Here is a 72,089-nt window from a genome sequence, read left to right as displayed (position 1 = left end):
TGATTTAGTTGCTCTTCAACAGGTTAAAAGCTCACTAAGTGCTAAGTTTAAGTTGAAGGATTCGGGCCTGCAAAATTCTTTCTTGGTATGGAGATAGCTCGATCGAACAAGGGTATATCTTTATCTCAAAGAAAATATTGTTTGGAGCTTATTTCAAATTTTGGATTGCTTGTTGCCAAATCAGTTTTATTTCCTATGGATCCTCATACAAAATTATCTAAAGATATTGGTGACTTGGTAGATGATGTTTCAGCCTATAGAAGACTTATTGGCAGGTTATTGTATTTGACTCACACCAGACCTGACATTATCTTTACTGTGCATCATGTTAGTCAATTTTTGGATACGCTTTGCATTCCCCATTTACAAGCTGCTATGCGAATCTTGTGATATCTCAAATCTGCTCCTAGCCAAGGATTATTTTTTCCATCTTCATCAAAGGTTCATATCAAAGATTTTTCAGATTCAGATTGGGTTAGCTGTTTGGACACTCGCAGATCCATCAGTGGATATTGTGTTCTCCTTGGGGATTCTCTTGTATCATGGAAGTCTAAAAAGCAACAAACCATCTCACGTTCTTCAGTAGAAGCTAAATATAGATCACTGGCATTCACAGTTTGTGAGATTATTTGGATCAAAGCTTTACTTGTTAACTTGCATCACTCCTATCCTCAGCCAGCTCTCTTATTTTATGATAATCAAGCAGCCCTTCACATAGCAGCTAATCCAGTTTATCATGAGCGTACTGAACATATTGAATCGATTGCCATTTGGTTCGTGAGAAATTACAAGAGGGTCTTATTACTACTTTACATGTTTCTTCTACTCATTAGATTGTAGATTTAATGACAAAGCCTTTAGGTTATCAAGCTTTTGCAGTACTTTTATCCAAGATGAATGTGCATAATATCTACCCATCATCTTGAGGGGGACTATTACAACAAAACGCAGCAGTTAGTTTAGTTTTGTTAGTTGCTCTTTTTTTTGGTTTTTCTATTTTTTTTTTCTGTTTCTTCTCTTTACTTCTATTTTCTTTCCCTTTTCATCTTCTTCCTCTAGCTATATATACAGAGGCTTCAATTTGTAATGCAGTTAAGGAAAATAATAGAAAAGTTTTCTTTATCTTGTTCAAGTTTCATTTGCTGCTGCCACACTTTGTTTCACACCTTCACATGGCGATTCCAAGCACAAATTTCTATTTTGGCAGCCATAGATCACTAGGTTTAAGTTGGACGACCTTGGGGAGGGGGAAAATTGCAGTAAAATTTAGAAAAATTAGGAACAAATAAGGTATTTTTTAGTATATAGTGTTGTCGGCAAGGAAATATGGTGTAACAAGGTGTAATGACCCGTAAAGGAAGTGTAACAGTCGTTATACCTGTGATTTTTTTCCTTACTGCTATAGTGGTCCGTATCTATATCAAGGCTTTGAAATTTTGTTATGTAATGATCGTTATTTAAAATCATGTCCGAGGTTTAGCAAAAAGACAATGACCTCCTTTAAAGCTTTAAAAATTCCAGATACCGCCCTTGAGGTTTTAAAATTTTCAAGAACCTCTCATAAAGTTAGTCAAAAAGACACAAACCTCGTCTTATATTTTGCAAAGAGGCAAATTTTTTTAGAGGGTAATTTCTGCTTTTTTGACAAACATCATAGGAGGTTGTGACTTTTTTAAAATCTTAGGGTTCGTTTGTGATATTTTTGAAACCTTAGGATAAGTTTCTATCTTTTTGTCAAATTTCAGAGAAGGTGAATGTCTTTTATTTTTTATTTTATTATTTAATGGTATACTCACATGATGATTAGCATAATATTTTTACTTTAATTTTTGTAATTACTATAGTACGATTTTTCAAAACAATTAGTCACCCTTTCATTTTATCTTTTATTTTATTAAAATTATATAAATTTGAATTGCAATTGATTGACCAGTTTTGTTTAGCTTTAAAGTCATTAGTAAAAAAAAAAGGATGGCTTGGTGCACAAAACTCTCGTGTATGCGGGGTCCGGATAAGGGATGGACCACAATGGGTCTATAGTATGCAATCTTACCTTACATTTTTGCAAGAGACTGTTTCCATACCTTGAACTCGTGACCTCCAGGTCGCTTAGCGACAACCTTACCGTTGTACCTAAGCTTTAAAGTCATTAGTATGAAACAAAAATTGTACTAAATGAGCATCAGAACTATCTAGTTTAGATCTCTTATTAGATAATTAGGAGGGATTAACAAAATAAAACAATAAATTTTGACTTCAACTAATTTAAAAGCACACATTTTTTCAACTTTATGGTTGATTTTATATGAATATGTTAAATTTATCAACCTTATCAACTGTTACTTTAATTTATGAGTCATTAGCTCCAAAGACATATATAACAAGTTCAAATTAATTCTCTTAGAAGTAAAATATACATCTTGAATGACTTTTTAATAATCTATGGTAAGTGGACTCATTTTATTAGTTAGATAAACTTAAAGTCATTTAATTTATAAACATTCATTATTAAATATTCAGTGCAAAATACTAAATTGATGGGCAATTTTTTTATAAGCAATGAGGAAAAAGTTGATAAAGCTTAGATCCTTAGTTAAATATAAATTACCATTGCTCATCCCGAGACCCAAGTCATTAGCATTTGGTCATTATTTTATTTATTTGTTTTTTTATACGATAGTATATGAGGTTTGGACATTTAACTAATTTATTGAAATTACAGGGCTAATCCTCTATTTTTATTTTATTTTATTTTTGTAATTACGAGTCAAAGTTTAATAGTCCTTAGAAAGTCATAACCCTTATACCCAACTTTTATTTTATTTTATTTTATTTTTTGGCTCATGCCATTAACAATCCCTAGTCACCGAATGCGCCACCTTTGGCATTAGGGGGATTGCATCTTAAATGGTGTCTCTTACAAAGGTGAGTTCCATATCTTTGTGCCTAGTCGAATTATAATCTTATTATTTTTTATTTTAAGTATGTAAATAATGATGGATCCAGAGTTTAATTGGGACCTCTACCGATCTACAAACTAAAGTGAATATAAGAAGGTCGATCTCTCAACTCGAGAAAATATTAGATACCAACTAGGCATCACATCAACTTTCTTAACCTCAAGTCTTCTTTTGTCTTTTGGGTTGCGGTTAACTGTTTTACTTGTATCAAACTTTCAATTCAATTCGAGCTCTTATTGTCCTTCACACACACATAAACACAAATTATGTGTTTAGAGTCTACATTTTACCTTACTTAGGGGATTTTTTAGAGAAAAAAAAAAGAAAGATAAAATATGTTAAAAAATTTATTTGGGCTAGTGAATATGTAACATGAGTTGTACATGATTGCATATAAATAATACTAGTAAAAGGCTTGCGCGGTAGGGCAAATTAAAATTTTTATTAAAATGATTTAAAGTAAACATGCAAATAGGTTATTAATGCGCATTCCTAAAATTAAATAATAAAGATAAAAAATATTAATTTAATATAAACGTAGAAGGATGCATTGATTTTAAATGTAGCAATGCAATAAATATAAATACTTTATTACAATTCAATTAACAAGAATCCTTAATGTCACAAAACATGAGGTTTAATAATAACAATATTTCAACAAATCAAACTATTTAATTAGTTTATAATCATGGTAAACCCATGATCATTTTTTTTTTTTTTTTTGTTAACTCCATCATGTAGCATGCTTTGGAAAATCATACACCTACAAGAAAATGAATTATAAGTTGCTGGCCTTGAAAAAAAAAAAATTAAAACATAGTGTACAACGTAAAAGTCTAGCGATTATTGAAGTACGATATTTATTCCATCAAAAGACTTATATATTCACAATAAATATGGTTGATTTGATGAAGAAGATGTTACAACAACAATTAGAACTCTACAAATGCATGTTGTACAATTGATAACTCCAAATGAGACTTACATAACAATGGTTATCATATGTAACACTAACCGTTACTTTACTTTATGAATTAATAAGTCCAAATGAGAAATATATAGCAAGTTTAAATTAATTATTTTAAAGTAAAATATGCATCTTGATTGACCTCTTGATGATTTATTAGAAATGGACCCATTTTATTAGCGAGGAAAAATTTAGACTCATTTAATTTATATAGGTTCATTGTTGGACATTCAATGAAGAATATTAAATTAAGATTCAAATTTTTTTACAAGTAGTTGAAAGGAAAATGGTCGAGTTCAAATCCCTCCTTAAATACCAATTATCACTAATCCAAAGTGTAGTGATCCTAAAAAAAATAAAATAGTAAAATAATAAAATAAATAAATAAATAAATTGTTATTATATTAAATTAATTAATTAATTAATAATAATATTATAATAATATAATAAGGTAAAAGTTTTGATAAGATTGAATTCAATTCAATCTCACCAAAGGAAGTCCCAATTCAAAGTCTCTGCCTTCCGTTCGTCCCTCTCTATAGGGGTGAGCAAATGGTCGGTTCGGTTAAATTCGGGTAATTAACTGAATTAACCGAAAAATTCGGTTAATATAAACCATTAACCGAACCGACCGAATTGCCGAAAGACACCGAACCGACCTCGACCAAATTGCCCATTCGGGTAATTCGGTTAACCAATTTTAACCGAAATCATTTAAAATTAATTGTTAGAAATATAATACAATTATAAATTTTTTTTAAAACCAAATCCAACTTAATTAAATACCTTATTTATTAATTTTATTAATGAAAATAATATTTTACCATAGAACAAAGAATCCAAATAGGTTAATTAAACTCCTTAATGCACTTACATAAGCAAAATTTATATTCATAAATTATATTTAAAATCTAATTAATTAGTAATTCGGTTAATTCGGTTAACTGAAATTTTTTTTACCCTTAACCGAACCGAAACCGATTAACCGAAATTTTGTAGAATTATAACCGAACCAACCGAACCGGGATTTTTACCCGAACCGAACCGACCAATTTCAGCCGGTTAATTCGGTTAATTTGGTTTTCACCGAATTTTGCTCACCCCTACCTCTCTATGCTCTCATCTGCGCTCACTCTACTCTCTCTCTCTCTCTCTCTCTCTCTCTCTCTCTCTCTCTCTCTCCTCAAACTCTCTCTCTCTCTAAAATTTCTCTCAATTTCCCAGCCAAATCGAAAAACGAACATTATATCTGGGTCTTAACTCTACTCCTTAATACTTTAACTGGAGTGATTTCGTTGTTTAGACGTCGTAAGCACCACTCTAGAGTTAAGGTAAGGGGAATAGATTATATCAGGTTTATTTTAAAAATATTCCCGATTAAATTTGAGTACATGAATTTAATTATATTTATGCTAATTAAAATATGCCCGATTTAAATTGAATATGTGAAATTAATTATATCTATGTTCAGTTTTTGTTCTAAAAATATGTCTGAGTTAAATTAAACTGCAGGAATTTGATTATATCAGATTTTTGGGGGATATTTTGGAATTAAAATAAACTGCAGAGATTTGATTATATCGGATTATTGGGAATAATTTGGAATTGAATTAAATGGTAGGGATTAAAGTATATCGGGTTTTCTTGGAATATAATAGAATTAAATTAAATAGGTGAAATTAATCATACCCTTATTTTCAGTTAAAGATATTTTTCCTAGGCAGTTATTATATTATGATTTATCAGTCAAATCGTGTAGCATGAGAATAATTATTATTGTATGATTTAACATGATGATTTTTATATAGTAATAAAATGATAGTTCAGACGGCTTTATGCTGAGTTCAGACGACTTTATGCCTAGTACAAATGGCTTATGCCGAGTTATGAAATGACAATTTTATACAAAGATATGATATGACAAATTTTATATAGAATTGTGAACATGTCAGATTTTATATAGAGTTATGAAAAGGAGATCATGTTATAGTTTTATTACATGAATTGTATTATATGGTAGCAGAACTCTAATGGACTAGTTATGATTTAAAACACAGTACTGTAACTAGTATTACATGCAGTGCAGCCACACTATCAGGAAAGTGTAGGCGAACGACAATCGATTGACCCTTAAAGTGATGAATTGCAGGAGCAAATTACCCACTGGGTCCGGACCAAGTTGGGTGGGTAATCGTATTACAGACATAACAGTCTTAACTTAGCCTGGTAGGCCAGCAATGGTTAAGTCTAACCTTCAGGCCGCACAACTCGATCATAAATAATTATACATGATGTTAGATAATAGTTCCATCAGGAAAATTCTTTTATGTATATATATGTAGATTTATGAAAACATGATTATTTATTAAGTTAAAGTATGTTTGAGTAGAAAATGTGTATTTAAAATTGTATAGGTGTGAGTTATGGTATATAAATGTCTTTTTCAGTTAAAGTTAAATTAATTGTTATGTTTTGCTTAAGTAAAACCTCATTTGCCATACACTGATGATAATATATTCCGTCTTACTGAGAAATGTCTCAGCCCAATAATTTTATCACATTTTAGGAAATACAGGGAGCTGATCCTAGCATGCTACGGAGCTAGGATTAGAATTTAGAGTTTTATTTTAAGTGCTTGCGAGATAGTGGCTGCATTATGTTTTTGTCCATTTTGGGATGTAAAATGAATACTTGGAGGTACATGTATAATTATGGTGGTATTAGAACTCTGGTATAGTTTTAAGGTTTAAAATATTTTCTACTGCATGATTTTAAATTGAGTTATGGACAGTTGTACCCAGTACCCCACTTTGGGCTCGAGTCGTTATAGTTACGGTATCAGAGATATATGTATGGAGAATAACACTTTAGGCCCCACCAAGTTCAGGGCGTTACACAAAGTCATTATTATAGTTACTGCTAATGTGGCCCTCTTCCCGATAGAATGGTATCAAAGGTTTTTTTAGCAATTAACTAATCTACCTGAGATAAGCTAAAAGGTCTTCCCCTCCACCTTAATGTATTTAAATGCCAAGGTTTAATCTCATTTAGAAATTTATAACTACCCAAGATTCAAACCCAATCATTTAACAATTAAATCTTGAATTTACCAACTTATCGCCAAAATTTATTTTATTTTTTGGTACGTTCCATTGATAGTTGGTAGTCATTGTACCTAGACTTTAGTATCATGGGGCCACGACTACAAATAAGCTAAGCCACTCGTGAGCTACTTGATGCTCAACTTGATAATGGTCTGCTTGAACTCATTTATTGAGTTAATTTAAACTCGTTTAACTAAATGAGCCAAGTTCAAATTGAGTTGTATTTGACTTATTAGGCTCGTGAGCTAGCTCATTTATTAGTTTGTTTAAGTCAGCTCGCAAGTTGACTCGTTTATTAACTTGAAATGAGTTTTAGTCAAGTTGAATTTGAGCTCAAGCTCAATCTTGACTCGTTTATTAGTGTGAAACAAGTTTTATTCTTGTCGTAATTGAGCCGAACATAAGCTATGTATGTAATAAATAAGTTGAGCTTGAACAACAACTTTAAATTCGAGTTAGAGTTAACCAAAGTTTGACTCGTTTGTAGTCCTATTGAAGATTGCATCGAGGGTCATGTCCTACACAAAGTGGGTCCACATCCTTGCATCTAGTCAAGATAGAATTTCAGAATATTAATTATTTTAATTATTTTTAAATAATGGTGAATCATGCTCAAGGTTTCTCAACTTTTAGTCTTGGTAATGTAAACTCTTCTCTTGCTTTGTGGGTTGCAATTAATTTTTTAATGCTTTAGTGTGACGCCCTGATTTTCATACCATTTATATATATAATACTTAACAATAATAACAATCATCTGTCACGTCACAAATTTTGATACCATATCAATAAGACCTGACCCGAAGTGGGGTACCGGGTAATCAGTTCATCATATATTCACATTCCTAATAATGGAAGTCAATATTTACATATCATTTCGAATACAAATGCCAGAGTACTATGTATCTATACATACACATATACATCTCCACAACTTCACAAAATACCCCAGTGGATTTCACAAAACACACCCTCCAACTCAAAACACTTACCCTGTCTATTAGGGTACTAGCTCCCCTCTACCTCGGAGCTCTATCTACTGGCCTGTCTCGATTCCCTGAAAAGTTTAGATATTTGGGTGAGACAATTCTCAGTAAGACGGAATAAATTATTTACAGTGTGTGACAGTATGAATTTAGTTATATCATAATATACTCATTTAAATGATTATATCATCTGAGAAAATATACTGATATGTGCTCATAATCTTATAGATATAAAATATAATCTTTTATAAGCTTTTATTTCATTTCTCAAATTCATACACATGCAACCCATATTTATCAGTGAAAGTTCCTGAGGACAAGGGAGATTACACGCCCATACATGTAGCGCCCCTCTAGTCTGATATCGTTTGTAACCTTACCCGATTAATTTGGGTGCGGTTACAACTGATACTTATTAGGGTACTCACCTTACTCAGTAAGCCCTCAAGGGCAGAGTTTTACTTCGCCCTAGTTATTTATGTTATTATACTCACACTCTTTCATTTCTCATATTCATACTCTATAACTTTCATAAGCTTTCATTTCTCAAATGCATATTCAATAGTTTTCATTCTCAAGAACATGTTCTAGCTCAATAAATATTCATGCATACGTAAATCCACATATATGTACTTTACATAATACAACAGATCACCTAATTTTAACTCTTAACACATACTTTATTTCCATACTGAGCATTCCTCCCCAACGACATTAGTAGGAACTTCACAATATGGTTCCCATACTGAGCATACCTCCCCAACGACATCAGTAGGAACATCACCCACACAATTTCCATACTGAGCATACCTTCCCATTAGCATCAGTAGGAACTGCACATACACAATTTCCATATTGAGCATACCTTCCCATCAGCATCAGTAAGAACTACACACACAATTTCCATACTGAGCATACCTCCCCATCGACATCAGTAGGAACTACACATACACAATTTCTATACTGAGCATACCTCCCTATCGGCATCAATAGGAACTCATTTTCACAATTCAGTATTCGCATTTCAGTATTCACATTTCAATATATTCGTTTATCTAATCACATCAGTAATATTGTAATGACCCGAAGAATAATGGTATTTAAATAATAAAAAGAAAGGGAAATAGAAATAGGAACAGAAGGAGACAGTCGACGATGTTGCATTTTGGATGGGATAATCCCAAGAAATTTTCCAGGCCTCGTCGACGAACACAGGGGCTTCGTCGACGAGGGTTCTTCAGGATCTCGTCGACGAAGTTCCGTCTCGTCGACGAGAAGATACCAAGAGAGGATTTTTGGAAGTTTGAAATTCATCGATGAGGGTTGAGGTTCTTCGATGAATTTTCTATAGGACTCGTTAACGAGGTGACGTGGCTCGTCGACGAATCCGACAGTATAAATAGGGTTAAACGTGATTTTTCAAGTCATTTTCTACGCAGAACCTCTCTCTCTCTCTCTCTCTCTCTCTCTCTCTCTCTCTCTCTCTCATCCTTCGGTTCCCTACCCTTCTTTCTAAGATCTCGGGCTGATTTTCTACTGGTTCGACGATTTGAAACCACCACGACGCTCCTGGGAAAATTCTCTACAAGTCTGCCGGAGCGGATCGTCAGTGGGACTGAGTTGGAAACCATCCCAAATTTAGGGTAAGATTTTCTACTCAGTATTTGGCTTTTTGGCAGTTTTAGAAAGAGTAGTACGCGTAAAAATATTGAACTTTAATTATGGAAAATGTGATTTTCAGGGTGTTGAACAAGGAACCCTGCGGGTGCAGGACAGATTTTCTTAGGGGCTTTTCAAGAATCGGGTAAGGGGATAAACTAAGCTAGTAATTTTATGAAAAATGTATATATTGTTACAACATTTGATTTCAGGAAAATAAATATATATTTATATGATTTATATTTGGTAAATACTTCTGAAAATGATGGTATGTTAGATATATGAAAAACTTATTTCATGTGGCATGAGTGGAAATTATAATGAAAAACTATTTTCTAGGAATGTGTTAATGATATGGATTTTTATAATGAAAAACCGGCATACGCGCCGAGATTTTGATATATTTGCTGGCGTACAAGCCGAACTATGTGTATGATTCGCCAGCGTATGGGCCAAACTATGTGTATGATTTGTCGGTGTATGAGCCGAGCTATGGATATGATTTGCCAGCGTACAGGCTGAGTTATGTATATGATTTGTCAGCGTACAAGTCAAGCTATGAATGTGATTTGCCAGCGTACGGGCTGAGCTATATATATGATTTGCCGGCGTACGGGCCGAGCTATGTAAAAATGTGAAATACCAGTGTACGGGCCGATGATTTTCATGATATACGTATATATGTAAAATGATATGATTGATTTGAAAATTAATGATATGAAATATTCATGTATCACAGTTTCAGTATATGTTATATGATATCAGAACCTGGTTGGCTTGGTCTAAGCTAGCACTTGCACGGTACTGCTGCTATGTGTCCATGGTCATCATGATCATGATATCTGTGTCAACACCGCTTTATGGAGTGGTGTGAGATTGGATGGTCAGTGTGGTTTTAAAGAAGTGTGCGAGCGCCTCTAGTATACGGACCGGGTCTGGCAGACCCATCGAACTTACAAACTGTACTTTTGACTTAACAATGGTCAGCCAACCATTGTCAGGTCCCATCTTCGGGCCACACAACCCAGTCATGTGGGGGTAATACATGACAACAGCCAGCTAACCTACCAGGATTGTTTTCTTATTATTATTTATATGAGATGAATTATGTTATGTAAACCATTATGTTCTGCCATGTTTGATTATACATGTTTTCCTAGAAATAATGTATATACAGTTTTACTGGTTATGTTTATGATTATATGTATATCATAGAAATGCTCATGTTGTCACACACTAGTGTTAGTTTATTTCCTATACTGAGAGGTGTCTCGCCCCAAAATTTTATAAACATTTCAGGAGCCCCTGATAGGAGAGCGGGTAAAGCCTCGTTGATCTAGTACTATTGATCTGCCCTTCCAGAAGGGTAAGTGTTTTGATAGGGTCAGATGTATTTTGTGGGATGACCCTAAATATCTTTTGGGTTGTGTACTGTGTGTATATATATACAATGGTTGTAGTAACTCTGGTATTGTAATGAATGATTTTTGTATTTATGATATTATGATTACATGTTTCCTGTTGCTTAGGCTTCCGTTATGTGATCTGATGTATCCCTAGTACCCACGGGACCAAGTGGATTATGATCTACTGAGTTTTGTGATATTGATTTTATTATATTATGGAAAAAATGTGGAAATTAAGCAGGTCGTCACAAATATTCTCATCATTTTCTAATTCATTGTCATCATATCATTACTCATTTCATCTCATATCAGTATATAACTCAATTCAATAATTTAGTATAAAATATCTCTATACCAACATATTTTATATCATGTATATCTTCGTTTCAAGTAAACACATCTATATCTCACATGTTAACATAACATTATTAAACATACCTGTGTATCATATTTCATCATTTTCAAATAAAAATCTCATATCATCCACAATTATGTATATAGAACATAACTGGGTTTATCATAATTTCATTTCTATATAAAACATTTCAATATTTATACATATCATGGTCTCATTTCTTAGTGCAAAACACCTATCCCAATTTCAATTACATTCCCAGTAAAAATTAGTCATATCATATTACTCATGCCACACAATTTTTATCTAATATTCATATCATAATAATCACCAACAAAATATCATATTTCATTTTCACATACTTTAAATCATCTAGTTTCTTTCCCAAAATAGTTGTTACAATTTATTCTCCTTACCTAACTTACTGAGAGACCTGCTAAAATACCCAATCCCACGCTTGCGGTGTTCAAAATTCAAAATCCTAAAATTCGCATTTCCCTCAAATCAATCAATTCAATTCCCAGAATAATAATTATTTTTAACATTTCCTAGACTCACACACTCACATTAACTGGTTAAATTCTAAAAACGCGGGTTTGATCTGCTTCCCATATTTAAATTTAATTTCTAACATATTAAAATTTTCCATAGGATCAAATCCCCGCAATTAATCTAATTCAAAAATATTCCCAAAAATCTAATTTAATCAAATCTCTGAAATTTAACTTAATTCCAAAATATTCCCCAAAAATCTACTATAATCATATACTCTAATTTAATAATCTCATATTATAATTTAACCGGTTGAATTTCTAAAATAATTGACATAATTAGTGCTCCTCACCTTAGCCTTGAAGTGGTGCCTAGGACCCCCAAATCAAAAATATGCTCTCACTAACGTGACGAGGATCGAACCTAAGACCCTGTGGTGGTGTCCGATCCTCAATTTGACTGAAAATTTAAGAAAAAATTGAGGAAAGAGTAATAGGTTACCTTACCCTAAGAGTGGTGCCTATGTTACTTCTACGACAAATCCACTCCGGTTAAAATGTCAGTGGCGGAGAATGGAACCCAGAGGTATCTTCCGTTTTTGATCGGTACCCGTTTGATCGAGGAAATCGAGGAGAGAGAGAGAGAGAGAGAGAGAGAGAGAGAGAGAGAGAGAGAGAGAGAGAGAGACGAAGTAGATTGAGTGAGAGATGATGCTGGGGGGGTGCATTCCATCTCTCAGTATATTACAAATGCTTCCTGAAGGAAAGATCCTTCGAGAAGATTAATATAACCTTATAATATATTATATTATAATGATATTATATTATATACTTATATATATATATATATATATATAACCATCATATTACTTAATTTAATTAATTTAATTTAATAATAATTAATTAATAATTAATCTTAAATTTTTTTTAGAATCACTACATCCTGCTGCAATAATTATTTTTGGGGCATTACATTTAGAGTTTGCACCTTACCTTAATTAGAGGGAGTTTATTTTTTGAAAAAGAAAAATATAAAAATGTAAATATTTTTATTTAGACATTATTAACCTGATAGGTCACGCCAAGTTTTGATTATAACAAATACTCTTGGTACTGATGGTTGTGCCAAGACTTGCATGCAGGTTCACTGTGCACGTGTATTCGGACTGAAAGACATACCATGATGGCATGTGGTGTTCGTGCCAAAAAATGAAGAATTTTATGCTGTATTTGTATTTATCTTTTATTTTCTTCATTCTGGGATGTAATATGTATTATGGACTATACACCTTATGACTTGTAATAATTTGCCTTATGCATGATAGGTAGGTATGCTAAAAAATGTCGTAGATTGTCCTTAGGGACTGAATAACCTTAGGGCACGGTCGACCGACGCCAGGTTTTTGGGCGTACTTGAAAAGACCTTAGGTTTCAAGACATATGCACTAATAAGTCCCCATATCACTTATTATATCAGGGGAATCAATTGGTTAAAAATGAACTTAACTGAAAATGTTGGCAAGCCATGTAAAATGACTTGGGCGACTGAACAAGTCAAAATATTGGCTTTGTGTTCGGGCACCTGAACCTGATTTGAGCGTATTTCCCTTTGGCACTCGTACCTATGTTAGAGCACTTTTCAACTACTTGGGTGACCGAATAATCACGTTCAAATTGGGCTCGGACGACCGAATTGGTTAGTTCGGTTAACCGAACTTGGAACCGGACACCCGAATTTATGAACAAAATGTTACCAACGTTTGTTCAGCCAACCGACCGTTTCTTCGGGCACCCTAACCATTAAAAATCGATTTTCTGAGTGAGTATTTTCAGGCACTCGAACCTCAGGCCGGGCACACGAACCTCGTGGTTAAAATATTTTTTTACCGACTTTTTAATGAGGTAAATTGGGTTAATTTTCTTAATGGCTTTTAAAACAAATTTAATTATTCCCATTGGATCCCCAACTATAAAAAAAATCCTCCTTACCTATAATTACCTGTTCATTTGTCATAATTAGCAAGGATTAACATTTTGATTAAGGTCAAAATCTCTCAACTTCCAAAATTCTATTTTAGCCTATACTACTCCCAAACACTCATACACTCCGTATTTCTTGATCTTTCAAGTGTTGTGAGTATTTCTAAACTGATTGTGCTTAGTCTTACTAGCTAATACTCTCATTTTGTATATTGTTTGATTGATTTTATTTGAGAGTATAGCCTTAAGTTCTTTCACCGATTTTACTTGACAAATCTTGTGTGGGAAAACTTAGAAGGTTGCGGTTCTTGCATTGTCTTTACAAGACACCTAAACTTATATTTTTTGTGTGCAAAAATATTTTTCAAAAGCTAGTTTTTCAAATAACTCCATTGTGCTTTGTATATTGAAATATCTTGTTGAGTTTGTTTGAATAAACTTGCTTAGTATATTTGAAATCTTGATATGATTTTGTATCAATCACGTGTTGTGTTTCAAATCTTGCTTTGATATACACTTTAGATCTAGACTAATAATCTATACTTGATTGAGTGTTTAGCACACATTAGACACTGAGCATATTTACATATCATTCGTACTTACAATATTAATTGAGCTGTACTGGTGTACATATCTGCTTGTGTAGAAGCATATTTTCGTATAAAAATTTTATACACATTGGTTGTATTCTAGGAGCGAGCTTGAAGAGGGAGATTAGCCCTGTTAAATAGTTTCGGACTGGCTTAAACCCGATTAATAAGGTTAGGTGCGTCATCTTGGTAAGACATATTGGTTGAGGTCAGCCCCTTAAATTGACCTAATTGTAATTGATGCCGCTCCACTCGTTAAGTGAGCAGCAATGAAATCCTTGTACTAGTGTGACCAAGGCGGGGACATAGGCTGTATTGGCCGAACCCCAATAACATATCGCGTGTATTGTTTACTTTTCTGCACCTTACGTTTCTGCACGTGTATGTTTATTTCTAAATTGCATAGATTGACTCTAGGTTGTGTTATACTGTTATTAAAACCAGTAGACCTAGGCAATAAATTTTAAATACCCAATTCACCCCCCCCTCTTAAGGTTGCACCAAAACTAACAGACATTTTAGTTTCACAATATTTGTATTAAATAATGAAAAAAATATATATAGTGCCATTTGATTGTGAAAATATTTTTATTTTTTATTTTTTATTTTTCAAATAATAAAAAAATGTACATTTTTTCAATTTTTAAAATTTATATAAGAACTTTTGAAAATATTTTTCTTGTTAGTTTTAAAATATTTGATTTCTCACCTTATGTTTGGGAGAATCAAATTCTGATCTTAAATTTAAATTTGTGTAGATTTGAACAAAATATAATATAATATTTATATTAAATTTGTTCCAAATTAGCACAAATTCAAATTCAAACCCAAATATATGCTCTTAAACACTACCTCAAACAATTTTTAAAAAAATAAAAATAAGTTGTATTTTTTTATGATTCTTTTAAAATCTAAAAATAAAAAAAATTAATTTTACATAAGTAGATGAATTCTTTATTATTTATCTTCTTAATAAGAATTTTGAAAATGTAAAAAAAAACACCTGAATTTTTTATAATTTTTTGAGAAAATAAAAATAAAAAGTACTGTTTTCTTTCATGGTTTCTTTCCCTTTTGTTTTTTCCCCTTGCGCTTGAACTTGAGGATCACAGTTCCTCTCTCTCGCTCATGGGCTTCACCTCTGGGTTACAACCTTTTAATTAATAATTTTTTTCGTTTTTTCTTAAAAAATTAAATATTTAAATTCATTGGCAGAGTCAAAGTCTTTTGCAAGGGGGGAAAGAATTATTCTTGGACGAAAACATGATTTTATCTAAATTTTGAGGGGAAAAATATTGTTTTCATCAAAATATTTAAGAATATACATAGATTAAACTATAATCTCTCAAATCCAAGAGAGGATAATCCAAAAGTTATTAAAACAATGTTAGAAAGATAAATCATGAGAGAAAATTCAATTCAATTTGATGGTTGAAAAGAAAAAGTTAAGGGAATATGTGTGTGTGTGTGTGTGTGTGTGTTTGTATATGTATTTTGTAGATTATTGTTTATTGGAGTAACATTAATAAAAGAATAGTGCCCCCACAGACCTAACGTGGTAAAAAGATATCAGCAAGTAAGAAAGAGTATTGGAGATTCAATTTCAGGTAAATACACTCACGGACCAGCAATACCTGTGAATGGTGAGAGTTTACTCTGTAAGCCAGTAGGGACAATGGATGGTGAGAGTTCTCTGTGAGTCAGCGGGAACCGTAGATGGTAATGAAGATGTGTCCCGGGGGTCGAGTTAGCCGAACATCCAACTGATGCACAGAAGTCGTGTCCGCATTCTGAACTTTGTCTTGATCAGGGAAACCTAGGGATAGGGGACGCTGATCCGTAGGTTTGATGTCGCACCAGGAGATCCGAATGACTCGTTGGTGGCTGGAGTTTTTATGTAATACAAAAAAAAAAACAAATAGTAAGCCTTCGTTTGGACTAAAGATTTTATATGAGAAAGGAAAAAAAGAAAAATATGAAAGAAATTTATTTTTTACTATATTTTTTCTATATCAACTATTAAAATAAAAATTTGTTCTAATATGAATAAAAATTAAGAAGCCCAAATGTTAATGGTGTGTGAATGAAAAATTCGTGTACTAATTTATTATATATTTAATTTTCTTTATCACTTTTTTTGATAACTAAATATAAAAAATAATTTTATTCATATTTTTCTTTTCTTTTTAATATTTTTCAAATTACCTACAAGCCCTAAATGTCGTTATTGTTAAATGCAAACTTTTATTTATTTATTTATTGAGGCTTATTGGCAGTCCAAAAATGGGAATCCATGCTTGTTGCGTGTTGGGGTGGCAAGCAAAGTGAGGGTGGGCCCCACACAAAACCACATGGGCCAATGCCCTACCTGCTCGCCATCTTAGTTTTGTGAACCATTACAAGCTTGTGACAAACAGGCAAAGCCACCCACATGACCCCACTTCCTACCAGCTGCTCACCACATTAGCCCACAACCATTACCAGCCAACTTCTTGGTTGCTCACCATCTACCACTTATATATATATATATATATATATAAATTTTACGCTAGTTGTTAACTATTTAACACAATCCTCAACCTTTATGTGGGTTTGGAACCAATTGTGTGAAAAAATTAGGACAATTAATTTTCATTTTAGAAGTGAAAAGATAAAAATAAGAAGGAAAAAAAAAGGGATAAGTTTGTTATTTCATTATGAAAATAAGGAGTTCATACACTCGTAATTCAGTACATTGAAAAATAAATGTGGAATGGCAATGATGTTCTTTAGAAAGTCCATAGGATATTTTAATTTTTTTTTTTATAAAATTTTGAAGGGATGAACATGTTGATGGAGACAGTTTTTCCCTTTAGGGGAGATTACATAATGCAATATAGGATGTTTTTTATTTTATGCTCATTCTCATTTCTTATTCAAGATTCAAACTTGAGACCTCAAACATGTAACTTTTAACTTTATATATTGAATACCTCCGGTGTTGGAGATACCTTCGATTTGGAGCTGCTTTAGATTTCATTTGATTTTTTGAATGTTTAATATTTCTCAAAACTCAAAAGGTGGTCTTTTATTTTACCAAAAATAAGGAAATATTTGCATCTTTTTACTAAATGTGAGGGAAGATCTGTGAAATCATTGAAATTTCAAAAGAATTCTTTTAGATTTTTGAAACATCTCAATGTCTATAAATTAACCTTTGAGATTTTTGAAACGTCTCAGTGTCTATAAATTAACCCTTAAGAGAGGTTATTATCTTTTATTTTAAGTCTCAAAATTTAATTAAAAAATCACATGAATGTATTTTATAGTTAATGAGACAAATTATTTTGTGCATTTTTGCGCTCTCTTGAATTGAGATGGATTGATTAGAAAATTTATGAAAATTCATCCAATGTTAATATATATATATATATAACATACAAAACACAAATTCAACATCATATATAATTCCATAATTGAAAATTATCCCTTCCACTAACCAAAGCTTTGATTTTTCTTGCTCTTTTTTTTTTTTTGATTGCAACATGGGTCAACTCCGTCACAAATGCTAGACACCATCCAACACAACAATTTACATGATTTGGTAAAAGTTCTTTTGTTTACAAAGGACACTAAAAATCTTTGATCATTTTGTAAATGAAATTATTTCTTGTTTCAATCCGAATGTATATACATATCTAGCACAATCAATCAGAAACACTTCATAAACACTTAATTGGAAAACTTGAATTCCTCTCATATCACATTTCATTATGCTAACAAAGCATGACGTTGATCTAGACATTAGGAGATAATGCATTCTCCATTATCATAAATATAAGCTTAAAATCCCTGACACATATATGCCATGCGCAAATCATTAAATTGTCCCTGCATTTCATAAGAGAGAAGTAAGACCAATATTTTCACTTAATTTCTCTCATTTGCTAGGAGGAAAAATGAGGAGCAAAAACTTCCTGCATTTCATTGATATGATTTATTCGTATTTCATGTAGACATTCTAGTGAATATTGTTGTCCTCGTGCTGAACCACATGCCAATCCATCTACAAAATAGAAAGTAAGCTTAAGACCTAGGAAAACCTTTGACCTCCTAAAGCCTCAACTAAGAAATAGGCTTAATCTATTATGTAGAGTCTCTCGTGCGAAAAGATGAGTTGGAGATCAAATTTACAAGATCATCTTCGAAATGAGGTGAGGAACGATAATTGCGATGCAAGGATCTCAATTCTCTGCAGGTTTAAAAGAGGCAATCAAGAAGAGGAAGGTAAGGACTTGTTTGATCCGTTGTGGTTTGAAGTTAAAAAGGACGGCAAACAAGAACAAATTCGCCCGGGTCTAAAGCCCTGGCCTTTCCGAGTGACATTAAGGTTTATGATGGAGGGCGAGCAACACCCATTGGCAAATTGAAGTCCAATAGAGTCCTATGAAGGGAAGAGAGGGGAGAGGGGGCACGGAGCAAGGCCTGTTTCCCTCTTACTGCTATTCACACCTCACAATTTTTTGCCTTCTATAGCATGCACATAATAAAAAATCACTCCAACAGTACCAATAACAAGGTAGATGGTCATCAGCAACCCCTCAAAAGACAAAGGGACTGTAACACTCAAACCAAAAAGCTTCCATCCATTTGTTTCCCATAACATTAACATTCACCACTTAGATAGTTCAAACAGAGGCATAGCACACGATGGCATATGATACCAGACACCTTAATAGACTGCCGACAATATTGACTTACAAAACCACAATATCCATATCCATTTAGAGGGAAGTCCTAGGAGGACCAGGAAATCAGAGGGCTTTAAGGACCTCATCAGCACTGGAGATGGTGAACTCCCCACCAGATTCAACATTTGCGACCTTCACCTTGAGGTCATCAACCAAGAGAGCAAACCTCCGAGAACGAGTGCCAAGCCCCTTCTCTGAAAGGTCAAGCTGAAGCCCAAGTGCATGGGTGTATGCCGCAGTGCCATCTGCTAGGAACTTAACTTGCTTGTTATCTGGGTAGGTTTTTGCCCATTCCCTCATGACAAACGGGTCATTAACTGCACCAGAAACAAGAATTTGTTTGAGATTTAGTCAATTTTGCAACTTTGGCAGGAATCAATGGATTCAAGAGCTCTTTTTTTTTTCAATATTTTTTTTTTTTTTCACTTCCAACCTCAACATGCCTTGGAGCATTACTGAGATTCAATGATTCACTAAAGATCCATTTGATGCAAGGAGAACTTGTTCTTTGGATGATTCCATGTGAAATGGAAATCATAAAGGATAACACCATGCAGAAGACTTACAAAAATCATAAAAATGAAGGGCCCGTTTAGTGGTGGAAAACTGTTTTAATGTTCTATTCTTAGTTTTTCAAAGAATAACAAGTTAGCTAAATTTTCAATTTTACAACATTTGTATAAAAAAAATTAATAAAAATTTTGTCACTATTTGCACGTTGAAATAGTTTTATTATCCATTTCTAATTTTTCAAATAATTACAAAAAATACAACCTTGTATTCCAATTTTCTAAGGAAAGGAAAATAAGAAAGATATACATTTCCAATTGCATTTTCTCTCTATATCAAATACTATTAAAAATGAAAAACAGTATTAATATAATTAAAAATTAAGAAAAATAAAATACTGATTATGTGCAAATTTAAATGTGCTGATTGATTTGGTATATTTTTTATTTTCTTTCTCACTTTCCTTGATAACTAAACACAAAAAAATTAAATCTTTTGAATTTTCCTTTCCTTTCCCCATCTTTTTCAAGTTCCAAAACAGGCCATAAATTTATGTAGAAATGTTCAAAAAAAAATTTGTTTACCATTTTCTAGATTTTTTATTTCTCACTTTGTATTTGGGAAAATGATACTCAGATCTTATATTTGGATTTATGTGGATTATGAAAAAATATAGTAAAAAATTGTATTAAGTTTCTTTCAAATCCACACAAATCAAAATCTACGCCCCAAAATCCATGATCCCAAACACTAACACATAATTTTTAATTAAAAACAGGTTTGCCTTTTTACCAATAATTTTGTAATCTAGAAAATAAAAAAAAAATGAAAATTGTTTCACACAAGTAAACAAACTCTTTATTTTTTACCCTTTTAAGATGAATCTTGGAAAACTACAAAATAAATTGGAATTTTTATAATTCTTGAGAAAACTAAAAATATAAAATGGAAAATGTATTTTTTACAACTAAACAGGCCCAAAGGTTATAAACACTCAACTTTATGTCAAATGTTGGTAATTTATGGAAGTGTGATAAACTCTGTTCTAGTTAAAAACCATATTTTAGTATGAATGCACAATATTTTGGAATTCAAAAATAAATTCAAAAGAATATTCTAACCCTATGTTTAGGAGCCTTGGACCTTTTAAACATTGGCAAGACCTTTTTAACCCATGTTCCCAAACACACCTAAGCGTGTAGAAAAATTAATATTGATGAATATTGACATAGTATAATTTATCATGAAAGAATGTAACAAGTAAATGAAAGTCTTGACATAAATTCTCAAGTCCATCTTTTATCAACCTAAAGTTTCATTTCAAGCAAAGTAGCATATGCATCCAAGGTTAGGTTAGTACAAGCTATATGTCTGAAAGTGCAGGTCTTGTTAAAGGAATGAGGCAACAGTTTCCTCCACCCTTCTTTCACCCCAAAAAGAGTTATAACCAATTAATATTACTATAACATCAAAAATCAAACTAATTGATGTCTTTCAACCCGTCCCCCAGCCAAAATAGTTATATCACATTGTTCTTATTCCTTAGAACTTGGCTTTGGCCCCATATCTGGTGTTCAAAATCCCATATGAACAATCCTTAGACCTACGTTAGGGGGGAAAAAATTCATTAGAGGACCTTGAAGGTGTGCCACACAAATATAAACAAAAAAAGAAACATAAAGAAAACACAAAAGATATCATGTATCAGATAAAATAAGGAAAAGACCAAAATTGTATGTAAATCCAACCCCACTTCCCCCCCCCCCCCCCCCAAAAAAAATAAAAAATAAAAAAAGAAAGGGAATGAGCTACTGAGCTAGTTAGAGAACTAAACCATCTTTAAGAATTGTAAGAGAAATATCAAGTCCTTCAAAATCTCTTCTATACCTCTCTCTCCATGCAACCAAACAGAACGGTGAGAGGGACCTTTTTTGTGTTAGCTCTTGATCAAATGTCCTTCCACGCCCAAAATCTCAAGGAAAATGTGGTACAGGGGCATCGTACACACCCATAGTAGTTAAAAGCACGCCTCCTAGGCGCAAAGCGCAAAGGAGCGACAAGGCAAGCGCCTCATCACTATTGAGGCGAGGTGATCTTTAAGAGGCGCATCAGCCGCCATGAGTCGCACCTTGAAAGTTTTGAAGCTATTAATAAAGAAAATGTTGCCAGAATGAGCCCTAGCCCTCTTCTAGCATTCCAGCCTTTGACTTGAACCAGCCCTACTACCCAGCCCTTTGGCTTTGAGCCTTTGACTGGAACTAGTAGGATTCATCTTCAACCCTTCAAGCCAGCATGAAACCAGCTGAAACCCTTCTTCTTCTTCGACACTTCGAAGCAGCACGACACCTGTAGTAGCCCTTCACAAGCTCGTCTTTGAGCCAGCAAAAGCCCTTCACAAGCTCGTCTTCGAGCCTTCGAAGACGAGCCTTCGAATCAGCATGAGCCCTTTGTGAGCTAGTCTTCGAGCCTTCAAACCAGCAGGAGCCCTTCGCGAGCTCGTCTTCGAGCCTTCGAACTAGCAGAAGCTTCGTCAGTTTGCCTTCAAGCCTTTGTGAGTCGTCAGTTCATCTGCTTTGAAGTTCAAACTAGTTCTTCTTCTTCTTCTTCTTCATTGAAAAAATTGAGTGGATGATGGGTTCTTATATATATGTTTGGGCCCAAGGCCCAATAGGCTTAAGCTTTTGGGTCAAGTTAGTGCTCACCATGTGTATCAGGTCCACCCATGGACTCCTCCGGTGCTACAAAGTGGTATCAGAGTTAGGTTCGATCGAGCGCCCTTAAGTGGTTATTATTCTGTTAAATATCTTGTGTTGAATTATGGAGGTTAATCTAAATAAAATGGTGTCTTCGAATGGTTCAAATTATCATATATGGAAAGGTAAATGGAAGACCTATTTTATGTGAAACAATTCCATTTACCTGTGTTTGCTTCTAAGAAGCCAGAAAATAAATCTAATGAAGAATGGACTTTATTGCACAGACAAGTTTGTGGTTATCTTAGGTAGCAAGTAGATGATAATGTTTTGAATAATATTGATGGTGAGACACATGCACGCACACTTTGGCAAAAACTTGAAGCGTCATATGCTCGCAAGATCGGAAATAATAAAATGTTTCTGATGAAACAGTTGATGTATTTGAGATACCAAGATGGAACTTCCATAACAGATCACTTGAACACTTTCCAAGGAATTATTAATCAACTAGCTGGGATGGGTATCAAGTTTGATGATGAGGTTCAAGGTTTGTGTTTACTTGGTACATTGTTGAACTCTTGGGAGACATTTAGAATGTCATTATTTAACTTAGCTCCAAATGGTGTAATCAATATGGATTTGGCTTAAAGCAATGTATTGAATAAAGAGATAAAGAAGAAAATCACAGGGATCCTCTTCACAATCAGAAGTTTTGGTTATAGAAATAAAAGGGAGGAGTAAGAGTAGAGGTTTGAAGAATAGAGATAAAAGCATAAACAAGTCCAACAGGTTTGTTAATGTTGAGTGTCATCATTGTGGCATGAAAGGGTACATAAGGAAACATTGCATACGGTTGAAGAGAGAGAACAAAGAGAAAGGGAAAGAGACGACGAATGACGATGGTAAAAATGATGATCAAGTTGCCACCACTACTTTCGGAGACTTCTTCATTGTTTATGATGATGATGTCATTAATTTTGCATGCCATGAGACCAGCTGGGTGATTGAGAGTAGCGCCTCAACTTATGTAATATCTCGACGTGATTTCTTCACGTCCTATACAGCCGGTGACTTTGGGACAATGAAGACGGGCAATGATAGCTTGGCCAAAATCGTTGGCATTGGAGATGTGTGCTTGGAGATGAGTAATGGAATGAAGTTAGTTCTTAGAGATGTGAAGCATATTCCTTGCATCCATCTGAACTTGATTTCTGTAGATAAACTTGATAATGGTGGGTATTGCAACACCTTTCATAATGATTAGTGGAAGCTCACTAGAGGTGCTATGGTTGTTGCTCAAGCCTAGAAGTTTCTACTTTGTACATGCTGCAGGCATAACTCTCCAAAAACATTATTAATGCAATGGCTGACGAGGCTTCAGTAGAGTTGTGGCATAAGAGACTTGTCCACATGAGTGAGAAAGGCTTGGCAATATTGGCCAAGAAGAATCTTCTACCTGGGATGAAGAGTGCACCTTTGAAAAAGTGCACAAATTGTTTGAGAGGGAAGCAAAATAGAGTCTCCTTCAAGAGTTCCCCTTCCCCAAGAAAGCCAGGTATACTTGATCTTGTACATTCAGATGTTTGTGGCCCTATGAAGATTAGAACACTTGGTGGCTGCCTTTACTTTATGACCTTCATAGATGATCATTCAAGGAAGTTATGGGTATATACCTTGAACTGAAAGATAAACTGGGAAGAAGTTGAGGTGCATCAGAACAGATAATGGGGGAGAATATATAGGTTATTTTGATGAATATTGCAAGCAACAGGGTATTCGGCATCAAAGGACATCTCCGAAGACTCCTCAATTGAATGGTTTAGCTAAAAGGATGAACAGAACATTGGTTGAGAGAATAAGGTGCTTGCTTTCACAATCACAATTGCCAAACTCCTTTTGGGAGGAGGCTTTAAGTACATCAATACATGTTCTTAATCTCACACCATGTGTTCCTCCTCAGTTAGATGTACCAAACAGGGTTTGGACTGACAAAGATGTTTCTTATGATTATTTGCACATCTTTGGATGTAAGTCATTTGTGCATACCCAAAAATGAGAGGTCTAAGCTAGATGCGAAGACTCGACAATGTATCTTCCGAGGCTATGGCCTAGATGAATTTGGCAGCAGGTTGTATGATCCAGTTGAGTAGAAACTTGTGAGAAGCTAAAATGTTGTGTTTATGGAAGATCAAATCATACATGATATTGAGACGACAGAAAAAGTAGTGCTTCAATAGAGTGATGGTTTGACTGAGTTGGACCCGACTTCTTTGACAAAGTTAATAGCACAGGTTGAACATGATGTTCAAAATGACCAATAGGTTGAACATAATTTTCAAAATGACCAGCAAGGTCCAAGTGATGTTGATGTTCCATTACAAGATAAGACTCATGATTAGTTGCCAGCACCAGAGATACCACCAAATGCTCCACTCAGCAGGTCTACTAGAGACCAACATCCTTCCACTCAATATTCTGTAGATGAGTTTGTCTTACTAATTGATGGGGAGAGCTCGAGTGTTATGCAGAAGCCATGCAAGATGAACATAAGTCAAAGTGGTTGATGTTATGCAGGATGAGATGTGGTCATTACATGACAATCACACTTTTGAGTTGTGCCTAAGGGCAAGAGAGCTTTGACGAACAGGTGGTTTTACAAGATGAAGCAACAAGAACACACTTCACAACCATGGTACAAAGCTAAACTGGTTGCCAAGGGGTTCAGACAGAGAAAAGGTATTGACTTTAATGAGATTTCCTCTCCTGTTGTGAAGATGTCATCCATTCATGTGGTTCTTGGATTAGCCACTAGCCTAGACAAAGAGATTGAACAGATGGACGTGAAAGCCGCCTTCCTTTCATGGTGATTTGGAGGAGGAGATATATATGGAACAACCAGAGGGTTTTAGGGTGAAAGGAAAAGAGGACTATGCGTGTCAGCTTAAGAAAAGTCTTTATTGTTTGAAGCAGACATCCAGACAGTGGTTTAAGAAGTTTGAGTCTATTATAGAGAAGCAAGGCTACAGGAAGACTACTTCTGGCTATTATTCTATTCCTTTATATTGATGATATGTTGATTGTTGGCATGAATTCTTCCAAAATTGATAGGTTGAAGAAGTAGTTAAGTCAGTCATTTGCAATGAAGAACTTGGGACCAACAAAGCAGATTCTTGGGGTCCGCATTCATAGATGCTGAAAAGACAAGAAGTTGTTATATCACAGGAGCAATACATTGAGAAAGTGCCTGAGGGGTGCAACATGAACAAGACAAAAGTGGTTAGCTCACCTTTTGCTACACACTTTAAGTTGAGCACAAAGCAAAGCCCTTCAACAGATGAAGAGAAGGAAGATATGAAAAGAATTCCATATGCCTCAGCAGTAGGAAGCTTGATGTACGCAATGGTTAGTATGACGCCAGACATAGCCCATGCAATTGGTGTTGTTAGTCGACTTCTCTCAAATCCAGGAAGAGAACATTGGAATGCGGTAAAGTGGATTATGAAATATTTGTGAGGCATTTCCCAGTTGAGTCTTGGCTTTGGGTGTGGCAAACCAATGTTGGTTGGCTATACAGATTCTGATATAGCTAGATATGTGGATACCCACAAGTCTACTTCGGGTTATTTGATCACTTTCTCAAAAGGGGGCTGTTTATTGGCAATCGAGGTTACAAAAATGTCTTGTACTTTCTACAACTGAAGCAGAGTTGATTGCAGCAACGAAAGCTTGTAAAGAGTTGCTTTGGATGAAAAAGTTTTTACAAGAGCTAGGTTTCAAGCAACAACAATATGTGTTGTTTTGTGACAATTAAAGTACTATTCACCTTGCTAAGAATTCTTCATTTCATTCTAGATCGAAACACATTGATGTAAGGTACCATTGGATAAGAGATACTCATAATGACAAGTTGATAGCACTTGAGAAAATTCACACCGATGATAATGACTCTGATATGTTAACGAAGGCTCTAGTAAGGGAGAAACTTGAGACTTGGCGCTCGATCGTAGGGATGGCAAATCCCCCCACCTAGTCGGGAAGCGAGAGATTTGTTGGGTTGGGTTTCCCTTCTAAGTAAGGATGGCCCAAACTTGCCCAATAATAACCCATGTGTGGAGAGGCCCATTTGGGAGAATAGGGTTAATAACCCTATCCTTTGCCGCTGCAAAGAGAAGTGAACAATCAGAAAAATAAGAAAGAAAAGAAGAGAGTTGCCGCCACATAGAGAGAGAGAGAGAGAGAGAGAGAGAGAGAGAGAGAGAGACAGAGTTTCTAGAATTTTCTATCCAGACTTGATCAACTGCTCCGATCAACAAGCATTTGTGGTCTGATTCAGCTGAAATTTTACAGGGATGTTCATGACACGTGAATCTTCATTGTGAACGGTAAATATTGGATTCTAAGCATTTTGTGTCGATTTTTCAGTCCATGGGCAGTAGCCATTGTTTTGGTGAGATCTTTCTTTAATTCTTGTAGAAATTGATTTAAACCAAGGAATTATATTTCTTGAAGATAGTTGCTGATTGTATGCCTCTAGTTGAGACTAGAGAAGACTCATGTATTCCTGTAATTGTTGATAGTGAAATTGTTTGAGTGGAGTACGGTCCCGTGGTTTTCTCTTTTTCACGCCGAGAAGGTTTTCCACAAAAAAATCGTGTCTTGTGCTTGTGGTGTTTGGAAATATATTTTCCGCATATATATTGTTTTATTTTATAGTTTCCTGCAAATTCACACAAAGAGGGAGTTTTGACTATTGCTGTGTCTCCCAACAAAGACTCTGATACCCCTTGTTAGCACCAGAAGAGTCCATGGGTGGACTTGATACACATGGGTGAGCACCAACTTGACCCAAAAGCTCAAGTCTATTGGGTCTTTAGCCCAATCATATGTGGGACAAACTCAAAAGTGGAATTCTCAACAATCTCCCCCTCACTTGTGAACAGAATTTGTCTCTCTTATGGGAGTAAGCCCAATTCTCCCATAGTTACTCAAGTGGGCCTTACCACCACACCTTACGTGCCTCGGATTGCATTCCACATGCCTCCTAACCAATCCTACCTCCCGCGTTTTGACCCTATTCAAATCCATATTCCAAGCCTAGATGATCCTTATTGGCCTCAATCACACACTTAGTCCTCCAACTATTAGGACGTTAGGAGAATTAGCTTCAAGCCTCGACTTTTTTATAATGTTGCTCACCCAAAGTTACAAACCGTTGCCTCTTATACCACCTTGTTGGGAGAAACAACAATACTCAAATTCCCTCTTTATGTGAATCTGCAAGAAACTATAAAATAAAGCAATATATATATGCGAAAAATATACATCCAAACACCACGAGCACAAGACACGATTTTTACGTGGAAACCCTTTTTGGTGAGAGAAAGGAAAAACCACGGGACCATAGTCCACTCAAACAATTCCACTATCAACAATAATGGGAACACATGAGTCTTCTCTAGTCTCAACTAGAGGCATACAATCAACAATTATCTTCAAGAAATACAATTCCTTGACCTAAATCAACTTCTATAAGAATTAATAAAGATCTCACCAAAATAGAAACTACTATCCACGGGCTGAAAAACTGACATTGAATGCTCAGAATCCAATCTCCATTGTTCACAATGAAGATTCACGTGCCATCAACATCCTTGAAAATTTCAGGTCAATTGGACCACAAACACCCGTTGATCGAATCAGTTGATCAAGACTGGACAGAAAATTCCAGAAACTCTGTTTTCTTTCTCTCTTTCTATGTGGCAGCAGCCAGCTCTCTCTTCTTTTCTTTCTTATTTTTCTTATTATTCACCTCTCTTTGCAGTAGCAAAGGATAGAGTTATTAACCCTATTCTTCTAGTATTGGGCAAGTTTGGGCCATCCTCACTTAGGAGGGAAACCCAACCCAACAATTCTTAAGTTTTTCTTCTTCTTAAGTTCATCTTCTTCTTCAGTTCTTCTGCTTCTGCTTCTGCTTCTTCTTCTTCTTCTTCTTCTTCTTCTTCTTCTTCTTCTTCTTCTTCTTCTTCTTCATTAGTTCTTCTGTTGCCTGCTGCCTACTGCTTGCTACTTCTTATAATATTATATGTAATTAATTATATAGTTTAATGCAAGTTTATAACTAATATATAACACTTTTTTTTACTGAATTTAGCTATTGTTTTGTAATTTGTTGGGAAATGCAGTATACAAACAAGCTATAAATTTTTCTGAAATATATGATACATTGTGTTGACCTTATAGGTCACGCCCAGTTTTAATTATGACAAATACTCATCATAATATCTAATGGGTATTTGAGATTATGTGTAGGAACCTAAATTGTCAAGATCAAGATGCACGTGAAAGCAAATAAAGCTTGAAGACCAATTCATGTTCTTAATTGTAATATATATTCAGTTGTGTAATTGGTCATGTAATGGTAATTAGGGCTTTTTTTATGTAATAATTACACACATCACATGCATGGTCAAATACGTAAGCTCAAAATGAAAATGACCTTGACCGACATCGGATATTTTCAGTATCTTCAAAAGGACCCAAAAATGACCCTAGGACACTCACCATTGCACTTATAAATGTTAGGCACTTGATTAGAGTGTTTGTGATTCAAAATAGGACCGAAATGCACACTTTATGCACTTTCGGTCGACCGACCAAGGCAATTCATTTGACCCCGATCAACCGAATTAGGTTAGTTCATAAACACCCAGTCGACCGAACCTCCTAGGAGTCAAACATTTGACTACCTGGTCAACCGAACCCAAATTGCATACCAACTACATGGTCAACCGAGGGTCCTCAAGAGAAATCCCAACGGTCTGGTCGACCGAGAGGCTCAGTTCATTTTCCTCTAATCGACTGAACCGCGCGAATTGAAAAATTCGCCTTCCCCTGATCGACCGACCAAACAGTTCATAAATGACTAGGTCGACCGAACCATATGAGCTTCGGTCAATCGAAAAGGTTTCTGGTCGACCGCACCTGTCAGGTTGCCTTGATTTTTACGTGATTAAAATATTTTAAACAAGGTTAAATTTTCTAAAATGTCATTAAACTTTCTTAATAATTCCCAATAGGTCCCCAATGGTTATATTTCATGGGATGTCTATAAATACCCCCTCATTTGAGATTATTAGGATGGATTAGCCACTTTGATTAAAAGAGATTTTTTAAAATTTCTAAAACCTATAAAACTCATATCTAAGCCCCAAGCACTCATACTTACCTTCTCTTATTACCAAAAGTTGTTTGTAAGTTAATTGAGTAATTGTCTTGAAAGGTTTGCTCTCCTTGCGTATTTGATTGAAACGATTTTCTTGAGAGCCAAACCTAAGTGTTCTTAGGGGGTTTTATTCATAAGCCTACCCTAAGAAGACTTACCTAAGCTTCTGAGAATTGCATTTGTGTTACAATTTCTTAGAAAGCTTGTATTTGTTTTTGGATTGCAAAACGTTTTCAAAACATACTCAAATATCTTGCGTGATTTATCTTAACACATTTGTGAAAAGATATTAGAGTTTGTGACATTGATCTTTGCTACAATATTCATTAACTTACATATCATTTGCTGAATACAAAGATTGAATATCCTTTTGCAAACCAAACATATACATTACTAGAGCATCATACGATTGAGAAAATTTGCTGATTGAAATATACATATATATTGTTTGGCTAGTATCTTTGTGTGAGCTATTAGATTAAACATATATTGTGATACAAAGATCATACTAGTTGACATTCTCACGTACTCATTACATAGATAACAAATATTTTGAGAGTTAAAATATTAGACCACACTGAGCTTACATATTAAATCATCTTGTGGTGTATGTGACTGAGCGCATCCGGGTACATATCTGTTTTACACGAAAGCACAATCACTGTACCAATATTATTTGATTGCAAATACTGTTGTATTTCCAGGCACGGGTCTGAAGAGGGAGACTAGCCCTTTGAAATAGTCTCGGATTGGTTTAAATCCAGTTAGAAAAGCTAGGTGCATCATCCTGTTAAGGCGTGTAGGTTAAGGTCAGCCCTGCTAATTGACCTAGTTGTTAAAGTTGAGGTCAGCCCTGTGCTAATTGACCTGGTTGTAATCGGTGCCACTCCACCCTTAAGTGAGCTTTTAGTGGAATCCTTTGGCTTAAGAGCTAGAGGACGTCAGCACAGTTAGGCGAACCCTAATAACATATCGTATGTCTGTTTACATTTCCGTACTTTCTATTTACCACACGTATATGTTATGGTATGAATGATGTACATGATTTAAATTCCGTATATTTTATTTAACAGCACATTTGGAATTGTGTACAAAGATCCTAGGTTACCAAATCATATTGACCTCTAACTTAACCTAGGAGAAAAGTTTAAATTTCCAATTCACCCCCCCTCTTGGGAATACACCAATTCTAACACATTGCTTTTGCAATTAGGATACTAGGTCTTAAATCTTAAATGGGTTCTAGAAGTGGAAACTCTGCCTCCGCAAAGAAAGATCTTGTCTGGAAGTATGCACATTTGGATGATACAAAAAATAGAAATAATTTGACTTGAAATTTTTGTGCCAAAGTCACAAGGGGAGGAATATTTTGGGCTAAAAAACATATTGTCGGAGGATTTCTAAATGTAAAAGAATGCTCTAAGTGCCTTGCTCATGTACGTGAGGAGATTAGGCAGTATATGTTGAAGAAAGATATAGAGGAGGAAAATGAGTTATTGTCTAACTTTGATGACATAGATCATTATGGTGAAAATGAAGAAGATGAAATTCAAGAAATTGACACTCGTGGCAAGAGAATGCTTAGTGTTGGAAGTGGAAGTTGAAGTCAAAGTTCATACCAATGATACCTTGAAGAAACCAAAACAGAAGGGACCTATAGACTTGTTTTTTACTCCTAATCGAAAGAAAGCAATTCAAGCTAGGAAGAAAGGGAAGATGAAACAAACATTAATAAATGAGGCGTGTAAGAAAGAATTAAGACAAAAGGCAAAGGCAAATTTTGCTAGGTGGATGTATGATGTTGGAATACCATTTAATATTGTACGTTTGGACAGCTTTGCAGTGGCACTTGAATCGATTGGGCAATATGATCCTGAAATAAAGTCACTTAGCTATCATGAAGTGAGAGGTCCTAAAATAAAGTCACTTAGCTATCATAAAGCGGGAAGTTAGTCGAATGAAAGAGTTGATGAAGGTCCACACGAAGGAATGGGCAAAATATGGATGCTCAATTATGTCTGATGGTTGGAGAGATTTGGTTAAGGACATAATAAACTTCTTAGTGAACTCTCCAAGGGGATCAGTGTTCATCAAGTCTATGGAAACTTCTAATTTGTCAAGAATGCAGTTAGAATGTACAAATTACTTGATGAGAAGGTGGAGAAAATTGGAGAATCAAATGCGATTCAAGTAGTAACTGATAATGCTTCAAACTATGTTGCAGCAAGTAAGAACTTATTTTACTTATTTCTAGAATTACATTTTTTAGTGTATATATTGTTTATTTTAATATTTTAAGGGCTTCACTCATTGATTTTTGAACTGGGAGATTGTTGGAAGCAAAGTGGCAACATTTATATTGGACACCGTGTGCTGCCCATTGGCTTGATTTAATATTGGAGGATATTAGGAAAATGCCTTCAAGTCATATGACTTTGAAAAGGGCAATATTTTTGAATGGTTATATTTATAACCGTGTTGGTATGGTGAACTTGATGAGACAGTTCACCGGAGGAAATGAGTTACTAAAACCTGCAGTTACAAAAGAACAACTTGAGGAAGATGCTTACTTCTGAAGATTTGAATACTACTAAATGGGGCAAAGGAGGCAGCTGACAAATGAGCAACTAGTATTGTTTTTATGCCTACCTTTTGGAGTACCATTGTCTATGCTCTTAAGTTGATAGGCCCACTTGTCCGTGTACTCCGTTTGGTTGATGGGGAAAGAAACCTGCAATGGGATACATTTATGATGCAATAGATAGGGCTAAGGAAGCCATAGTTAAGGCTTTTGGTGAGAGAGAAGACAAATTGAAGGAGGCATTTGAAATTATTGATACAAGGTGGGGATGCCAACTCCATCAACCTTTGCATGTAGCGCTGCACACTACTTAAAACCCGAAATTTTTTTATTCAAAACCCACATTTCGCAAGATGAAGAAATCATGACGAGTTTGTACAAATGTATTGCAAGGTTAGTGCCAACCCTTGAGATGCAAGATAAAAGTTTACATGAGTTTGGAAATTACAATAGCGCTAGTGGCCTCTTTGGAATTGATTTGGCAGTGAGACAAAGGAAGATAAAAGCACCGGGTAAAGTGGCATTTTTACTACCTCTTTCTATCTAAAATTATCTTTACTATTTAGCAAGTTGTTATTCATTTTAAATTTATTTTGTAATAGCACAATGGTGGATGTCATTTGGATCATTGGCTCCAAACTTGCAAAAGTTTGCTGTGAAAATCCTTAGCCTCACATGTAGTGCTACTGGCTGCGAAAGAAATTGGAGCATATTCCAACATGTAAGTCATTAGTATATCGTGGATTAAAGAACATGAACTACCAGTTTACTACTTTTTAGAATCATTATTTACTATATTCCATTAAAATTTTTGCAGCTTCATAGCAAAAGGAGAAATAGGCTATCCCAATGATGTAGGACAAGTAAGGGTGGCCTAGTCCTATAGTTTCAACCCTCACACAAGCACATACACTCAAGACACTTTGATTTAAGAACTCAATTAACTAAACATAAACACAATAAATCAAGCTTCATTTCACATGTTGAATTTTTAAACAGTGTATGATGCTATTCAGAAATAAGTCCCAAGAATTTTTTAACAAAAAGTTATATGCAACAAATATGTTATTCAAAATTTCGAGAATTTAAGTTCTATTGTTAGCAAGCAATATTCTCACAATTGATTTTAAACTAGCAAGTATCAATATTGCAATCTATGGATTCAAAGGGCTTATCAAATATGGAATTTCATATTTCTAGCAAAGGCTTCAATATAAGCAAGGGTTTACAATATATAGCAAGGATTCAAACACAAGTACTAAAATTACCAAGATAATTGTTTGGATGACTTGACGCTGTTCAACACAAGTCTTAGACCATGCTAGAAATATTCCTTGGAAAAAGCTTTAACACATCGAGACGAACGCAGCAATGCAATGGAGGGGAAGTGGCCGTGTGGGGGGGTATTTTGGTGTGGCCGTGTGGATGCGTTGGAGGATAGTTAGAGCTCATCTGAAGTTCTCCGTGCACACTTTGAAATACAGATTTGTATGCAGCAAATGAAATGATGGATTGGTGGCCTTGGGGTGTAACTTGGTGATGGCCGTGTAGGTGATGGAGGGAAGTCGTGAAGGTGGAATAGGGATGGAGTTGCTCGATAGAATAGTGGTCTCTCACCACCCGATCTTCGAAGAAAACGACGTAGCCTCTCACTACACAATCACAAGGATTGGAAAAAGCTTAACAAGCTTTAAAGGAATTTCCTTTCAATATCAATACTTTTCTCTCTACATAGTTCTTACAATGAAGGGGTATATATATAGCTAGCATGGGGGGACAGAGACATTAAACAACTAACAATTCCCACACAAGCATGGGAGACACAAATAATAAAGACACTAACTTACTAGACACATTAATTACTCTTACAAGTTACTAACAAAATAAATGCTCCAACTTTCTAAACTCGATAAATACTAAGCATAACTTACTAACACTCCAACTCACTAGACATACTCACACAATTTCCTAACATACACATGCAAGCAAGTTGTCTTGCATGTTTACAAATTAAACACAAACAAAAGTCAAAGGGAGGCCCAATTTATGTGGGCCCAATGGAGTCGTGTGGGGCCCACATGGGTCTTGAACTCGGACTTACTCCGGCATCTCTACTCGGGTCTTTCTCACACTGAAAAGTCTTCAAAACAAGTCTTCAAATAATCCATTCAAAATCTACAAACAATTATGAACCGATGTGAACATCGAGAGGTCATCCACATGTCACAACATCTGAAAATAAGATAGCTAGGGCATGCTGATCCCCATCACCCAACAACGCTTGAATGATTCGGTATTTGTGAAATATAATCGAACTTTGAAGCATCGATACAACAAGCATGACACCGTTGATCCCATCCTTATAAAGGACATTGATGATAGTAATGAGTGGTTGATTGGTAGGATGGATGGTGATTCTGATGAGAACGATGAACTTGTGTTTGAAGATGATTTTTTGACTTGGGGTTCTATTGCTAGAGCTACTGGAGTAAATAACCCCCCCACATCACACTAGATCGAGAATAAGTGCAAATATGTCATCATCTTCTAGAGGAAGAGCTTCATCTAGTAGTGCTAGGGGTTGGACCACAATGTTGAAACTTGTAGATGAAGATGAGATCCAAGTGGATAGTGCATAGGAGACAGAAGAGGAAAAAGATGTTGGAGAAAAAAAATTATGATGATGAAGAGGAAAATGATGATATCTTGGCAGACTTAGTTGATGATGAGTGTTAACCGATGATTGAGGAGGATTTTTAGATTTTAGAATTTGAAATCTTTTATTGTACTCTTTTCGTTTGATGTTGAACTACGTTGATGCTTTTGGCTTTTGGCTTGACAATTTCATTAAATTTGGACATTTGGTATTGAATGTTTTGGCATTTTAATTTTTAAATTCTAATAGTACTAGATGTGTTCATATATCAATTACCCCAAATAGGCACTATACACAATTTTAATAATTGTGCGCCCCACCTTCATGAGGCGGGCGCCTTTGCCTTACACCTCGCGCCTCAGCTCCGAGTACCCTTTGCGCCTCGATGTGCGCCTTGCGCCTTTGACTACCATGTACACACCCATAGGTATGTGAATTTTAGGGTTTGAGCTTTTCAAAGTTTTTGAGAGGAATCACGTGAATTATAGCACAAAGGTACATGTAAATCACTAAGATCCCCTACCGTGAAAAGGAGATAGGTGTCCCAACCCCAAACAAGGTTAAAAACTTTAAAATTTCCATTTGGAAAGATTGTTCAACATCCTCCCTTATTTTGGCAATCTATAGGTAAGGAAAGTTTAGGACTTTAGTTGGAAGAAGCCCACCCATTTGCGGGCATACTACTGCAAGTGTTCTTCACATATTATGCGACTGTGGGTGCGCAGATAAGCCATGGTTTTGAAGTGCCCTTGGTCTATGATCATACATCAGGTCAGCAACATCTTTTATGTATTGGATTCTAGATGCAACCAAGGAGGTAGACCAAAATAATATGACTTGTTCTTCTACATTGTAGCCTCAATCCCATGGAACAATAGGACTAACTATGGCATGGAAAAGAAAGACCCAGTTGAGTTAGCTGCAATTGCACACTGCTGCTTATGTCCAAAACTAATGAAGCACAAGAAATGGTAGCTGAACCATTTTGACCCAGCCCTGTGCCATGGCAGCAGCCCCATCAGAATTCTAAAAGTTTAATACAGATGGGACAATCCAAAAGTCAGCAGGTATTGCAGAGTGGATGTGGTTATTTGAGGATTGGAAGGACAAACAATAGCCTTTCTAGCAGGAAGAATACATCAGCAAATGAGAGCAGCCGTGGTGGAGGCTGAGGCGCTCCAGAAAGGATTAATTTTTGAGAAATATGTTGGACAATAGAGATCAACATATGGAAAGATGGACTCCCAACAAGATTTTCAGTCTATTGAAGAGGGGGAAGAGGACTATCAGCCCTAGGAGTCATCAAAGAGTAAATCATATTTCTAAGAAACAATTTTAGAAGGATTTCTTTCTCTGGCGCAAAAAGAGAAGCAAATAAGCTAGCACATGAACTAGCAAAATTTGCTCTTGGGAGGGGTGGTGGTGGTGGTGGTGTAGGTGACAACTCACCAACATCGTACTTGATGCCGACATGGAAAACCTTGACAAAATGAAAGGGAACAACAGATAGAACTTGACTTAACTCAAATGTCAACTGATTGCCAAAGAATTTTCTTCAGGTAGTACATATTTCAAATTCTAAACAAAAAATCTTCACTGCCACCCATATTAACCCCGCAAAATAATAATAATAATAATAATAATAATAATAATAATAATCTGAGCTATGAGCTGGGCTATGAACAAATCAGTTCGATCACATGCAATGAAAAATACAATAAATAAAATTGAACATAAATCGATAGAAGAATATACCACTAATTAACAGAATATCATCAACGCCCTTTGATTTCAGCTCCTCAGATTTCTCAATGAATCCCGGCACATGCTTCAGGCTGCACAACACACACGCCCCAAAAAAGAACAGAACCTATCCCAATTAAACGATCCATAATTTATGCCTACCATCTTTTATCAAACTATAGCAAAATTTATCCTCCAAAACACGAAATCGAAGGCATCTAGCACACTACCGCAGTGATTTAAACCAAAACCCTAGCACAGACCAATGACCCTTCGACTCAACCACCAGGAAAGAGACGGTGGTCATCGACGGAGATAGTTACCTGCAAGTAGGGGTGAAGGCGCCGGGAACTCCAAAGAGGATAACCTTTTTTCCGGCAGCGAGGGAGTGAACTGACACGTTTTGAAGATTATTTTCGCCATCAAAGTAAGAGAGAGTGCCGTCAGGGATCACGTCGCCGACGCTGATCGGAGCCATTACGGTGGCCGGAGACGATTGCTGCGGTGGCTATAATGGGATTGTACAGTGCCCGAAGAGAGAGAGAGAGAGAGAGAGAGAGAGAGGGAGTATACGAGCTTCCACAGGCTTCCTTCAGCTAGATTTTATAGAAGCTTTGGGTCCGGTTTGAGTTGGTGGAGACTCACCCAGCACGACACGCCATTTCTGTACCACGAGCTGTAATTATGCCACGTCATAAATACTAGAACACCAAATTAGCTTTGTAAATTTAAAACATGCCACCGGAAATTCTCCAAAAGACTCGGCAATAAGGGTTAGTTTGGCAATTGATGAAAAGAAGATGATTAGTGTTATTGTAAAAACTATTAAATTAGTGTAAAAAATATTAGGAAAAAAATAAATTTTTAGTGTGGGAGAAAAAAGTTATAAAGTGTTTGAGAATATTTAATTGGTTAGAATGGGTATGTATTTTTAAGGATATTATGAGTGAGTTTGATCCCCTTTTTTTGCCTTAATTTGTTGAGTCGTATTTAGTAAATAGCTTTCACAGTCTTTAAAAATAAATGTTAACTTTTTTATGAGTTAAAAAAAGTTACAAATTTGAAATTTTTAAGAGTTAAAAAGTGAAGTTTTTTTTTTTCTAACAAATCATTCAATTTCATTCTTGTCCTCAATTTTTTCAAATATTACAAAACTATTAATGCATTAATTATGTTTTCCAAAAATAAATATCTATTTTACTCATTTTAAATACTTCTAGACACTAGTAATTTTTTTTATTGAACACTCAAAGCCATTTTTTCCTTGTTAACAACTCCTTTTTCAAGGGGGGTCAAATATTTAAATAAAAAAGAAAAAAAACCCTTCTCTTCATTTGTTTATTTTAAAAAGGTCCTTTTAAGAAATCAAGGGAAAGGAGAGGGGAGTGGGGAGGAACTAAGTTGTTAATACATTGATAGCATTATCTTTCCACTTGACTAGACTTTCAAATACCACTTAGGATGGGTTTGGCACGTTTTTACTAATAGACATGTTTCTCTGTTTCAATTTCATTTCCTTCACAAATTCATAATTGGAACAATGACCAATACAACAAATGAAACTTCTTTAACTTACCCCACCATCTTCATGGTATCTCCACTTACAAAAAACAAATAAATGCATTTAAAAAAATTCCATTACAAGACTACACACAAATACATTGACAACAATAAAAGAACCCAATTCAAGGCTTAAAGCCAAAATTTACCATGTTCCCTCAGCCTAAGCCTATTGGAGGCTCGATTCCATCTCTTGGATCCCAACTCAAGCCTAATTGCAAGCTAGTTTCACAATCTTCCTACACTATCAACTAATAAACAAAAGAAACATACCTATTGAGATGAAAAAAAAAAAAAAAAGAGTAAGTTATGGAATATCTCATTTCTTATATTCTCACTCCTATACTATATTACTATCATTTTTCATCCACTTTTCCCATTGCATTCCTTGTATTTGTGCATTCAGGTTAATTCTTGCATTCCATCTCTTTTCATGCATGTGTTATTATTTAAATTATTGCATGAAAAGAAATGGAGTGTAAGAATTAACTTGAATGCAATGGGAAAAGTGAATGAAAAATAACAAAAATATAGTATAAGAGTGAGAATATAAGAAAGGAGATAGTGTATAATGAAGTTTGTATATAATGTGAATATGTTTCCATGCAAAATATTTGCATGTTGCAAGTGGCTGATCACCCATGTATGGATGTTTCGCCTGGTTTAGATAGAATTGTAATGACCCAGCCCATTATATGGCCCCAGAGTGCTACGACACCTGTTTAATACACATGTCCCTAATAACATACATATACGACATGCCCTGAATAGGGACATACGGGTATTTCATACTAATTTGAAATCTCATGCACAGCGAAAAACATAAATATCAATATGGAAAATCTAAAAGACATACCAGACCTTCTAACTGTATTCTCAAATACATAAGTTCGTACTTAAAACATAACAAGTTCTCAAAATCTCCAAAAACTAATCTAGACTAAGCCTATTATATATACAGAATGCTTATGTAAGCCAAAAATCAAAATGACCCTCCAAATCCCTCAACTAGGATCGACGCCCTATAGGACCTGAAACAAAGGTTGTATATTGGGGTGAGACACTTCTCAATAAGACGAAAAATATTACATCAATGTGTGACCATATGCATTATTTCAATTGAAAACAGATACATATAAGGAGTATTCTCAATACTGTAATATAGGAGATATATAGACATAGATCCTATGATAGATGGTTTAGCATTATAACAAGCGAGAGTTCTCGAGGTTAGAGTAAGGTACATGCCCATACACTGTATGATCTCTCCGCCCGGAACTCAAACCTATGACTTTACCCATTTTAGTTTTCAAATCATAAATATGCATATTTAAAACACTGTCCAGTTTAGATACAATAATAACTACTACCAACACATTACCCCTTGGCTTACGAGTTGAGCAATTTACTATAGTCCGACTGGTACCACCTGATCCATTAATCCACCTATGGCCACTCCAATATCCAGCCAACTATCTCGATACCCACACTGAAAATCATATGTGTGGTTACACTGTATCCAATATATATATAGCAACGGAACCGCGCTTAACATTGAGCTTTTTAAGGCTCTCTTATAACGGTGAGTTTTTTAAGGCTCTGATATAATAATAGTAACAAGCTGTGGTTTTAAATATCGTAAATGCAATTTACGTTAAAATGAATTAACTTGTTTCACATTCACAAATCACCTGTACAGTTCTAGTTTTTCACAAACTCATACATTCACCTCTTTTTCACATTTTTCATATAGCAAAATAGAACCTCAGTTCCCATAGTTCATATAAGTATTATAACAGATTCACATATTCCATTTCATAACATATGTCACACTCGTTTGATCAAAAATTCGCTATTTAGCATATAACTTGTTAAATATCATTTAAATGGGATATAAGGGATTCAAGCATATCGCCTTAGGTATACCACCCAAGGATTTCACTATACCACTCCTTTAACTGGGCAGAGCAAACCGTTTACACACTCCTTCAAGTAGGATGGTGCTCTCCTCTCCAAGCAATACCCCACACTGGATAATCCAACGATTCAACAATCTTGAACCGTAAACTCATGCTTTTAATTTAGTTTCCAAAAAATTTTGTGAGGTTTTATACATGCCAAAATATTTTGAGACTTTTGAAAATATTTTTCGGAGTTTTCAAAATTTGGTCTCTAAGTCAATAATGAATCCTAATGAGCTTCAATGCATCCATATTGACATTTAAATGAAGTACTTATATAAGACTTTCTTAAGACATAAAAACATTCTAAGTGCGAAGTCTTCATGTTTGTCTTTCTTTGAGTCTATTTTGACTTTAAGCTTCAATACTCTTTAAGTTTGCATCAAATTAGTTATCTTTGAACAATTAAGCTTTCATCTGATCACTTCTTTGGAATATAGACTTTCAATAAAGGCTTGTGATCACCTTAATCTTGAACTTATATGCTTGTTTCCTTAAACATCATCATTTTAACCAAAACATGTTGAATTCCCCTGATTTGTTATCATCAAAATAAGATTTGTAAGCCTTGTTAGGCCAACAATCTCCCATTTTTTAATGATGACAAATAGGGAGCAAAAGTGAGTGAACCTTGATTAGGCCCCCCTTACAATAAGCACACTTTTAACAATGTTTTGAAAAAATAATCATTCATATGATCAAATAGTTCTAGATTCAAGTTCAGATTCTATGTAAGTTCATTTTTCAAGATCTATATATCAATCAAATATTAGTGCATCATATATCATCATAACTTATATTCTACTGTTTACCTTAATTTTGCAATTTATCTCAATTTTGCTCACACTTTCTCTCCTTTTGACATCAATCAAAAAGAGTAAAGTTAAAAAGCAAGAGACAAGTGTAGACATAGAATAGCACAAAGCAAATATTCATATTCATCTAAAGGTGTACATAGTGGCAAAATATCTGGAGATACAAACCAAATAGAAAAATATAAACTGAGATACAAAGCAAATACAAATATAGAATTGAGCTACACAACACTAATAGAAACAAAAGCAATATCAATCATCATCTGTAGCATCATCATCAGCTGCATCTTCTTCAGTTCCTTCATCATCTTCTTCATCTTCCTCAGAGTCTTCATCAGATGCATCATCACTGGGAGGTGCAAAGCCGATGTCCATAGGATCTACACTACATGAGGAACTAGCTCGATGTTGTTCCATATGACTAAGTCACTGGTCAATTGAGGAATAGGTAGACTAAAGTGAGGCAAAGCTCTCCTTAAGAGACTAAAGTCCTAAACACATATCACTACTGAAAGTAGTGAGTTGATGATGGAATGGAATAAACCAAGAAGGAGCTTAGAGCTCGGGTTCTTGTTGCTGATTAGGAGCTAGTCCAGTTGCTTGTCTCAATGGTCGTCTTCCTTTCAGAAACCAACCCTGCCCATGTTTCTCGTATCCCATTTGTTTCAGGGTTGTGGAGGAGAAAAGATCATATCTAGTCCATTTTATAAACAACTTGGTAGGAGTGGTGACATCAAGGTGATTAAGGATCCCACCATACAAAAGAGTAACTCGTCGGGCTTCTAATCTTGTCCACATCCATTTAAGAATTAAACTTGCAAGTCGAGTTTCTTCCCTTTCAATAGACACCACATGACAAAACAATCGACGTAAGACATATAATCATGTGAACCAACTTGGGGTAAAATATTGTACGTGATAAATTTCTGAAGAATTTGCCCTTGGAGGTTCAATTGTTTATACAAAGGAGGATTTCCAAAATATACAGGTTCTTCTACCAAGATTAAGGGTAGGAATTCCTCGGGTGTGAAACCTTGTTCCATAATCCACGATTGTGCAAAAGTCGGACACTCAAAGTCACCTTGGCCAATGTGGAGAATGGGGGCCCACGTTTGCGGAGTTAGGGCGATTGCCTTTGCCTTAACTTTTGTAGTGAGTACCAATTCTCCTTGCACCATATTCGCATAAAAGATCTTTACTAAATTCGGATAAATCCATTTTGATTGATAGAAAACAAAGTTTTTCCGACCTATATCCCTAAACATTGGTAGAATATTGGGAAACTCTGATTCAAAGAACACAGTATCAAGGATTTTACCTAAGATGGGTTCCGTAAATTGAAGATAATTTTGATATCGTTGCTTGACATGAAGAGCAACAAGCCCCCTCTTAATATTTTCGTCACCCTTTCCCGAAGTCGCACCGAAGTTTGTTGTACTCTTTGTTCGTGGCATTTTTATTTTAGAGGAGAACAACTGAATGTTTAAAACCATAGGAATTGTGGGTAGGTGATGTAGGAAGATGATTTTCTCACTTTGATTGGAGGATTTTGAGGTTTAGAATCAATGGAGATCAACAAGAAAGGAGTTTTGGTGAGTGATGAAATAAGGTCAGTTGACTGGGATCTGAAAAGTTAGGGTTTCGCACTGAGGAGTATTTAAAATCTCGTCAGTCTAGTCGACTAGGGTCCTGAGTTCAGTAGCTTGTCAGTTGACTGGGGTCACAGGCTTAGTCACCTAACCTCACCAATCTTTCAAATAAACTCTTTCCACTTATCATGTATCCTTCCTAAACAACTTCTCTTCTATGTAATAGGCCAAGTTCTCTTATTATTGATATAAACCTATCTTTTAGAAGAGGTTTGATAAAAATATCAGCCCACTGGATTACATGCTTGTACTGAATGCCACATGCATGGTTGATGTAGTGATGAGAATTGCATGCTGGTAATGGATATAGGTTTTCGCATGCCTTTAACTGGATGGTATCTGCATGATGCAGATTATTTTATATTGCTTGCTTGAACTTATTAGGTTTTAGGGAAATGGTAAAATTGGGAAAACGTTCGATTTACAGATGAAATGTTGCCAAAATTTCGATAGAATTTTTCCCATAAATGAAATCGTGTATTAGGATAGATAGTTTAATGCATGCCCAAACTTTTTTTTTAAAAGGATGAGTGAATCATAATGAAATTATTATTCTCACCCTTTGTTGAAAATGCATGCAAAATAACTACATAGGTAAGTGTCAAATGCAAACCATGATGTAAATAAAAAACATGTACACATTCTATCATCCTAGGAGGGACTAGTTCATGGACATCATTTGATCCAATTCTTTGGGTTATGCACTTTTACTCGGGACCTAAATGGTAAAACATCTTCTTTGAAATTAAACTTCACATATTCTGATGATGGTCCATAAACTAGAGCAATTGCATGACTTAAGGGGAGGCTTCGTATTGTACACACTCATTGTATTTTTGAGTTGTGCTATCCTTTTTGAACCCCTATTGCATTATGCATTTTATATGAAATGCAATATGTGATGTTATGTGTTGAATGTTTAATACTTGCTGGATGCTGAAAATCCTTTGAAATGATGAATTTTTTATGAATGCACTTAAATGACTATCATCCTTGAACTTAATGTAAGTATGTGTGCACGCAAATATACGGGGGAAACTTAAGCCCCACTTATAATAAAAATAAATAAGCACTTAATGCCTAAAATCTCTTGCATGCTAAGTAATGCATAAATGCACTTATGTATGTCTAAGACTATACCGAAGAGTTTAAGCCCCATCCTTAAGATAAGGATTATAACTCACCTGCCCTATAGACTTACACTATTATTGTTTCTACTTTCTGAGTCTGAAACCTTTTTAGGTACCATGAACATTATATCATGTCTTCATTGAATTATCTTTGATATGGATTGTTCCTGGTACGCATGAACACCATGCATAACTTAGTGTTTGATCTTTAGCGCTTGTGTGTTCTAGGGAATATTTTACTTGTGGGACACAAATTGTTTAACATATATTCAGTAAAATCAGTTAAAAATGAAAATAGTACTTAGATTGTTCAAACTCTTAAGGAATTTTCACAATCAATATTAGTATAGGTAATTAACTGAATCTAAGCATGTATTCAAATTGGTAGGGGGAGCACCTAGAAATTTTTTTTCTATCTTGTTGTGCTCACAACATTTCTAACTTAGATTTTGTTTTCAAATTCATTGTGGCTTATGCTTAATTGTAATGTCTTTGTTGAATATTATAAATGAAAATATTTTGTTTGCCACAGTGTCTTAGGCCTTGCAATATGATCATTGTTCGTAAATTTTCTAGTATCTTTGGGATCTATGTGGTTAGCCTTTTCTGGTCATATTATGGATTACACTTAAATGCAAAACTAGAAAAACATTACTTGCTTGAACTTTCATGTTAAAGCTTCTTTTTCAACAAGTATCGCCCCCAGTATTTATTGATAATCATAAGGGGAATATATATATATATATATATATATATATATATATATATATTTACTTATATATATTTATATATATCCATATTCTTATGGCAAGAAATGATTTTAAATGATACATACCTTATTTCTTGATTGTGTGCTTAAATGCCTTCATGACTTGTGCTATTCTGTGTTAAAAATTGTATGTCATAAAGTTTCAAATTTTTAAAAGGGTGTTGCGTAACTAGTTCATGGATTTTTCATGAAATGCATGTGAACTAGTTAGATCATATTTATGCTCGAACATACTTTTTTATATGCCGCATGTTCTTAAATTCCAATCTTTGCGGGGACTTACGTTGTGATTAAATTGAAATGGTTTGTTTGTAATTCTGATCTGATCTTGTTAACATGTCATTTTAATCTTTTAAATGATCAGTTAAACTGTTTTATGTGCTTAATTGTTATATCTTTCAAACAGTTATAAAATTTTTATGCCCGTATATATACTAAAAAGGGGAGAGTTTTTTAAAAAAAAAACGGGGGGGGGGGGTGTGGGGTGGGAGTCCTCTTTGCTAAGTATGTTTTTAAATACTCAAAATTATTTTACTTAACTTAGCCCTTTTTGCTGATGCCGAAAGGGGAAGAATTTTTATGAGCAAAATGTTTATGACCAAAAAGGGGAAATTTCTTGAAGGCAAAATAACATAGGGGCAAATTTCTGAGCTTGTGCTTGAATGCTAAAATTAAATGCATGATCATTTGTAATGTCTTCTTTTGTGAGTATGTCTGAACTTTACTGTTTATATTCTCTATGCATATTGTTGGGGGGAGCCTTTTCAAGCTATACCCATTTTACTCTTATGTGTTTGTCATCATAAAAAAGGGGGAGATTGTTGGCTTTTTGAGTCTGATCTTTGTTTTGATGTTAAAAAACACAAGTGTTTCTTATGTGTGTATTTAAGTGCTGAACATGTATAATTCAGGTCACACATAAGATCAAGAGAACATGGAAACCAAAACAGGACTTAAAGCTCAAATCTGGCGTATTCCATGATGTCAAAGAGTAAAGGAGAAGAAGAAGACATAATATTTCTTTTGTAATTGCATTTTTTATTATTATTTAGTCCGTAATAATGCATGCATTTGCATGATATAGTTACTTGCTCAGACAGGACCATAGATTGACCATAGGGAGCCACAGGACTGTAGATTGACCATAGGGAGCCACAGGACCGTAGACTGACCTTAGGGTTGACCGACGTCAGATTTTTCGAGTTAACTCTCAAAGATCATATGTTAATTCAGGTGTAATCCCAAGAGGCGGGATGAATTGAGTATTTTAAAAATCTTTATGTTTATTTTACCATTTAATCCCTATTTCAATATTTAACAAATTAATTGCAGGGGCTTGAAATTAATTCAAATTATTATCTCAATAAATTCTATTTTACCCAATTAATTATCAAGTGCATATAATATAAATCAACATACAAACATGCAAAAGCGGATAATGAAATGCAAGTGGAAATTAGAAAGATTAGGGAAGAGAGAAGGCAAGCGCGATTTTACGAGGTTTAGCTAACCCAGCATGCGTCCACGCCTTGAACAACCCACTCAAGAATTCCACTAAATCCCTGCTCCTTTAACCGAGACGAAGCATCCCTTACAATCTGCTGCTTACAAGAGGCACAACTTCCTCCTCACCTGGTTCACAACCCGAACCATGATTACAATATAAAATTTCAAATCTGCAAAACTCAATATTGCTTCTAACAAAGCTAGTGAGTATAATGGAAAAGGTAACACATATTCATACGATAAAACTTGAAGCTCAGTATGTATGTAACGATGATATCGTTATATGAATGTTATGTTTTACAAATCAATCCTTTAAATCAATATCTCCCAAATATGATTTTATAAATAAACGCTTTGGAGAAAAATAAGGTTTGATTTCAGAATACTTTAAGCAAGATTAGAAAACAAGATCTTTTCAAAAATAATATTTGATAATGCGCAGATCTATATTCTTGCTATTAAAAATCTATAACATTGGATCTTTGAATAAATAAACAGCTTTGAATATAACAAAGATTTATACACTATGTTTGAAAAATAATATCCCTCAATAATATGTATTTAGAGGTTCTTAGGATTTGCAATCAAATACTTTTTACACTAATCAAATAGCAACCCTTTGAATGAAGATATATTTAAAACTTTCTTTAAGATTTTAGTTTTAAACAAAAGCTTTTCTTCAAGTAGTGATCTTCCACAAATATATATATATATATATATATATATATAGATAATAACTTAAGATCAATTTCTCAAAATGGATATTCAATGATAAGTTTGTGAGATGAAAAACTCATTAAGAACAAGCAAACACTTAGTTTGATCACCAAACCTCAATACCAAAGTTGTTTGCACAATAGTTGTTGGAACCCCTTTTGAAAATCAACGTAGCCCAAGCTTTAATATGATGTAAACGCTTTGAAATCGTAGACAAAAGCTTAGTAATAAGTTCAACAATGTTTAGAGATGTGTGTACGTTCAAGGCTCCTAATTCTATTACCAAAAATTGAGGCACTAGGGTTTAGAGGTTGATTATATAGGTAATCTCGGCCTTAGGATAAGTCTTGACCGTTGGATCAATTTGATCAAGTATACAACCCGTGTGTTTTCTTGCTAAGGATCAGATTTTTAAACTTCCTACAGGTTCAGACGATTGAAGATTCGGGTTCAGACGTCTGATGTTCCTTAAAGCACTGAAAATTATAGTCTAGACACGGGGTTAGACTACTGAATTGAGGGTTCAGTCTTCTGAAGTCCCTAGTTCAGACGACTGAACTGAAGGTTTAGACGTTTGAGAGTGTTCTGCCTGTTCTGTGTTTCAGTAATTAAATCTTCAGATGAATGAACTAATTCTTCTGTCTTTTAAGGATATTTTTTAGACGTCTGAAGAAAACCTTCAATTGTCTGAAGTTGAATCTTCTGACTTCTAAGGGTAATACTCAGTAGTCTAGGCAGACCCATTTTAGAATTTTCAGTTTAGTTTTTCAAAATCATTTGAGCTCTCTTGCTTTAACCTCTTTTAAAACATTTTCTAGGGTTTAAAAATAAGTTTTCTAAATCCATATTTAACTCTAGAAGGTTTTCATGAGATGCATGTATATATATTTTGAGTTTCTAGCTATATCATATAAAATATGCACATACATCAATTCTAAATACCCATTCCCATGACGATCATGAACTTAATGCTTGCATAAGATGCTTGCATCTTCATTCTTATATATATATATATATATATATATATATATATATATGTATGCTTTAATCCTCGTGGCTTCCATGACTTCATCATCTTCCGTGCATGCTAAGTAATGTTTTTGCTCACATTCTTAATGTACAAATCAAATACTAAGTGATTTGTCATTATCAAAACAAGATTGGACTCATAGAATCAACAATCTTCCTATTTTTGATGATGACATATACATGAGCAAAAATATAAAATGGGTTACGCCTAACAAGGCTTCCCCTCAAATAATGTACAATATAAAATTCACCACAATGTAAAAAAAAAAAAAAACTTTTGCAAGCTAATTTTTTAATTTTTCTAACTATTTTTGCTATAACTATATATTTTTCTCTCCCTTTCGACATCAACAAAAAGGTATATAACAAAAATGTTCGGACATAATTAAATTTCAATTTTTTTTAAAAAAATATGTAACCTTTAGATTTCAAAAATTGTACTGTAAAATATGCCTCCCTATGTTTATTCAATTTACTTCTCTCCCTTGCTAATGCAAAAAAACTGTGTTGTTGAATTAAATTGCAATGTGAACATACACAATGTGTCAAATTTCATAGACATGGATAAGTGAAAACTGTCACTAAAGTTCAAAAGTTATGTGAGGATTAACATGTGTCAGTTAACATGCACTCATCATGATATAAGTTTAATACCAAATGTGAACAAATATGATACCAAATGGGAACAAATGAGCTGAATTTAAAATTTTTAACCAATTGTGAATATTGGGCGATGTTGCTCCCCCTGAATTATGTCATCTAATATAATTCTAGACAACTTTTCAACTATGCATCAGGCCTAATTCACGTCTAATTTGGATAAACCTATCCTCTGCAAGTGGTTTCGTGAATATGTCTGCCCATTATTCATCTGTGTATACAAACTCAACTATCACATCTCCTTTTTACATATAATCACAAAGAAAATGATGTCTAATTTCTATATGTTTAGTTCGTGAATGTAATATAGGATTCTTTGAGATGTTTATTACTCTCTTATTGTCGCATCTTATAGGAATTGTATCGTAGCTTAATCCAAAATCCGTCAGTTGCTGTTTCATGTATAGAGTTTGAGCACAAAAACTTCCTACCGCTATGTATTTTGCCTCAGCTGTGGAAAGAGCAACTGAATTCTGCTTCTTAGAAAACCAAGAGACTAAAGAATGTCCTAAGAAATGACACGTGCCACTCGTGCTCTTCCTATCCACTTTACTACTAGCAAAATCAGCTTTTGAGTAGCTGATAATCTCAAAGAATGTATACTTAGGATACCGTAACCCTAGTTTAATAGTTCCTATCAGGTATCTAAGTATTCGTTTGACAACTAATAAATATGACTCTTTTGGTGCAGCCTGAAATCTTGTGCACAAACATACACTAAACATTATATCAGGCCTTCTGGTAGTCAGATATAGTAAGCTAACAATCATCTCACGATCGAGTTTGACATCTACTGGTATACCTTGTTCATCTTTGTCTAATTTCAAGGAAGAGCTCATAGATGTCCCTAGTATTTTTCCATCTTCCATATTAAACTTTTTGAGTAGATCTCTAATGTACTTCGATTGATTTATAAAAATTCTATGTTTTTCTAATTTGATTTGATGTCCTAGGAAAAAATTTAGTTCACCCATCATGCTAATCTCAAATTCATTTTGCATAGTGCTTGCAAACTCATTGCACAAGTCTTTATTTGTTACTCCAAATATGATATCATCTACGTATACTTGAACTAGGAGCATGTCATCTTTCTTAGACTTTATGAAAAGTGTTGTGTCTATCCTCCCTCTGATAAATCCATTGTCTAGTAGAAAGCCACTTAATCTTTCATACCAAGCTCTAGGAGCTTGCTTTAAATCGTACAAAGCTTTTTTTAGTTTATAAATGTGATCTGGATTCTTATGGTTTTTGTTGACTCTATGAGTCCAATCCTATTTTGATAATGAAAAATCAGTTGGTATTTGATCTGTGCATTGAGATTGTGAACATGAACAATATTTAACATGCACGGAATGTTAGAAAGTCATGGAAGCCATAAGGATGAAAGGATATACAACTTGACACAATCCATGGAACTAAAAGAGTAGAAGAATGAAGATGCAAGCGTCAAGTTCAAGATCGTCATGGAATGAGTATTTAGAACTAAATGTATTTACACATTTCATATCATTTAATTCGAAGCTCAAAATATACCCTAAACTGACCTTAGGACTCATGCATCTCATGAAAATCTTTTAAGGGTTATTCATTGACTTAGAGACTCTATTTAAAATCCCGAAAAATGTTTTATGAAAAAGCAAAGCAAGAAAGCAAAAATGGTTTTTGAAAACAAAATAAAAAAACTTAAGTTGGACTACCCAGACATCTGAGGATTACCCTCAGAAGTTTGAAGATTCAACTTCAGACGACTGAAGTTTTTCTTCAGACGTCTAAAGAATTTCCTCAGAAGACTGAAGAATTAGTTCAATCATCTGAAGAATTAATTTTGAAACACAGAATTGGTAGAACACCTTCAGACGTCTAAACCTTCAATTCAGTCATTTGACTCTGTGTCCAGACTATATGACTCACTCTAAAAATGAGCAACTCGGAAGTTATCCCAAGTATAGGAGTTCCACCGTGTAATATTCAGCTCAAAGGTCAGATCGTCTCTTTAAGAAATGCGGTTTAATCTCAAATTTTACGTAATTTCAATCGAAAATAAAAAGTTACTGAACTTAGTTCAGATTCGGAGTTTTCAGGATTGTTTGAGATTTCTTTTGAAAAATTAAACAAACATACAATTTAAACTCTAAAACCCTAACACACGCTGAATTAAATAACAAGAAACGAAAATCCTACGTTTAATCAGGCAGAAATTGAAATACACGTTGAACTTCAGACAAAACTTTAACAGGTAATTAAAACAAGCAATGATAAAAACTCAATCAAACTCAAACACGAACGATAAAAACCAAACTTTTAACCAAATTAAGAACTTGAATCAAAATCAAACTTAAACGCAAATAAGAACTCAACAAAAATTAACGCTTTAACAACTTAAACGATAACGGAACACGATAAAAATAAGAACTTTAATAAGACTAACCCTAAACTAAATCGAACTTCAATAAAATTTAAATTTTAAAGAAAACAACTAATTTAATTTTTAAAAACAAAAATATTTTTTCTATTTTTGTATTTTAGGAGATTAAACCAAACTTCAATCAATTAAAGTTAACTTACGCAAAAATTAAGTCTAATGCTAATTATTAATTAAATGAAAAAAAAAAGAATAATAACCTTAATAATAGTACGTCAAACAAGATTATGAATTTAATTAAAATTTTACAAAAAAGAAATACAATTATTCAAATAATTAAAAACCAAAACAAACAAGTAAATGAAAGACGAAAGGAAGAAAGTAAGATTGAGAAGAGAAGAGAATAGGTTGGCCATGAACTGGAGGGAAACCGGGGTATGGCAGTAGCACAGCACAGCTAGTTGTCTCGGCAGCAGTAGCAGGTAAGAGTTTACAGTAGTAGGAATGGCAGAGGCTTGAGGGGCTCATGCAGCAACAGCATAACAAGGTAGGAGCTTTGGGTCCATCCAACTACAATAGCAGTAGCAGCCAGCTACAGCAGCAGTTGTAGCAGCGGTAGCAGCAATGGTAGCAGGTAGCTTAGGTTGCAAGGAGAAGGAAGGTAAGGGAAAGAGGGGAGGAGAGGAAAGATACAAAAGAGAAGAGAAAAAGGAGAGGGTGAGAGAAAGCTGTGTGTGAGAAAGGGAAAGGGAGAGAAGGGTCGGGAGAAGAGGGAGAGAAGGGAGAGTGAGAGAGGGAGCTTGGGGCCTGCGGGGCTGAGGAAAAAGAGAAAGAAAAAAGAAATATATAGGGAGAGGAGGGGAAGCTCTACAAGTGTGCGCCCATGGAAGGAGATCCGACCTGGCTGCATGGTTGGGTCACATCAAGGTGATATTTTTATAATTTTTTTTCTTTTTGTTTCTCGGTAAACAGGGGTGATTTTGGCCCTTCTGGAGCCCGTTTCTCTCGAATCTTAAAACATGGAAGTTGTAGATAATTTTCTCATCTTCCTCCAGCATTTCAAATTGTCTCGATCAGAACTTGGACGAGAAAATTATGCACAAATTACAAACTGGTACCGGTTTTAGCTCTCGATAATTTTCTTGCGATAAAAAAATGTCAAAAATTCATAAATTGTTCAATAAAATCCAAATATTACAAAGAGGACACCGTGTTAAAATATTGAGAGTAATTAGGTATTTAATTAAAAATATAAGCCCCAATGTACGAATTAAGACACCTAATTACATAGTTTAAGCGCGTAATCATTATAATTTTCAGTGCTTTAAGGAACATCAGATGTCTGAACCTGAATCTTCAGTCGTCTGAACTTGTGAAAAGTTCAAAAATTTAATCTTTAGTAAGAGAACACGCGGGTTATACACTTGATAAAATTGATCCAATGGTCAAGACTTATCCTAAGGCCAAGATTACCTATATAATCAACCTCTAAACCCTAGTGCCTAAAACTTTGGTAATAGAATTGGGAGCCTTGAATGTATACATATCTTTGAACATTGTTAAACTTATTGCTAAGCTCTTGTCTACGATTTCAACGTGTTTACATCATATTAAAGCTTGGGCTACGTTGATTTTCAAAAGGGATTCCAACAACTATTGTGCAAACAACTTTGGTATTGAGGTTTGGTGATCAAACTAAGTGTTTGCTTGTTCTCAAAGAGTTTTTCATCTCACAAACTTATCATTGAATATTCAGTTTGAGAAGTTGATCTTGAGTTATGATCTATCTATCTATATATATATATATATATATATATATATATATATATATATATATATATATATATATATATTGTGGAAGATCACTACTTGAGAAAAGCTTTTATTTAAAACTAAAATCTTGAAGAAAGTTTTAAATATATTTTCATTCAAAGGGTTGCTATTTGATTAGTGTAAGAAGTATTTGATTGCAAATTCTAAGAACCTCTAAATACATATTATTGAGGGATATTTTTTTTCAAACATAATGTTTAAATCTTTGTTATATTCAAACCTGTTTATTTATTCAAAAATCCAACGTTACAGATTATTGATAGCAAGAATATAAATCTTAGCATTATCAAAGATTATTTTTTGAAAGGATCTTGTTTTCTAATCTTACTTAAAGTATTCTAAAATCGAACCTTATTTTTCTCCAAAGTATTTATTTATAAAATCATATTTGGGAGATATTGATTTAAATGATTGATTTGTAAAACATATCATTCATATGATGATATCATCGTTACATACATACTGAGTTTTAAGTTTTATCGTATGAATATGTGTTAGGTTTTCCATTGTACTCACTAGCTTTGTTAGAAGCAATATAGAGTTTTTGCAGATTTGAAATTTTATATTATAATCACGGTTCGGGTTGTGAACCGGATGAGAAGGAAGTTGTGCCTCTTGTAAGCAGTGGATTGTAAGGGAAGTTCCATCCTGGTTAAAGGAGCAGGGATTTAGAGGAATTCTTAAGTGGGTTGCTCAAGGTAAGGATGTAGGCTGAGTTGGCTGAACCTCGTAAAATCGTGTTTGCCTTCTCTTTTCCCTTATCTTTTTAAATTCTGCTTGCATTTAATTATCAACTTTTGCATGTTTGTATGTTGATTTATATTATACGCACTTGATAATTAATTGGGTAAAATAGAATATATTGAGATAATTATTTGAATTAATTTCAAGCCCCTGCAATTCATTTGTTAAATATTGAAATATGGATTAAGTGGTAAAATAAACTCAAAGATTTTTAATATACCCAATTCACCCCGCTCTTGGGATTACACCTGAATTAACATTTGGCATCAGAGCGGGTTTACATAGACTTAACTGTTCATTTTGTAAAAAGATCACATGGCACACATCAGTATAACCCCATTTGGTGAGGGACACTCATTCACTAGACCACCTATTTTCTGCGGTATAAATTACATTTACAAGAAAAGAAGAATGAGTATATATCTTTTAAATGTGGATTGGAAAGTGTGGAAAATTGTTTCCAAGGGAAATCATGTCCCTATGAAAGTAGTTTATAAGGAAAATGTACCCAAAACTAAAGATGAGCATACTAAAGAAGATTGGAAATCTGTACAAATAAATGCTACTGCAATGAACTTGATAATCTATGCACTAGATGTAAATGAGTTTAATAAGGTGATGACTTGTAACATAGCTAAAGAGATTTGGTAAAAATTAGAAGTTACATATGAAGGTACTAAGGAAGTAAAAGATTGTAGGATAGACATGCTTACTAGTGAATATGAGGCATTTAAAATAACTGCTAATGAATTTATTCAATCCATGTACACTAGATTCATACACATCACAAATTCTTTAAATACTCTTGGTAAATCTTACCCTACCTATGAGTTGATTAGGAAAATACTTAGGGGACTACCTCCAATTTGGGAAGCTAAAGCTACTGCAATAGCAGAAGGGAGAAATCTGAAGGAGATGTCTGTTGATGAACTAATTGGATCGCTCATCACCTATGAGCTTGCAATAAATGAGAGGAAGAATGAGCAAATTAAAGCAAAAAAAGTTACAACACTTAAGGCATCATCTCATTGCTCCAGTGAGGGAAGTGGTTCAAAATCGGATAAAAACATGGCACTTATCACTAAGAAATTTGGAGAGTTCATGAGAAAGAACAAGAAATACACCAGAAAATTCAAGGGCTCAAAAAAAAAAAGAAAAGGGAGAGTCAAGCAGAAGGAAGCAAAAGGATGATCCTCCCATGTGTTATAACTGTAGAGAATTTGGACATATCAAGCCAGATTGTCCCCAACTGAAGAAAGTGTCTAAGAAGAAGAAGAAGAAGAAGGCTCTAAAGGTGGGCTATGACACTCACAGTACCAGTAGTTCATAATCTGAATCCAGTGATGATGAGATTGCGAATTTATGTCTGATGGCTCATGATGACCACGAGGTACAATCTTTTTGTTCTGCTTCATCCTACTATTCAAGTGATTTAGAAAATGAAAATAGCATGCTTTCTTATGATGAATTGCATCAGGAATATCTGTATACCCTTAAAATGCTTGAGAAAATGAATAAGAAAAATTATGGTTTTAAATTAAAATTGAAAGAATTTTCAAAGTTAGTTGAAAGTCAAAATGAATCTCACGCATCTCTCATGAAAGACAAAGATTTGAAAATTGAGGAGTTAGAAAAGAATTTGAAAGATAAATATAAGATTATTTGTAAATTTACAGAAGGTCAAAATAATTTTAAAAAACTCCTAGGAGCTCAAAAAAATTTCTTAGAGAAGGAAGGTCTTGGTTTTAATGGGAAGGAGAATCTAAAACAGAGACATCTTTACATGGAATATTTTGTAAGAGAGTCAAAATCGTATGTTCCAACTAAAGACTATCATAAAAATATTACATGTTTTAAATGTAAGAGGTTGAGTCACATAAAATTTGACTGTCCTTTCAAAAATAAATATGTCAAAATTAAGAAAGTCTGGAAAGTCAAAGGAGAATCTAGTACTAACCCCTAAGGACCCAAGAAAATCTAAGTACCAAAAGTAGTTATCTGATTATGTCTGGCAGATGTGCTTGAGATTGTCCTCCTTAAAGGACAAGTGGTATATGGATAGCGGATGCTCGTGACATATGATCAGAGATAAAGCTAAATTTGCATATATTATATCCAAAGATGAAGGATTCGTTACATTTGGGGATAACTCTAAAGGTAAAATCATTAGAGTTGGTAAGGTTGGTAAGGAACCTTCACTTGTCATTGATAACGTGTTATTAGTTGATGGATTGAAACATAACTTATTGAGTATAAGTCAATTATGTGGTAAAGGGTATGAAGTCTCATTTGAACATGACAAATGCACTGTAGAGAACAAATATGAAAACAAAATATTGTTTACTGTTGATCGTTATGAAAATGTCTACATCACTAGCCTTGACAATCTTGCTTCTCAACATGTTACTTGTTTTTTTGTTATAAATGAGATTAGTTGGATATGGAATAGGAGACTAGGACACACAAACATGGACTTAATATCTAAACTTGTTAATGGAGAATTAGTTAAGGGATTGCCTAAGACTAAATTTGTGAAAGATAAAATTTGTGATGCATGCCAGCTAGGAAAACAAGCAAGAACTAACTTTAAGAAGAAGAAAGTAATCTCTACTACTAGGCCACTTCAAATGCTACACTTAAATTTATTTGGTCCAAACCTAACTCAGATTTTAGGAGGAAAATCATACGCATTCGTCATAGTTGATGATTATTCAAGATATACATGGGTACTATTTTTAGGTCACAAAGATGAAGCGTGTGAACAATTCATTAAACTGTGTAAGAAAATTCAAAATGAAAAGGGTTATACTGTCACTAAAATCCGAAGTGATAGGGGTGGAGAATTTAAAAATCAAGACATGGAATATTACTACAATTCAATAGGAATAACTCATAATTTTTCGGCTCCTAGAACACCACAGCAAAATGTGTAGTTGAAAGAAAGAATAGGTCTATACAAGAAATGACCAGAACTATGCTTAACAAACATAAAATACCTAAGTACTTCTGGGCTGAGGCAGTAAATACCGCCTGCTATGTTCTAAATAAAGTTTTGATTAAACCATCTTTAAATAAGACTCCTTACGAATTATGGAATGACCATAGACCAAACATATCATATTTTCATGTCTTTGGCTGTAAATGTTTTGTGCTTCGAGACAATGAACATTTAGGAAAGTTTGATATGAAATCAGATGAAGGTATCTTTCTAGGGTATGCCTTAGATAGTAAAGCTTACAGAGTCTATAATAACGAACATTTACTGTTATAGAATCCATTCATGTAGTATTCGATGAGTCAAATCCCTTCTCTAAAAGGACTGATGAAGATGAAATTGAGATAAATAAGGAATTTGAAAAACTATCTATTGAAAATGATTTAGAAAAGAGAAATGAAATTAAGGAACCATCTGTTGAAACTAATCAAATTGAAAATGAGGTTAATGAACTACCTAGAGAATGGAAGTACATAAAGAGTCATCCCATTGATCAAATAATAGGTGAACCATTACGTGGAGTAGCCACACGATCCTCACTTAGGAATATGATTAGTCATTTTGCCTTTCTGTCTCAAGAAGAACCTAGGAATGTGAGTGAAGCAATTGAGGATGAATCTTTAGGGATGTCCATGCAAGAAGAGTTAAACCATTTTGAGAGAAATAAAATGTGGACATTAGTTCCTAGACCTGAGGATAAGACAATTATTGGAACAAAATGGATATATAAGAACAAGAAAGATGAACATGGGATAGTTATTAGAAATAAGGCAAGACTAGTAGCTCAGGGATATAACCAGGAAGAAGGAATATATTTTGAAGAAACCTTTGCACCTGTAACTAGAATGGAAGCCATTCGAATGCTTTTAGCCTATGCTGCTTTTAAGGATTTCAAGCTGTATCAAATGGATGTCAAAAGTACATTTTTAAATGACTACATAAGTGAAGAAGTATATGTAGAACAACCCCTAGGTTTTGAAAACCATAAGTATCCAAAACATATTTATAAACTAACTAAAGCCTTGTACGATTTAAAGCAAGCTGCTAGAGCCTGGTATGAAAGGCTAAGCGGTTTTCTATTGGATAATGGATTTATCAGAGGAAGGATAGACACAACACTTTTCATAAAGTCTAAGAAAGATGACATGCACCTAGTTCAAGTATACATAGATGATATCATATTTGGAGTACCAAATAAAGACTTGTGCAATGAGTTTGCAAGCATTATGCAAAATGAATTTGAGATGAGCATGATGAGTGAACTAAATTTCTTCCTAGGACTTCAGATCAAACAAGCAAAACATGGAATTTTTATAAATCAATCGAAGTACATTAGAGATCTGCTCAAAAAGTTTAATATGGAAGATGGAAAAAATACTAGGGACACCTATGAGCTTTTCCTTGAAATTAGACAAAGATAAACAAGGTATACTAGTAGATGTCAAGTGACACCTATGAGCTTTTCCTTGAAATTAGACAAAGATAAACAAGGTATACCAGTAGATGTCAAGTTCTATCGTGGGATGATTGGTAGCTTACTATATCTGACTGCAACAGGCCTGATATAATGTTTAGTGTATGTTTGTGCGCAAGATTTCATGCTGCACCAAACGAGTCACATTTTCTAGCTGTTAAACGAATACTTAGATACCTGATAGGAACTATTGAACTGGGGTTATGGTATCCTAAGTATACATCATTTGAGATTATTAGCTATTTAGATGCTAATTTTGCTGGTAGCAAAGTGGATAGGAAGAGCATGAGTGACACATGTCATTTCTTAAGACATTCTTTAGTCTCTTGGTTTTCCAAGAAGTAGAATTCAGTTGCTCTTTCCACAATTGGGGCAGAATGCATAGTGGTAGGAAGTTGTGCTCAAACGCTATATATGAAGCAACAATTGACGGATTTTTTATTAAGCTACGACACAATTCTTATAAGATGCAACAATACAAGTGCAATAAACATCTCAAAGAATCCTTTATTACATTCATGAACTAAACATATAGAAAGTAGACATCATTTTCTTCGTGATCATGTGCAAAAAGGAGATATGACACTTAAGTTTGTAAGCACATATGAACAATGGGCAGACATATTCACGAAACCACTTGCAAAGGATAGGTTTATCCAAATTAGATGTGAATTAGATCTGATGCATAGTCGAGAAGTTGCCTAGAATTATATTAGATGACATAGTTTAGTGGGAGCAACATCACTTAATATTCACAATTGGTTAAAAATTTCAAGTTGGGCTCATTTGTTCCCATTTGGTACCACTTTTGTTCACATTTGGTATTAAACTCATATCATGATGAGTGCATGTTAACTGACACATGTTAATCCTCATATAACCTTTGAACTTTAGTAACTGTTTTTGCTTATCCATGTCTATGAAATTTGACATACTGTGTATGTTCACATTGCAATTTAATTCAACAACACATTTTTTTTTTTTTGCATTAGTAAGGGAGAGAAGTAAATTGAATTAACACAAGGAGACATATTTCACAGTACAATTTTTGAAATATGAAGGTTGCATATTAAAAAAAAAATGAGATTTAATTATGTCCGAACATTTTTGTTATATATCTTTTTGTTGATGTCAAAAGGAGGAGAAAAATATAAGGTTATAGCAAAAATAGTTGGCAAAAGTATATAAGTACATGAGTTATACGTGCAAAACTATTGCCTATTTTCAATTGTGTTTGAGCATATTTCATATTGCTGAATATTTGATTGTACATTATTTGAGGGGGAGCCTTGTTAGGCGTAACCCATTTTATATTTTTGCTCGTGTATTTGTCATTATCAAAAAGGGAGATATTATTGATTATATGAGTCCAATCCTGTTTTGATAATGACAAATCATTTAATATTTGATCTGTGCATTGAGATTGTGAACAGGAACAATATTTAGCATGCATGGAAGGTTAGAAAGTCATGGAAACCATGAGGATTAAAGGAAATGCTAGCGGAAATTAAAAAGATAAGGGAAGAGAGAAGGCAAACACGATTTTATGAGGTTTAGCCAACCTGACCTACGTCCTCGCCTTAAGCAACCCACTCAAGGATTCCACTAAATCCCTACTCCTTTAAGCAGCGGATTGTAAGGGAAGTTCTGTCCCAGTTAATGATGATATCGCCTTGAGCAACCCACTCAAGGATTCCACTAACACATATTCATATGATAAAACTTGAAGTTCAGTATGTATGTAACAATGATATCGCTATATGAATGTTATGCTTTACAAATCAATCTTTTAAATCAATATCTCCCAAATATGATTTTATAAATAAATGCTTCGGAGAAAAATTAGGTTCGATTTCAGAATACTTTAAGCATGATTAGAAAACAAGATCTTTTCAAAAATAATATTTGATAATGCGCAGATCTATATTCTTGCTATCAATAATCTATAACGTTGGATATTTGAATAAATAAACAACTTTGAATATAGCAAAGATTTATACACTATGTTTGAAAAATAATATCCCTCAATAATATGTATTTAGAGGTTCTTAGGATTTGCAATCAAATACTTCTTACACTAATCAAATAGCAACCCTTTTAATGAAGATATATTTAAAGCTTTCTTCAAGATTTTAGTTTTAAACAAAAGCTTTTCTTCAAGTTGTGATCTTCCACAATATATATATAAATAATAACTCAAGATCAACTTTTCAGAATGAATATTCAATGATAAGTTTGTGAGATGAAAAACTCTTTGAGAACAAGCAAACACTTAGTTTGATCACCAAACCTCAATACCAAAGTTGTTTGCTCAATAGTTGCTGGAACACCTTTTGAAAATCAATGTAGCCCAAGCTTTAATATGATGTAAACGCTCTGAAATCGCAGAAAAGAGCTTAGCAATAAGTTCAACAATGTTCAGAGATGTGTGTACGTTCAAGGCACCCAATTCTATTACCAAAAATTGAGACACTAGGGTTTAGAGGTTGATTATATAGGTAATCTCGGCCTTAGGATAAGTCCTAACCGTTGGATCAATTTGATCAAGTGAATAACCCACTTGTTCTCTCGCTAAAGATCAGATTTTTAAACTTCCCACAGGTTCAGACGACTGAATATTCAAGTTCAGACGTCTGATGTTCCTTAAAGCACTGAAAATTATAGTATGCACATAGGGTCAAACGACTGGATTGAGGGTTCAGTCTTCTGAAGTCCCTTATTTAGACGACTGAACTGAAGGTTCAGACGTTTGAGGGTGTTCTGCCTGTTTTGTGTTTCAGTAATTAAATCTTTAGATGAATGAACTAATTCTTCTGTCTTTTAAGGATATTTTTCAGACGTCTGAAAAAAATCTTCAATCATCTGAAGTTGAATCTTCTGACTTCTGAGGGTAATCCTCAATCATCTAGGCAGACCCACTTCAGAATTTTTAGTTTAGTTTTTCAAAATCATTTGAGCTCTTTTGCTTTAACCTCTTTTAAAACATTTTCCAGGGTTTAAAAATAAGTTTTCTAAATCCATATTTAACCCTAGAAGGTTTTCATGAGATGCGTGTGTATATTTTTTAAACTTCTAGCTATATCATATAAATATGCACATACATCAATTCTTAATAACCATTCCCATGACGATCTTGAACTTGATGCTTGCATAAGATGCTTTCATCTTCATTTTTCTACTCTTCTTAGTTCCATAGCTTGTGCCAGGTTATATATATATATGCTTTAATCCTCATGGTTTCCTTGACTCCATCACCTTCTGTACATGCTAAGTAATGTTCCTACTCATATTCTCAATGCACAGATCAATTACCAAGGGATTTGTCATTATCAAAACAGGATTTGACTCATAAAATCAACACTATAGATGACTTTAGGTCCCAAAATATCACTTGAAGAGTCCATTATAACTTAGAAATTATAATTATATGAACAACGGTGACTTTAAATGAAAATTTGGACTTAAATACACAATTTAAATGGCCTCGGTCGACTGAACCCGAAGCTATATAAAAGTTTCGGTCGACCAAACTTTCCAGAGTCAATAGTTTGATTACTTGGTTGACCAAACCCGAACCTACATACTAGCTTCAGTCGACCAAACTCCCTAGGGTCAAATGTTGACCATTTGGTCGACCATCTTAAAAATGAACTCCAACACTTTGGTCGACTGAACTGGCATGTGGGGAATTCCCAACGCCCTGGTCGACTAAAATCTTAGTTTAAATTTGACCTGGTTGATCGAACCTTAGAATTTGGTCAATCAAACCTACCCTGGTCGACTGAAGCTTGGAGGGTTCAAAATCGCCTAAAATGGTCAACCGAACCTTTAATATGATTGACCAAACCTCTCGGGTTGGAAATTTTTTAAAGGCTAAAACGTCATTTATTTTTTAATTAAACTTTTACAAAATACCGAACGTGTCCCCAACGGTCATACTTTTTGTAAAATCTATAAATGTCCCCTTATTACTCCAGATTAACAACTTTGATTAGCTAACTTTTCTGTCTAATTTTATCCTAATCAAAGTTCCAATAAAACCTATTTTTATTGTTAAAATCATTCTTTTGGGGAAAATTATTTTGTACAAATCTCTCCAACTCTCTTTCATACTTTTATTTCAAAATCATTTTTAAGGAGAGTATTTTATTTAGGGCATTTTATTTGCACATACTCTCACTATGCACTTAATTTTTGAATTTTTTTTTGAGAGTATTGCTTAGGTTTTTTCTCGGTTATTTCTTTAATAAATATTTTTTAGGAGAAAATTATTTACAGCACAAACATTTTCTTAAGCTTAAATTCCTAAATTCCTCAAATATTTTTTATTTGCAAAAATATTTATAGGAGAACAATAATACTTATTTTTCATATACATTTTATTTGCGCAAATTCATTTGATGCACCCATACTCTACTGAGCATAAATTATATCATATTAGAGTGTGCATTTTTATGAGCTTAAATGTTGTACATCTCTACTTGTATTCAGAAGCATATTTATGTAAGAAATTTTTTTTATTATATCAGTTGGGTTTAACCCGTAATTGAACTGGGGAGTCTCAGCCCCGTAATCTCATTTAAATTACTGCACTTTGAATTCAGTATACGTATGCCTATTTATTTATTGTTATATTTATTTGCATGCACACATTTAAATTAAAAGAGATATACTGCACACGTGTATGCCTGCACTCATGGTTTAATTATTTTACATACACATTTGTATTATGAATGAGATATGAACTGTGGTGAATCGATGTAAATGTTTTAAATCCTAATTCACCCCCTATTGGGATCATGCCAATTCCAACAGGGTCGTTTGACGGCTTATCATATCAATTATGGGTGGCTTTCACTTCCTCCTATACAAGCTTAAGATGGGAAGGCGCATGTGGGTAACTATAATATGAATGGAAAGGGTCAGAGCAGATTGCATATACTTTTGCATAGGCCTGCGAGTGTTGTTTTAAGGATAAGACCCGATCTATCTTTTGAGCGATGGTGTGCAAGGTAGGTGCTAGGTCGTGGCCTGCAGCCAACTCATAAACTCCCCTAGGTTTGGAGGTGGATGGGTTGGGGGGTCTATGAGTGGCAGCAATGTGCTACTGAGAATTCTCAGCTAGGTTCTCAAAGAGAACCCAAGCCTCGTTCTCATGCTTTGTGGAAAGTACCTCCGCACGATGCATCAACCATCGTCCTATCTCTCTCATCTAACCCTTCATAGGATGTTTGAACTAATTGCCACTTGGGGACCTAATGATGTGGACATTTACACAGTAGGTTTTGGAAGCACTCCCAAGTCTCGGAAAAGAGTTCCCCATCCATATGTGAGAAACTTGTGATGGCTCTCCAAAGCTAGTTCATCTTCCCAATTAGGAATTTTTTTTTCTTCAGAAATTCATGCTGCATGGTGGCCCACTTGGCTACCGAATTCAATTCTAAGCACATCAACCAATATTTGGCCTTATCCTTCAGAGAGAACGGAAAGAGCCTAAAACGAAGAACATCTTTACTAAAATTAGGTATACAGATGGTGGAGCATATTTCCAAGAATTCATCTAGATGTTAGGAAAGATTTTTTGTAGAATTCCCATAAAAGGTGGGCAGCATCGAGATGATAGAAGTCTTAATCTTGAACTGTGACATCTGGACATTTAGGAACCGGATGCAAGACAGCGAGGTGTATGCATTAGGTACAAAGTAGTCCCTAAACAGCCGAAGTGGTTGCTCTCCCACCTCAACTAGGTAGGGAGCTCGGGGTTCTAGGATTTGTTCAGTGGGAACTGGTGGTTGTTCAACGATGAGTTTTAGTTCAGATGACTCAGCAATCTCAGGATTAGAGGTAGGTTTCCCAGAGGACCTACGAGATTTCTCAATCTTGGGATTTAGGGGAACTATCTCAGGATCCAAAGAACATAACCCAAACATACACATTTGAAGCACACATATTTAAGACTTCAGATTCAACAAACAAAAATAAAATAAAAAGAAAGCAAATAAAAACAAAACAATAATACTTTAAAATGGAAGTTGGCTTATAACCGTAGCTAAGTCCCGCCAAAATTTGGTAGGCTAGCCAAGGCTTAAGTCCTTAACTACCAAAAATAATATTTATAAAACCTAACTAATTCTAGGTTCAGTAAAGTGAGAGAAGTCGGTTGTTGATCCTCGGGAACTTAAAGCGCAGTTATCAAATCACTTCCATATCAGTTTATTGTAGCCTTGTGTAAAAGAAAGGTAAAAAAGTGGTATTTTGAATGATGTGTTCTATCAACTACTTTGAAAAGTGAGGTGTACTCCCAAGAGGGGGGGGGGGGGATTGGGATTTAAAACTTTCTTTGAACTCTTTCATTAATTCTTTCTCAACTCTTTAGACATGTATGGTTTGACTTTCAATCACAAACTCAGTCAAGAATCAATTTAATTTTAAGTCTTTATGGATGAGTAAATCAATTTGAATGCTTTGTAAGTTTCTCAATACTTCTTTCACCAAATTAAACCAAAACTCAATAAGTCAATTCAATTAGCCAAGATAAGCTTCACAATATGAAATACTATAATAGTTCCGACAACCTTCCAAGATTTAGTATTTTGATATTGAGCTATAGCTGATGAATGACCTGTATAATGAATGTACTCCCTTAGAAGGTTTCTATAAGATTCAATCAACATACTCCTCTTTATTCAAGGTTTCCATAATTCCCAATCACAAAATAAGCATCCACGTAGTTTATATGTGTTGAAATTTAAAAGAGAATAGGGAAGAGAGTGACATCAAGATTTTTACAAGGTTCGACTATACTTGCATACATCCTTGCCTTAGGTACACCACCCAAGGATTTCACTACACCACTCTTTTAACTGAGTGGAGCAAACCGTTTACACACTCCTTTAAATTGGATGGAGCCCTCCTCTCCAAGCGATACCCCACGCTTGATAATCCAACGAATCAACAATCCTAAACCATCAAAAAAACAAACAAGAACAATTCTTGTGTACAAAGATCACTCTCAAAATAGAGCTGATTAAAATAGGTTAAAGCACAGCTAATATACTTCAATTTAAAATATTAATAAAGAATTGAATTGAAGCCCTAAAAATTTATCACCAGGATCTTCTTTCCTTGATTGAAAAACTCAGTATATGTGCGCAAAGATCGGTGAGAATAGATAGGCAAGACTCAATAAAATCTCAGCAAAGAGTTGTGAGCAAGAAAGGTTTTGAAGAGTATTGGCAATAAGGCTCGATTGCTGGATGTAATTCTTGATTGTATGTAGTTGTATAAAATCTTTTGGTTTTCCATGTATTTATAGAGTTTAAAAAGGTTCTATTTCGTGTTCCTCAAGTTTGTTTGAGTGTTTCCCAAGTTTTTACAAAGATTGGAGTTCAAGAAATCAAATTTGGAAACTTTTCTTCACTGTTTAAAATTAGCCGTTACGAAGTTTAGTTGACTGGACTATCGGGGTCAGTCACCTGGGCTTTTGAATTCTAGTGAAATTTCGAAGTCAGAATGGGTTCAGTCGCCTGGACTCAATAGGGTCAATCAACTGGGCCTATTTTGTCTTCCTAATTTAATTCAGCATAAAATGTCAATCACCTGACCAGAAAGGGTCAGTCGCCTGGACAAGCCAAAAACTCATGCTTTTAATTTAGTTTCCAAAAACTTTTATGAGGTTTTATACATGCCAAAATATTTTGAGACTTTTGAAAATATTTTTTGGGGTTTTCAAAATTTGGTCTCTAAGATAATAATGAATCCTAATGCGTTTCAATGCATCCATATTGACATTTAAATGAAGTACTTATATAAGACTTTTATAAGATATAAAAACATTCTAAGTGTGAAGTCTTCATGTTTGTCTTTCTTTGAGTCCATTTTGACTTTGAACTTCAATACTTTTTAAGCTTGCACCAAATTGGTTATCTTTGAACAATTAAGCTTTCATTTGATCACTTCTTTGGAATATAGGCTTTCAATAAAGGCTTGTGATCACCTTGATCTTGAACTTATTTGCTTGTTTCCTGAAACATCATCACTTTAACTAAAATATGTTAAATTCTCTTGATTTGTTATCATCAAAATAAGATTCATAAGCCTTGTTAGGCCAACATACTTGAAAGCATGTAAATCTAACTTAACTCTACTCCTACAAAGCAGTGCTTAATCATGAATCAAACCTAGGATGTTGTGTGTGTAATCTAAGTTCAGTGAGTTTACTGCATTAAACTAACCGGAACCTACCTAAACAGTCCAAGGAGCCATTCGATGGCATAGAGTATCAAAGGTGCACAAACCATCTGGAGCATGGTCAAGAACTGGAGTATACTCTATCACAATGATCACGAGAACCTCTATGGGAGACTGTAGACCAAGACGTGTACCTGAATGAAGCTGTAGAAGTGCTATATTGTCTACCAGATATTCATCATAATCAAGTTGTAAAGGAAGGCAGTTAAAGGAAAGCAGATAAATGAAAGCAGTAAAGAGAAAGCATGTAAAAGATCACTCCTTTGTATTCAAATCTCCCGTCACTAATGATTGGAGGTACAATTGAATGATCATGTAATATACGTGGAGATAACAAAAACATTGCCGATTGTCATAGGCCGTCGAACACTTCATGTACAGACTAAAAACAGGAATTAAAATCTAATCTACTCCTACTCTAACTTGGCTCTCAATGACGTCTTAGGTCTCTCACTAACCTAAGAGAGGCTAAAAAGGAACCTAGAGCTCATGTTCGTAGAGAATATTTATAGGCTCTAGGGTTTACAAAGTTTGTTTCATTGTTTAGGAAAGTCTGTAGCATATCTTCCGTAAAAGATCATCGTCATCAATCAAGTCGCTCCCATGCTCCTCTTATGCTTTCCCCAGTTGAGTCTCATGGGAAATCAGGAATTTGAATCTTCAATGTCTTTGACTAAGTCACACTTTAGGGTCTTGTTGGTTGAATTGATGGTCGAGACTTGCAAGATCTCGATCTTTAGGAAATCTCAAGAACTCGACGTGGTCGCCCCTCAAGGTCTCTTAGTCGACTATTTGGTCGATGCTCTTGGTATTCTTGCCTTAAGAGAGTTCAATATCTCACCTTAGTCGCCGTTGAGGGTTACATGGTTAATCACTTGGTCGGCCCTTGTAGCATTTGATCTCAGTTTAAACTTTGGAGTCTGTAATGGAAGACTAGGTTGCCCCTGGTGTTGCTAATCACACCACTTGGTCGAGCAAAACCTTCTTTTCCTTTGATGATTTGGAGCTTTAGGAGTTTGGATGAGCATCTGATGTGTGCTTTTTGTGTCCCCAAATTCTCATTTTTAACCTATTTTTTCTGAAAAGATCAACAAACCTTGCATAGCTTCAAACGATGATAAAACTGGGTAAATACATAATAAAACAAGGATAAACAAGGGTAAATGAGGGTCTAAAATCATGCATTTTAGGGATTCATCATTCTTCTCTCCCTTTCCCTTAGATTTACTTCCTTCTCACCATATTTCTCTTTCCTCTCTTTATTTTCTAGACTCCATTTTCTTTCTCAAATTTTCATTTTTGTTTTGCAGGGCAGATCTACACTAAGGGATCAGAAACCTTTGAGCCTATAGAATCAAACCAGAATCAAGATAAGTTTCACTTTCCTTTATTTTTCTTACGAATCAAAGATTTTCATTGATCCGAATCAATTTGAGCTTGTTTGGATTCTGTTTTTTGGGGTCTATATAGGTTTGAAGTGAGTCAACCCATTGAGTTGGGTCTTGTTTGGCTCGGGAGTGAGTCAAACCTACTGAGTTGGGCTTTGGGCTCAGCCCATGAGTGGGTTGAGACATTTGAGTTTGGGCTCAGGCCTGAGCTCTACATTGAAGACATGGGCTCAGCCACTTTGGGTTTTGAATTTTAAAAGAAATTAGGCTCATGCCCAATATTGAGCTGAGGACCTAGGCTTGAACAGATTTAGGTTTGGATAAACTTGGGCTATGAATAAAATCCATGGTTAATGGACCCAAGTTCACATTGGATTAAGGTATTAGGATTTTGGGTCTATGGGTCAAATGGGTGGATTGGGTCAATGTATCGGATCCAAGTAATATTGGCCTATCATCTTAACACATGAATTTACTAGTTTTCATTAAGGGGACTTGCACAATCACACACATACACACCATTAGTCAATGTGTGTACAACTTTTGAGAAACAAGGAAAAACTTGTATCGTAAACTTAACACACCCACTGAATTAATTTAGTAGATGCGCATACTTTTACTTGTAATTTAGTAGATGCACACACTTTTACTTGTATTTTCGTAAAATTTGATACACATACATCATCATTCAAAGTATGTATATGCAACTTTTAAGAGTGGAGAATTGTTGTTCCATGAATACCCCCACCTCCCTCTCTTTCTCTCTCCCTAGGTTTTTGGCAAAATATATTTACACACATGCTTTCACCCAAAGATATAACTTTTGGAGACGCAAAATAATGTATTATAAAACATACTTTTCACATTTTTTAAGATATAAAAATTTATTGTATTTATGAAAAAATATAATGTTCATGATAGATAATTATTTGTTTTTTAAAACTTGTGTATAATTATTTTCATCCTTGTTGTTATCATTTTTTTTATTATTGAAAAAAAACTTGCGATGCACAAAATATGACAAATATAAATATGAAAATTTTAGGTAAAAATTTAAGCAGAATATTAATGATCGTTTATTAGAACTGTCACTAATAGTCCATTATTAGTGACAGTTTATGAAAACCGTCACTAATACTCTAAAATGTTAAAACCTTAATCCCCGCGCAGCTTTCCCTCAATTTTCCCCCAATCTTCTTTCCTCATCTCCCTTCTTTCCTCCTCCCTCCTCCTCCCCACTACGCACGTCCTCTCCGGCCACCCCCTGCTGCTCTTTTCTCCTCCTGCTGCCACCGCCGTTCTTCCCTCCTCCCACTGAAGATGCCGCTGCCGCTATCCTTGGCTCCTCCTACTGCCATCGCCGCCGGGAACCCACTTCCCTCCTCCTAGGTTATTCTTCTTCTTCTTTTGCAAACATCGTGTGTGTCAGTGTGTGTGTGTGTGTGTGTGTGTGTGTGTGTGTGTGTGTGTTGTGTGTGTGTATGTGTTGTGTGTGCGTGTGCGCGTGTGTGTGTTTGCGTGCGCATGTGTGTCTGCGTGTGTGTATGATTACACACATGTTCAATGTCAAGTGTTTGTTGCAAATATAATTTTAATTTGAATGATATTTTTTATGGGAATTGATTACATATGTAAATATATGGGAATTTGAATGATATTGTTCCAAATTGTGCAAAAAATGGTGAAAAAGAATTTAAAAATACATTTATGAATTACTTGACATGTCATTGAAGATTTTCTTTCTCTCTCATATGGGTAGTGCTATGAAAATTAGATCAAAAGGCAAATTGACTGCCTAACTGAATCACAATTTGGCCAATTCTAGTAACCCATACCATTATGACATAATAATTTAGATTATTATTTCATGAAATTATAAAAAATGTGAAACTATATATATATATATATATATATGTAAATATGCGGATGTCAATACTTTATAGTTGTTGATAACATGCTTTTTTTTTAAAAAAAAAAAAAAAAAGGAAAATTACATAAACTCGCCTTGTGCTTTGATAAAAAATCATTGAGTCACCTTGTGATTTTATTGTTAATACTAAATACCTTTGTAGTTTTCAAAACTATGAAAAATTAATGCCATTATTTTTCTTAATGGTAATTAACATATTAAATGAAAATAATATTTTAATAGACAGAAATGATCTTAAATGGTAATATTCCCTTTTTATAACTTCAAATAACGCTCAAATTCTTTACCATAGACCCCATTATAATAAAATATCATAAGTATTGAAAATAATATTTTAATAGACCAAAATGTCCTTAAATGATAATATTTTTTTTATAACTTCAAATTACACTCGAATTCTTTACCATAGACCCTATTATAATAAAATATGCTAAGTATTTTCTTCTAAGAATGCTACATACATTAATCATTAGGCAAAATAGATGTAAAACTAAAAAGAGTTCAAGATATTTTTTTTAATGTCTAATTTCAATATTATCTATAAAATCCCAAAAATATTAGGAGAATAGTAAACGATGCATTCCCCCCCCCCCTTTTTCTTTCTTTATTTTTGTTTTTTGTATAACTTTTTCACTTTCAAAGTGAAAATTTATGATTAAAATTATCATTTATTATATTTAAAAATACATATGGAGTGATTGGACTATTTTTCAGAATGCCAATAGTGTTCTCGATACTAAAGTCAATAACAATGAATGTATGCGAGACATGATGGACAAGGAAAAAATGTATAATGATTTGAAAAGTAGATCAAATTACATACCAACAAAGAGGCCTAGGAGTAAATTGTTATTGGTGACTACCAAAGCAAAGATTTAGAATCTAAAATAATTTGGATAACGATAGTTAGTAAAAAAATTGTTATCACTCCAACTTTAATTCTTCTTTTAGTTATAGGAAGTGTTACTTGTTAAAACGATAAACATGTCATGATAGGCTATATTGTGGAGGATTAATTCAGATTTATAAATCAATATGTAACCAATTCTTTCTTGCTTGAATTTGCCTACAAGATTACGGTTAAGGGATATCATACAATTTGAATGGAAAATCTAATGATTTCGTGTATAGGGTCCCATGCAAGGCTATCAATTAAGGTAACTCAATTTTTGGATCAAGGTTTAGTACTTTGCGCTTATTCTGCAATTTGTGAACTAATCCTTACTGTACATCAAACTCATGAATTATCACTATCAAATTTGTTAATTGGGGAGAAGGGTTGTTTGTAGATGAGAATGTAGAGTAAATTATCATCACATGAAATATGTTTGTGTGTTAGTAGTGTAGAGACACTTGTGCTTATCTTGTTATTACCCTACCCTTTGCGTGAGGTTGTGAAATTTTTGCTTTGGTGGGGCATGTTAGATGAGTCCATTTTCCAACGAGGACTTGTTTTTTCTTCAAATTTTGGGGCTTGGGTTGTATGGAGTATTGTTGGATTGTTTTGGGATTGTTACTTGTGGTTTGATACATTTGGTACGAGAGGAGGGAGGAATTGAGGATCTTTGGGGATTATTTTTCTATCACCTATTTGCTATGCTTGGTCGTTAATGAGTTTGGAGAGACCTTGGATTTGAATAATATGTAAGAGAAAATTGTATGTAATTGGTCCAAATCTATGCTTACAAATACAATGTTATTGTCATTTCCATGTACACCATCTTAAAAATTATGAGTGGGATGAGGTCAATAACTTTCCCCTCCCTGTGTAGCTATGAATGCCTTTACAAACCCAAACCGAGTCCTATTCCAAAAACCACAGAGATGCCAAAATAAACTAGAAAACAATGAAAATAAAAAGTTGCCTTCCAATTTCTCTAATGGTTTAGATGGGAACCCCTTTTAAACAACAATGTCTAAAAGACTAATGAAAAGTTGAGAACTGAATCCCATATGAAGCAAAATACCAAATTAATTACTGTAATTTCATTGTTCTCTTTAGCCATTCATTATATGCATGTGTTCATTGAAGCTTAGACTCGTTCAAGAATGATTACTATACATTTATGCCTCATCGTACATGTGCAACAAATCAATTAATATTCAATTGATTATAAGTCATAGTATGTAGATTAATAATCAATTGAACATATTAATTATTTGTTTCATTTACGATTAGTGATGTTTGTGTTTGAACCATTCTTGAATTGTCCAATGTAGACAGTTTAGGAAGTTGTATTTATATTGTTGTCATCGTTCACGCTTTGTTTATTGTCATTACATATTTTGAGAGTGTCTCTACTTGTATTCTCTGGGTGCATAGTGGGTTGTCATAACAATTTTTTAGTGATGAAAACCTAGCAACATGTTCACTTTCCCGTTCTTGTGTACTTAGAGAGCCATGAGGAGATGCTACCAAAATTTAGAATGACTATGATGAAGTAATTTGAGCAATTGACTACAATGTAAATGCAACATTCATACCCTTTAGAAAAAAGGTGGTTGATTTTAGGATTCACGATGCGTGCCTCATAAACATTATGAGAATATAATCAACATCATTTACTTGAACATGTTATAGACTAATTAATGAACATGGATAAGAGTTGGATGAAGGCTCGGGGTAGGTTTTTGTTAGAATATGTGAAAGGGGTATATGATTTCATAGAGTTCGTGCATTCTTG

The 72,089-nt window shown here is 34.4% G+C and overlaps 1 protein-coding gene and 1 non-coding gene across 2 annotated transcripts; one reads left to right on the top strand and one right to left on the bottom strand.

Annotated features, from left to right (window-relative positions):
• Positions 1-19,058: 19,058 nt before the first annotated feature.
• LOC131158824 (peroxiredoxin-2-like) lies at positions 19,059-37,324 on the bottom strand. The gene is made up of 3 exons (XM_058113723.1): positions 36,957-37,324; positions 36,646-36,725; positions 19,059-19,542 (listed from the first exon to the last, which is right to left on the bottom strand). The coding sequence occupies exons 1-3, from the start codon at positions 37,109-37,111 to the stop codon at positions 19,289-19,291; spliced, it is 489 nt and encodes a 162-aa protein (XP_057969706.1). The 5' UTR covers positions 37,112-37,324; the 3' UTR covers positions 19,059-19,288.
• Positions 37,325-63,090: 25,766 nt separating this feature from the next.
• LOC131159069 (small nucleolar RNA R71) lies at positions 63,091-63,196 on the top strand. The gene has a single exon (XR_009137682.1). It is a non-coding gene; the product is annotated as a small nucleolar RNA R71 (small nucleolar RNA).
• Positions 63,197-72,089: the final 8,893 nt, after the last annotated feature.

This window comes from Malania oleifera, chromosome 6, assembly GCF_029873635.1.
Source record: "Malania oleifera isolate guangnan ecotype guangnan chromosome 6, ASM2987363v1, whole genome shotgun sequence".
NCBI classification, from domain to species: Eukaryota; Viridiplantae; Streptophyta; class Magnoliopsida; order Santalales; family Ximeniaceae; genus Malania; species Malania oleifera.
Note: the sequence above shows the minus strand (reverse complement) of the source record. Positions and strands in the feature narration are given on the sequence as shown.

Coding starts and splice junctions, on each gene's coding strand:
- LOC131158824 (XM_058113723.1), bottom strand. CDS start 37,111: ATGGCTCCGATCAGCGTCGGCGACGTGATCCCTGACGGCACTCTCTCT. Junction 36,726..36,956: donor GCCTTCACCCCTACTTGCAG/GTAACTATCTCC, acceptor TGTGTTGTGCAG/CCTGAAGCATGTGCCGGGAT. Junction 19,543..36,645: donor TGATATTCTGTTAATTAGTG/GTATATTCTTCT, acceptor TTTCTGGTGCAG/TTAATGACCCGTTTGTCATG.